At 44.7% G+C, this 72,089-nt stretch overlaps 3 protein-coding genes and 1 long non-coding RNA gene across 4 annotated transcripts; 1 reads left to right on the top strand and 3 right to left on the bottom strand.

The window, feature by feature from the left end:
• The first annotated feature begins 2,729 nt into the window (after nucleotides 1–2,729).
• Nucleotides 2,730–3,565, top strand: LOC124679340. The gene is made up of 2 exons (XR_006994930.1): nucleotides 2,730–2,870; nucleotides 3,087–3,565. It is a non-coding gene; the product is annotated as an uncharacterized LOC124679340 (long non-coding RNA).
• An 11,238-nt stretch (nucleotides 3,566–14,803) lies between these two features.
• LOC124673378 (putative F-box protein At2g02030) lies at nucleotides 14,804–19,294 on the bottom strand. The gene is made up of 2 exons (XM_047209465.1): nucleotides 18,041–19,294; nucleotides 14,804–15,376 (listed from the first exon to the last, which is right to left on the bottom strand). Exon 1 carries the CDS (start codon nucleotides 19,292–19,294, stop codon nucleotides 18,080–18,082), a length of 1,215 nt encoding a protein of 404 aa, XP_047065421.1. The 3' UTR covers nucleotides 14,804–15,376; nucleotides 18,041–18,079.
• A 2,706-nt stretch (nucleotides 19,295–22,000) lies between these two features.
• Nucleotides 22,001–29,717, bottom strand: LOC124673377 (pumilio homolog 1-like). Its single transcript, XM_047209464.1, has 9 exons — nucleotides 29,427–29,717; nucleotides 26,695–27,740; nucleotides 26,452–26,593; nucleotides 26,246–26,353; nucleotides 24,950–25,162; nucleotides 24,756–24,866; nucleotides 23,246–23,431; nucleotides 22,428–22,602; nucleotides 22,001–22,349 (listed from the first exon to the last, which is right to left on the bottom strand). The coding sequence occupies exons 1-9, from the start codon at nucleotides 29,715–29,717 to the stop codon at nucleotides 22,267–22,269; spliced, it is 2,355 nt and encodes a 784-aa protein (XP_047065420.1). The 3' UTR covers nucleotides 22,001–22,266.
• Nucleotides 29,718–33,689: 3,972 nt separating this feature from the next.
• On the bottom strand, nucleotides 33,690–39,417 carry LOC124674190 (amino acid transporter AVT1B-like). The gene is made up of 11 exons (XM_047210227.1): nucleotides 39,011–39,417; nucleotides 37,744–38,072; nucleotides 36,266–36,480; nucleotides 36,138–36,161; nucleotides 35,664–35,844; nucleotides 35,361–35,583; nucleotides 35,136–35,271; nucleotides 34,761–34,923; nucleotides 34,642–34,685; nucleotides 34,453–34,515; nucleotides 33,690–34,042 (listed from the first exon to the last, which is right to left on the bottom strand). Exons 1-11 carry the CDS (start codon nucleotides 39,205–39,207, stop codon nucleotides 33,947–33,949), a joined length of 1,671 nt encoding a protein of 556 aa, XP_047066183.1. The 5' UTR covers nucleotides 39,208–39,417; the 3' UTR covers nucleotides 33,690–33,946.
• Nucleotides 39,418–72,089: the final 32,672 nt, after the last annotated feature.

Genomic DNA, 72,089 nt, shown 5'->3' with positions numbered 1-72,089 from the left:
AATCCAACGGAATGTCTCAACCACGATATTGAACACCAATATGTTTTTGGTGGCATCGCCAAAGTATCGGCCCATCAAATCCCAATGCAGGTTACCATGATGTAGTACTGGTGCATTTCAACAACATCTCAGTCCCTTCAACAACTCTAGAGACACTGGTAGTTGTCCAATTTGCCTTGGATCGTTAGATCCCACTACGAGTACATAGAAATCAACATTGGAAGTGGTCTCATCCTCATTCTTTGTCCAAATCGAGTAGCGCACTCGGTATTCTCCACATGCATGGTTGATGTTTATGGAGTGTGGCTATCTGAATTCTTCTAGTTGGTAGCTGGTGTTCATGAAGTGGCCGTAGGGGAGCATGCTGACGGGTAGTCGGGTTGCAAACATAAAATAGTCACGTGTTCTCACCAAAGGACACGATGAAGAGGCCATCACAAGAAGCATGGACATGTGGGCCTTCTATCTCTGTGTCAGGGCACCGCAGGACGGTTTGCCCACAGAGTTTGGGATCCATGGTTGTAGAAGTGGAGTCATTGAAGACATTGAAAAAGCAATCATTCCCTTCATTGGTTCTCTTGAAGAGGTTGATAATTGGGAGAGAAGGTTGGTGGCGATAGTGGGTGAGGAGGAAGTATTTGGTGGAGGTTTCATGACGCCATGACTTACGAACAGCGCGACATCGAAGAACGTCTTGAGCCGGAAACCTTACCAGGATCTCTCCAATGATGACTGACTCAGGTAAGTCATCAAAGACAGTCACATCTTTTCCCTTTTCCATGGTTGATGATCAACTAAGAAAGGACATATATTAGTTCTTTTGATCGGATGGGATTGTGGAGTGCATATTCACATTTCCAATAAGAATTGAGGAAAATGAATTTTTTTTTATAGTAGATACAAAGCATTTGTATTTTGAAGAAAATTAAATGCACATGAATTTGACAAGTTTGCAAGAAATTATCAAATATCCTCATATATAATGATTGGATTATATTTATGTCTAAGCTAAAATATTGGTTGAGCTGCTCTGAGTCCAGAGGCCCACAGAACAGAGAAGGATAGATGAACTGCGAATCGCCCGAACACATTCCCCAACCAACCCTCGCCTCAACAATGCTGCTCCGATCCAGGCGGCGCGTCGCCACCGAGGAAGATGCCCGTCGGGCGAATGTTCCGAGAAGGAGAAGCAGGGCGGGGCCGGACCGGCTCGCCGCCCTCCCAGAGGAGATACTACAGGACATCCTGGTGCGCCTCCCGGCCAACTCCGTGCTCCGCTGCCGCGCCGTCTGCCGCTCCTGGCGCCGCCTCGCCTCCGACCCCGCGTTCCTCCTCGACCACCACCGCCGCCAGCCGGAGCTCGCCCTAATAAGGTCCTACCGGGCCTCCGATGTCGCCGACACCCTCCCCCGCCGAGTTCCGGCCGTTTTTCGGGTTCCCCAAACAATTCGGCACCCACTTCCCCGCCCGCGCCTCCTGCGACGGCCTCTTCATCGTCGGCCAGTGCATCTGCAACCCAACCACGCGGCAGTGGGCGCCGCTCGCCACGGGCCCGAGCTCCCATGCCGGCACCGTGGTCGCCCTCTATCGGCACCAGCCTTCAGGGGAGTACCGTGTGCTGTACTGGACACGATGGAACCCCGGTGGAAATTGGTCCAGTCGGCATGCCTACTGCGTCCTCACCGTCGGAACCGACCAACCGAGGAGCGTGGGTTATCCAGTACACGGCGGCAGGAGGGGACTACACATCTTTGGCGCGCCGGTCCTTGTCAATAATGGCACCCTGCACCTGCACTGGAGGGAACGCCCCGGTGTCCGCTACCACAGGATATTGGCGTTTCACACGGTGGCGGAGACCTTCCGGCACATGAGCCCGCCCGCGGCTGTGGAACCACACCATGTTATGCTCCTGCTTGACATGGGTGGCAAGCTTGCTGCGTCCATTGGTAAGGATGACATGACAGGGCTGAGCATCTTCGTGCTGCAGGACCAGGACCATGATGTCTGGACCTATCACTACCAGATCAAACTGCCGGTGATGGATAACATGCATTTCCAACAAGAACATGGGAACTGGTGGGCAAAGATTGTCTCCGAGGAGGGAGACCTGCTCGTTAGCTGCTATGGCCACCTATTGCATTGTGACAAAAAGGGAAATTCGGTAGCCAACTTCAAGTTTGATGATGACATGCCAGTGGTTCTGCCTCATAGGTTCAAAGAGAGTCTTATTCAGTACAAGTTTTCCCAAAAGAAAAAAACTCCTGAAGAAGAAGAAGAAAAATCGATTCCAGTGGTCCTTCTTGAGATCTGATTTGTGCCATGTTAACTCTAAGTAAGCTCTCTCTGGTTATATAATGCAATCAATAAGTGAGACTGCAGCATATACTCCTCTAATTTAGACTTGTCTACAACATAGTATTTCAATAGCAATAGGGTTTGGGGTTTTATGTAGCCGAATCTCATTAGCCTGAGGTATTGGTTTATTGCTAGTTACCTTCAATAGCTCTTTTAAACCTCCTACATTTTTAAAGTAAAAACAGAAATAGTCTTGAACCCCGAAACTGCTTGCGAAATCAACAACTGGGCAAACCCAAGGATGAAAATGGATTTGCATGCAAAGTTGGAACGTGTTTCCAAAATCAACAAAACACATAACAAGCTTGTAGTTGTTAATTTTCCGGGTGCTATGTTCTTTAGCATTGTTGATTTGTTCTGCTCTTCAGGTTCCAACACATATGTGCAAAGAAGTTCCTTAATCTATATCTTGTCCCTGCCCCTGTGTGGTGGGGCTGCTACCAAGGCGCCAGTTGGCTCATGCCATCCAGGGACACCTTGATTAGGCCTAAGGGATACATGCATTTGCACTTGGGGTAAGACCATTAGTTATACTTAATGGTTGCCTTGGACGTTGAACTTATTTAGTACGATAGAGCATCAGTGACTTACTATGTATCTAGAAATTGTTTAACACATGATAATCCCCTGTAGTGGTCCAAAATTTTCAAGTTCACCTCATGGATTGATTTTAAACTTCTATTCATTGATAACTTACTGACTCTTAAACTTATTCTATTTGTTTCTTGCAGGCATTGTCAGGAATGCTTTAATTGTTGCATTACGACTAGGAGTTCATTGCAAATAAGAGAGAATATAAAAAAGGCTTTGGGGTGAACAGAAGGGTACAAGCAAGGTAGGTAGAAAGAAACAGAGCGAAGGGAGAGATGAGATAGTTCTACTATATTTGAAGAAAGGGGGACATTTCTGTTCTGTTCTATTCTCTCAAATACTCATGCTTCTCGTATATCTTCGTTGGCCAGCTCCTCTTGCTTCTGTGGTTTTACCACCAGCAATAATCTGCTCCCAGCAGAACCATTGATTTTAATGCTTGAATTTTGATGTTTGAAATTGAGTTGTCAAGGTTCATTGTTGTGGAATTCTGGATACAAGCCAGATCGAGTAGTGAATCACCTGCTGGTTTAAGATAAGAGAAATTGGTAAATTTTTTACTTTCTCGGCAGAATGTGTTACAGTTTATGTAATTCTGAAATATTATTCCGATGTTTCTCATCTGCATCGCGGAAGTTCTTTGGAAACTAATTTGATAGGCTTTCTTTTGTGCATCTATTTCTTTTCTTGTTTTTGCAAAGGGGAAGAAGTCTATTTGGTGTTATAGACGCTGGTTCTAGCTGTAGAGGATGTGGAAAGCTAGCAGAAGAAACTTTTAATTAGGTTGTCATTAATCAGTGTAAAGGGAGCGGTTTTGTTGAGTAGGAGTTTCCGGGCCATTGGTTTTGTCATTATACCAGATTTCAGAGCATACTAGGTACCACTTACGAATAAGAACGATATGGTGATATAGGAGGAATGCTACAGTAAACATTTCAAATTCAGTACCAAGTCCAACAAGAAAACAACATGGCGCATCAACTGGAATCATATGGTGATTTAGTAGAAAGGTTACTGCAAACACACGAAATTTCAGTACCCAAAACAACATGACAACCGCACAGCTCAACAAACCTAATGCTACATCCCTAGGATGAAGGGATGCTCCTTGTTGGAACCATCTTCTTCTTGCGTCTCAAAGAATGGAAGAGGAAGAATGTTCTCTTTCAAAAAGTGCAGAGTAATCTCCATGACACAGTCTCGATCTTCTGCGTCATTGCATTTCAGCACCGTATCTCTTAGCAACTCGCCGTCATTTTGACAGTGTATCAGGCGGTGGCGAGTAAACCTGATGAGATACTCACAGTCGTTGAGTACAACCATCCGACAGATAAAACGGATGTCCCCCCAGTCACCAAGCTGCGAAGGTGGCGGCAACAAGCTAATCTCCTGAATCAAACCCCAGACGCCGGCTTCGTAGTCATGCATCACCCAAACCTCGACATCAGTGTGGCCGGTGCCATCGCCGGTGCCGCACAAGGCAAGGGCGCCATCGACTTCGAACAGCACTGGCCAAGGGCCTGGCATGGCAGGACGGCGCATCCACCTGAATGTCTCATCAGCCGTGTCGAATGCTATTATGTCCTGTATCTCCGTGGCATCTCCTGCAGGTTGTTCGTCGTCCAGTGGTGGCACTATCCAGTGCAGGCTGCCACAGTGCATAACCGGTGGTGGATCACATGGCAGCCCATCCAGCAACGCCTCTTCCAGTGAAGCTGGGGGCGCAGGGGGCCATGCGGACCAGATACGCCTTGGTTCGTGATACTCAGCTGATCCCACGGTAAAGACGTAGTAAGTAGATCTGTCACCTTCGTCCATGTGGCTGGTGATAAAATAGAGCACCCTGTATTCTCCAGACGGGTGGTGCCGGTAGAAACCTGCAATTTTGGGGCTGCACAATCCGTCAAGCTGTGTCAAGGGAGCACACTGACGGGTGGCTGGGTTGCACACGTAGAAGCCAGTGACACGGTGGCGATTCATGCTGGAGACAACGAGGAGGCCGTCAAGCGAGGCGTGCAGCATGAGGTGCTGTTCGCTTGGGGCGGCGCACCGGACCACGGGCCAGAGCTTGCGTTCAGCAGCGTCATGGCGAAATGCGAAGAAACGGGGGTCACCGGGGGCAGCATCGTCTTCGGAACGAAACTGAATGTGGATGATGATGGGGAGCGAGGGCTGGCGTGCGTGGTGGTCGAGCATGAATTTGCGGGAGGACGTGGCGCTGCGCCACGACCGGCGGACGGCGCCGCAGCGGAGGACATCCTTGGCTGGCAGCCGCAGGAAGATCTCTTCGACGAGGATAGACTCGGGCAGGTCGTCAAGGACGGTGACGCCCCTGGCGTCTGGCATGGTTAGATTGTTTGCTTGATTAGCGAATCAAGTGTCGCCAATTTATACTCCGGGAGTATGGTGGGTGTGTGGTGGTTCTCCCGGGCGGCTAATCAATCGTCGGAAGTCAGAATGGTTTCGATTCATCTTCCGCGCGCCTCGGCTCCCGATCCTGATCATCAATGCGAAAACGTTCCGACGTTTGGATGTGATTGGTTAGCAAGATCATGATGCTTAAGAGCAAGTACAATAAATCCTACTAATCAGCTAGCTATAATGATTAAAATAATATATTATTGCTTAGTTGGAGGAGAGAGAGGAGGAGAGAGAAGAGGAGTGGGCTCTAATGCAAAAGTCAGCTCTAGCACGTGCTCCTAGGCACTATGTGAGAGTGAATGGTGGACCATACACATATAAAATAGTCCAATTTTATAGCTCACTATTGTACATGTTGGCTCTAGAATGACTATAGATGACATGACACTTGCCTTATAGCCAACAGTTGGCTCTACTATTGAACTTGCTCTAACACGCCCCCGGTCGCTCAAACTTCCATCCAGGGGAATAGGTTATGGACAGAGCCAGCACCCACAAACATGATCAGCATTGGAAAATTCTAGGAATTTAAAAATATGAAGGAAAATCGAACTTTTGAGAGAGAAACCATTTTGAGTTTATCACGACGATTTGATAATTTTTTGTAAGGGTGTGCCTAGGGCTCAGCCTACTAAGGTGGTACGCAGCGAGAAGGCGCGCCATCAATTTTCTCACCCCTCTCTCGTCTCTCACTCCGCCGTCTCAACCGCCCTCTCCACTCCTCTTCTCTCCCCCCTCTCGCTGTCGGCGGTTTCACTACTATCGGTAGATCGAAGGAAACTGCTGCGACGGCGGAGTAGCAGGCACTCGAAACCGTCAGCCGGGAGGACTTCATTGACTCGAACGCCGACACAATTTTATGCTTCAGGCATAGCTCCTCAAGGTTCGTGAATGGCGGCAAGCTCTCAAACCACTCAGAGCTGCTCGGATATGCTTAGATCTATGTGACAAACCATAGTTCTTTGCGTAACTGTTGCATTCAACTGTAAATGTAAACACTTATCAATCTATTCCTTTCTTATGGACTGTAAAATCCTAATGATATTCCGTTTGAGAATATATCAAATTAAAATCTTCCGAGGCAGTAATTACATCCTACATTTATCTGATGTAAATGCTAACGCATCTCAAAACAAACAAACTTGATAAATTGTCTTAACCCTGGTGTATCTTAAATTGGGCATAAACAGTTAAAATAAGTGAACTAATTAGAAGAAGTGTTGGTTAATGAAAAACTAGGTGTTTTTATTTGTAAGAGTCATTTCATCCATGAAGCATATAATATAATAGTACTAGAGTCTAAAATAGAAAATGAGTTGGAAGCGTGTAGTTATTTTAATCGTGCTTGATGATGCAATTCAAGTGCCAATTTATATCTCATCTTACCATACCTAACTATGAAGCATCATGAGACATGCCATTCTTAGTTTCTCCTCTATGGTTCTAAGTCTGCTTCAGGCAACACAACATATCAGAATCAAATTAAACGGGTGAACAAGTACAATAGTTCCATACAACATGTTACATAGTTTGCCAACAAGCCAGGTTCCATAGTTTTCCGCATTAATATATGACAATGCAGTTGAAGCCTATGCCGAAACGTCCACTCCTACAATATGGCAGGATCTCTCACCTCAAGATCAATAAAAGGTTTGAATATATTCTATGGCCATACTGAATAATGCATATCATCATCTCCTCCTAGCATCACATTGTTCCCAGAACCATCCTGCATATCAAAGAATGGGAGTGGAACAATGTTCTCCCGAAAGTGATAGGGTGTAATGTCCATGCAGTTGTCTTCAGCTTCATCACATTCAATCTTTCCTAGAAACTTTCCACCAATGTCACAATGCAAAATAATCCTATTTGCTAACTCGATCAATAACTCACACTCATTGAGCATCACAATCTTCAGCACCCTGCTACTCTTTGTATAATGAAGTGGCGGTGACACGTCCAATTCAAAAATATTAATCTGATGCGTGAGGGTCCAAACCTCGCGTGTGTAGTCTTGCATAACATAAATATCTATATTGATCCAATTGCGACTGCACCACATAGCAAGCACGTTGTTCATCTCCAACAATGACTTCCAAATGTATTTATCAGCAGGAGGTTGAATCCAACGGAATGTCTCGAACACGATATCGAACACCAATATGTTTTCGGTGGCATCGCCAAAGTATCGGCCCATCAAATCCCAATGCAAGTTACCATGATGTAGTGCCGGTGCATTCCAACAACATCTCAGTCCCTTCAGTAACTCTAGAGACACTGGTAGTTGTCCAATGTGCCTTGGATCGTTAGATCCCACTACGAGTACATAGAAATCAACATTGGAAGTGGGCTCATCCTCATTCTTTGTCCAGATCGAATAGAGCACTCGATATTCTCCACATGGTTGATGTTTATAGAGTGCGGCTATCTGAATCCTTCTAGTTGGTAGCTGGTGTTCATGAAGCGGTAGTAGGGGAGCACGCTGACGGGTAGTCGGATTGCAAACATAAAATAGTCTCGTGTTCTCACCAAAGGACATGATGAAGAGGCCATCACAAGCAGCATGGACATGTGGGCCTTCTTTATAAATCTCTGTGTCAGGGCACCGCAGGACGGTCCGACCACAGAGCTTGCGATCGATGGTTGTAGAACTGGAGTCATTGAAGACATAGAAAAAGCAATGATGCCCTTCATTTCTCTTGAAGAGGTTGATAATTGGGAGATAAGGTTGGCGACGATAGTGGGCGAGGAGGAAGTTTTTGGTGGAGGTTTCATGACGCCATGACTTACGAACAGCGCGACATCGAAGAACGTCTTGAGCCGATAACCTTACCAAGATCTCTCCAATGATGACTGACTCAGGTAAGTCATCAAAGACAGTCACATCTTTTCCCTTTTCCATGGTTGATGATCAACTAAAGAAGGATGTATATTAGTTCTTTTGATCAGATGGGACTCTGAAGTGCATATTCACATTTCCAATAAGAATTGAAGAAAATTAAAATCATTTTTATAGTAGATACAAAGCATTTGTATTTTGAAGAAAAATAACTACACATGAATTTGACAAGTTTACAAAAATTATAAAATCTCCTCATATATAATGGTTGGATTATATTTATGTCTAAGCTAAAATATTGGTAATTTTCCCATAAAACCCATAAAAAAATCGGTGGTTGTAGTCACGCCAAGGCAACAAATTTAGCATATGATGTTGTCTTTGCCTGTCAAATAAACTTATTAAACAAAGAAACACAAGTCGAAAGGGCACATAGAGGAGAGATGATTTACCGTAGTATAGACGAAGAAGGAGGATCAACAATGGTGGATAGCCCCGGCGGCACACCGACTGTGACACACTTGTTATTTCGACAAATCTGGAAACAAAGACGAGAGATGGGGATTTTAGAGCACATGAAAGATGGGGAAAATACCTGATATAAATGGAAGGAACACCCAACAAAAACTCATCAATAGTGCGGTGTGGCCATCGATGTTTCTCAACTATGTCGCGGAAGAAGTTCTTTGGCAACTAAATTGATAGGCTTTCTTTGGTGCATCTATTGCTTTTCTTGTTTTTGCAAAGGGGAAGAAGACTAGATGGTGTTATAGATGATGGTGCTAGCTGTAGAGGATGTGGAAAGATAGCAGAAGAAACTTTTAATTAGGTTGTCATTAATCAGTGTAAAGGGAGCGGTTTTGTCGGGTAGGAGTTTCCGGATCATTAGTTCTCTTAGGAGAGGGTAGGTGGGCACGGTGTGGAACCCGTCCACGGCAACCACGGCGAGAGCTGCCAACACAGGCCTGCCTGGGATCACGTGGATGTCGTGGGTGATAGATGCATTGGATCGGCCGGGGAGAGAGATTGAATTTGGAAGATAAATACGAGAGAGGTGTGAACTTCTCAGATATTTCACTGTCATGTGGTCATGGCTGAATAATCCAACATGTTGTCATTGTCCAAGCGCCCCTACGATGGTCCTAGACTTCAAGGTGGACATAATATAAGAGCAACCATACAAAGTTGGGGAGGTCCTTCAAGGAGAAAACTTGAATAGCGCACCTGCACACTTTTTGACTTTTTCTTTTTTATATCTTTTAAATTATTTAATATTTCGGTTTGATTTTTTTGCAAGTCACTAAAAAATAACAAATAAACTGGGGTAAAAATAGTTCGGATTTTTTGCAATTTAAATTTTCAAATTATTTTAAAATTAAAAATAAATTCTTTAAATATAAATACATAATGACATAAAAAATCTAAAATATTTTTCCCACACTCTAGTTGTTATGTTTAATTGATTTTGAAAATTTCAAGTTTAAAGATTGTGTAGTGTGAGAAATATAAAAAATGAGAAATTGTTTGAGAGAAGGAAAAAAAGCTAGCATGGATCTTGATGCAGTATGGACAATCTAGATACATGTGCGCACGATAATATGCTCAGAAAGTTCTCTTAAGTAACAATTCTGTGCCACTTATAGACCAATCAAAATGCATCTAGATTTCAAAGAAACACAAATCGAAAGGGCACATATAGGAGAGATTATTTACCGTGGTATAGACGAAGAAGGAGGATCAACAATGGTGGATAGCCCCGGCGGCACATAGAATGTGACACACTTGTTATTTCGACAAATCTGGAAACAAAGATGAGAGATGGGGATTTTAGAGCACATGAAAGATGGAGAAAATACCCGATATAAATGGAAGGAACACCCAACAAAAACTCATCAATAGTGCGGTGTGGCCATCGATGTTTCTCACCTGTGTCGCGGAAGAAGTTCTTTGGCAACTAATTTGATAGGATTTCTTTGGTGCATCTATTGCTTTTCTTGTTTTTGCAATGGGGAAGAAGACTAGATGGTGTTATAGACGATGGTGCTAGCTGTAGATGATGTGGAAAGCTAGAAGAAGAAACTTTTAATTAGGTTGTCATTAATCAGTGTAAAGGGAGCGGTTTTGTCGGGTAGGAGTTTCCGGCCCATTGGTTCTCTTAGGAGAGGATAGGTGGGCATGGTGGGGAACCCGTCCACGGCAACCACGGCGAGATCTGCCAACACATGCCTGCCTGGGATCACGTGGATGTCGTGGGTGATAGATACATTGGATCGGCCGGGGGAGAGAGATTGAATTTGGAAGATAAATACGAGAGAGCGGTGAACTGCTCAGATATTTCACTGTCATGTGGTCCTGGCTGAATAATCCAACATGTTGCGTTGTCCAAGCACCCCTAGGAAGGTCCTAGACTTCAAGGTGGACATAATATAAGAGCAACCATACAAAGTTGGGAGGTCCTTCAAGCAGAAAACTTGAATAACGCACTTGGACACTTTTTGATTTTTTTTATGGTTTGCTGAATCTTTAGAAGGCTAGGAACTCTTCCGATCGCCCACCACAGTCAGACGGACCATGTGCCAAGGCAACAACCAAGCATTCTTTAGTGGGCAGTAAAGCTAGGATGATGCAACTTTCAGAACTAGTTGCTCCATCCCCCCCCCCTCCCCCCTCCTGTTTTGTCCATCAGGCTACATTGTGATAAACACCTGTAAAATAAGCCATTAGGGTAGGGATGTAAACGGGTTGGATCAGATATTGGTATTACCATATTTTTATAACGGATTCGGATCGGATCATGGTCGGATACAGATTATATCGGATTACGGATATGGAGTAGATTCGGGAATTCAGTTACGGATTCCGGATATGGAGCGGATTCGGACTGGACTCGGATAGGAAGCGGATTATTAAGAAAATATACACACAAAAAATAGAAGTGTGTTTTTTATGTAAAATATATTTGTAATTATAGACTATAGCTAAATGTACGCACTTGTTCCTACAACAAAGCAAATTGCATGCCAATAGCATACATATTTTAGTCGATGAACTAAGTATATTGTCTAAATATTTGGGGTTGGGCTCATTTTCTCGGATTATCCTCTTTGTGGACCTCGGATAATCCGCAAAAAGTGACGGATAATCCGTATCCATCGGATAGTATCAATACCATATCTTCTACCATATCTGTCGGATATCCGCTTGACCATTATCCGCATCTGTATCCATATCCGGCGGATTTCTGAAAATGTATACCATATTCTCAAAAACGGATACTGATAGGATTAGAAGCAAAAATTATCGGTATCATTTACATCCCTACATAAGGGTCAGAGTAGTACTTGTCGGATTGGGCTACCATTTATCGTGAGCATGGTCCTGGTGGTGGTGTTGGGCTTCTTGGGACGGCCTGCTGTATGTAGGTAGGCCTGCTGTATCGTGAGCATGGTCCTGGTGGTGGTTTCTGCTACCGTTCCAATCGCGGTGAACTGCGACAAGTCCTCTTGCCGCACCGCCGCGCTGCTCATCCTCCTCACCTCCGGCCCCTCCGCTCGAGCGCTCCCCACGCTGCCGCTCGATTCGCCGTCGCCGTGAGTCTCCCCCAGACCCTGCACAGATTCATTCCCAACCATAACCCTCGCCGCTACGATGCTGCTCCGTTCCGGGCGGCGCCTCCCGACCCTGGAAGAAGCAGCACGGGCGACCGTGCCGAGACGCAGAAGAAGGGCAAGGTCGGATCTTTTCGCCGGCATGCCGGAGGAGATCCTGCTTGACATCCTGCTCCGCCTCCCGCCCAAGTCCGTGCTCCGCTGCCGTGCCGTCTGCCGGCTGTGTCGCCGCCTCGCCTCCGACCCCGCGTTCCTCCTCGACCACCACCGCCGCCAGCCGGAGCTCCCCCTAATGACCTGCGGCGGCCGCCTCAGAGCTCTCCATCGCCAGGCCCGCAGGATCCACCCAGTATTTCGGTTCCCCGAAGCCTTCCCTTTCGGCTTCACCGCCGACGCCTCGTGCGACGGCCTGCTGATCTCCGGCCAGCACATCTGCAACCCAACCACGCGGCAGTGGGCGCCTCTCAGCCCCAACCCAAAGCACCGCGTCGAGAACATCCTCGGCCTCTACCGGCACCAACCCTCAGGGGAGTACCGCGTGCTCTACTGGAGGTACCCAAACAACCTCTACAACATGGACTGCCTGATCGAGTACCGCGTCCTCGCCGTGGGAACCGACGACCCCAGGATCATCGATTGTTCAGCAACCCCGGTTGAAACGGAGCTGATAAGCAGGGGAGGACCAGCCATCTTTGGCGCAGCAGTCCTTCTCAATGCCAACCTGCACCTACACTGGAGAAAGTCGTTCGGCGTCCCCTACCACAGGATCCTGGTGTTCGACACGGTGGCAGAGACGTTTCGGCACATGCGCCCGCCATCCGTGAACCCCCGCCATGTCATGCACCTGTTTGACATGGGTGGCACGCTTGCCGCATCCACCAGCAAGGACGGCATGACAGGGATGAGCATATTCATGCTCCAGGACCACGATGTATGGGCGTTCCGGTACCGGATAACACTGCCGGTGGTGGATATCAGGCGTTTCCAGGAGCGAGGGGATTGGTGGGCAAAGGTTGTGAACAAGGAGGGAGACGTGCTAGTCACTTGCTATGAACACCTGTTACTTTGTGACAAAGGGGGCAATCTGATTGGCAACTCCAAGTTTGATGATGACCTGCCGGTGGTTCTGCCTTTTAGGATGAAAGAGAGCCTTATTCAGCATACATTTTTCCAAAACACATAGAGCTGATTCCTCGAGACTCTTTCATGAGTTCTCATTAGCCATGTTAACTAAATGTGAGTATGTTCTTTTTTTTTTGTTACTTCCTTCTAAATTCACTTTACCTATATGCTTCAACTAGATATAATACAATCAGTAAGCTATAAGATAGTTTTTGGATGGGAACAGGGTATCGGTTCTCTGAGTAAATCTCATTAGGGAGCATATAGTTCTCCTTTTCCGTGGTTATGTTTGATAACATTATTGAATCTCTTGAAAATTTTAATACCACAAATGGTCTTGAATACAGAACTGCTCAGCATAAAGAGAACATCAGGATTGAAGTTGCCCTTCTTCATGTATTTATATTAGCAGGAAAACTGATACCAATCGTGCATATTTTGCTAAAGATTGCAAACCAAATTGCTCTTCTTCTAATGAACGACACACACTTGCTTGTGATTAGAGATACATCTCCATCTTACTCAGAACCAAACAACTATCTTTTGTGTACTCCGAATCTGTTAACTAATTTCTTTACGGTTTATGATGTTTGAAGATTACCTTAGCTATGTTAAAATAGCAGCTGAAGCTCTCACTGAACAGTTGCTGATCTATTCTTGTGGGAACACTTATATAACAGAGTTTACTATTCAGTGCAGACTTTATTCTAAGGTTCCTATGCAGCTGATGCCTCCTTTGTTTTAGCTATTTTAATGTTATTTAAATACATGTTAGGTTAGTGTTCTTGTGCACACATTTTTAGTTCTGTTCTTTACAAGTGTACTGCAGCCTCAGTGAAACTGATTTTCACTGTATTTGTATCCTCAATTTAAGCCCTGCATATATCCAAGCTTCAACCTTCGATGAATATAAGTTGATTTTAAGCTTCTATTCATATTGACAACTTACTGACTCTTACACGTATTCTATTTGTTTCTTTCAGGCATTGTTGGAATGCTTTAACTGTGCCTACGTTTAGGAGTTCTCTGCTAATAGGAGAGAATAGAACAAAGGGTTTGGGGTAGAACAGAGGCGTACAAGCCAGACAGGTAGAAAGAAACAAAGGAACCAATGGAGAGATGAGATAGTTTTGTTCAGTTCTCTCAGATGGGCCAGCTTCTCTTATTCGTTGGGCCAGCTCCTCTTGCCTCTCTGGTTTTACTAACAGCAACTATCTACTCCCAGGCTCCCAGCAGAACCATTGATTTTGATGCTTGAATTTAGATTTTTGAAATTGAGTTGTCCAGATTGTCTGTTGTGGAATTCTGGACACAAGCCAGATTGAGTAGTGAATTGCTTGCTGGTTTGAGATACGCTCAGAGGATATTTGATATATCAAGAACTTTAGCCCGACAAAGAGAAACTCGTAAGTTTTTGTTTTCTCGGCAGAATGTGTTACAGCTTATGTAATTTTGAAAGACTATCATTCCGATCTACACTACTATCAGAAGAGAACTGATTGTGCTGCTTGAGTTTTGTAACTCTTTTCGCAAAAAGGAAACCCTGAATATTTCTTTTCACCTTAAATTAGAGTACTACATCCGGGCATAAAGATGTCCATGTAAACTACATATACCGACCAACTTAGTTTGAGTTTTGATGTGCCACTTCATTTACTTCCCTTGGACAGTGCTGAAATAAAACATTCTGCATCATCCTTGCTATTGCAGTAGTTGCGCTTAGTACATGGCCGAAGGGACAGGCCATACCAGCTTTTGCTTAGTACATGGTCAATCGGACATGCCATACCATGGTCGGCTATCATGGTTGGACCCATCCGCCGCGTAACTTGCAACAACTGGGTAGCAAATTGCAACAACTGGGTGGCAGTTTGCTATGCAAAATCTTCGAGAAATAACAGTAAATAAAAGAGACAACACTTAACTTGCAATATATTCGCTAAATTTGGGGTGGTTGCAGTAGAGTCTTATCCAGCATACGTTTTTTCAGAAGACGGAGAACTGATGTGCTGTTGTATGACTTAACAAGAAGCCCAAAGGACATGCACAAAAAGAGAACAAACAACCACTGTTTCCTGTCCTGTAACATTTGAGGTGGCTGCTCTGTTTGCATAAACGAGGAGGTAGTTGTGGTCAGTGGTTGAGATCAAGTACTCCCTGCATCCCAATTTTAAACAAATCCGCAACATCCTTAAGAGCATTTTGACTTTTCACTGCAGTTCAAATTCTATGAGAACCATTTGGTCAACACATACACTATGCCACCGTTCATGAACTAGTAGCAGAAGTTGGCAAAGACGACAAGTGAAGACTGAAGAGCATAGCAGAATCATCACACAGAAGTTGATATATGTAACGGGTCAACAACATACAAATCAAGCTCCCCACTATAGCAGCATAGTCCAAAACATGGGCAACATCTGAAGTTCTCTACCAGTCCCTGAAATCAGCAGAGACAGCCAGAGTAAGAGATCCAGTAAGTCGAACAAAACAAGGAATTGAAACATGAAGTTAATTTAAGTCGAACAAAACAAAGGATTGAGACAAGGAATGGATCAGCGGAAGCTTAGTTATGTGTCGGGGAGTACAAGCTTAAAGCGACATACAGTGGTATGGAAAATTTACTGAGGCTGCGGTACCAAATGTAACCAACGGAAACAATCAAATGCTCCTAATTATGTTTGTTGAACAAAGACACCAACCAAACACGTATTTTCAAATGTTGGTAAAATAGCTAAAGCACATGAGGCATCAACTACACAGTAGCACAGGATCCTCAGAAAAATATGACTTGGAACGAATTCATCAAAATTGTTAGTCCTGCAAACTTCAGCATAAAGCCTGGACTGAACAGCAGCCTAGTTTATAATAGTGCACTCGGCGATCGATGTGCTCCCACAAGAACAAATCATGAACCTTATACACAAATGAACTAACAGGTTAAGAAATTCTGAATGCATCAAAATAAAAATGATATAGTCATTATGATTTGATTAAATTGGAGATGTATCTGTAAACACAAAGAAATGAATATTCTCCGGACGAATTTTTTTTGGTGCATCCTCAACAGTATTCCTAATGTGTATCAGATTCCCTACAGACCTTAACTGCAGTATAATGGGACTAGGTAGGTCTCATCATGTATGGTTGCTCGAAAAAAATATCTCAACAAGAACAAGATCAGAGGTTAGAAACAGAACAAAAACTCTATCTATTATCTAGATTGTTCGTTTAGTAAGAATTGATTGTTTTTTCTTTGCTACATGAAATACTGCAATTTCAAATGGATGAAGTTCAACAGCCAGAAAGATAGCAACAAACCTAAAGATTAGAAACAAACAAAAGTTTTCCTAAAAGGCTAAAAGAACATATCACATCTTTGATCTGCTATTAAACAAGCCATAGTTAGCTTCACTCGGCAGAAATGGCATGGGCAAATAAATTAAACGGCTTCCAAATTCTGGCAAATAACCATTGATGCAACTGTTCTTCAAAATCTTTTTGACTAAATTATGACATATTTCCAATCCCGAAGAAGTGTGTGTAGTGCCTCCGAAGACAAAAATAGGGCATGCACCCATGACAAAATATATCCGGTGTGTATCAGCTCCTACCAATATGGATCAGGATATATCGGGGATATGTCTCAGCGAGTATGATAAGTATCAGAGTGAGACAAATTAGAAGGGAAAAAAAACTCTACTTATTATCTAGATTGTGCTTTTAGTAAGAATTCGTATACTTATTTTCTTGACATATGAGGAAATGCAGCACCAAATTGATCAAGTTCAACAGCACATCAGACTATTCGGCACCATGAGGATTGAATTTATTTTTTCCATGTCATGTAACTTGTATGAATCCAGGCAAAAGCACGTGTTTGTGTGTATGTAAGGCGTTAGTGCACTGCCGTACTAGTTGAACCCAATGCCAAACAAACATATCGGTTATGAAAGGCCTTAACCCAAGTGCCAACCTATTTTTCCTTATCATCAATATGGACAGTAGGACCAAAGCAGAAACATGCCACCATGATGCAGTCCTGCCACAGGGGCGGAGAAAACACATAGACAGAGGAAGCTTCTAATGCAGAGATGGTCGAACCAAAAAATAACAGAACCAAAGCCAAAAGACATCACGCAAGCTAAAGAAGGAAAAAAACATAGCAGCGCTCACCTTGTTATGTGCGGACTGTGGAATTTATTTCGGAAAAACCATACAATACTGCGTGGAAATCAGCTTTTTTACCTTGTGTTGACCGGGGTTTTTTTTAATTTCTGAAACAGTTATCTGGTTCAAGATTTTTTCTGTCTTTGTTTAAATTTTCAGGAGGTTTAGATGGGTTTTCAAAGGTAAGCACCGACAGGCCACTATCTTCAAGCTAATAAGATTTGGTGTGCTACGTTCCCAGACAAGTATCATGCTATAAACATGTGTCGGTCTAACTTAGAAGATTATGTATAATAGTCTAGCTTATTGGTTGCATTCTATCTAGGTTCTAGTTCATCTCTCAGGAAACTAGAATTTAGAAGTAACCACAGAAACCGGAAGGTCATCATCTACGGGTAGTTGGCTACCAAATTACCCTTTCTGTCAACAGAGTCAGCCAGCATGGACAAAACATACAATGGGGAACATTCATTTATAACAGCTGGCTTCTTTAATTCCTAAGCTAAAGAACATATATAGAGAAACGAAAAAGATATAGAAATGACGAGCTTGCTATGTGTAGACTTTGGAGTTGCACTACTAAAATAGAATTGGTTTCAGAAACATGGTACAACTTGGCGCGCAAATTCAGTTTCTCTCCTTGTGCTAACCAGTACATTTGTTGAGTAGTTTTGTGTTCAAGAACCATTTCTGTTATGTTTCAAATTTTCAAGAGGCTTAATTTTTTTTTCTGAAGCTAACCGCTGAGAAGCTACTATATGCTTGTCACTGAGATCTGATTTCCTAAGGAGAATCCACACCCTGTCCCCATTCAAAATGCTATGCTATAATCTGGTCTAGATCAAGAGAATATATATGCATAGCTTACTAATTGTATCATATCTAGTTCAACTCCCAGGAAATTAGAACTTAGAAGTAAGCAAACATAACTTACTCTCATTTAACATGGCGCAAAATGAAGAATCGATAGGAATCAGCTCTCCGTCTTGTTGAAAAAGGTATGCTGGATAAGACTCTCTTTGAGCCTATGAGGTAGAACCACGGGCAGGTCATCATCATAGTTGAAGCTAGCTACCAACTTGCCATTTTTGTCACAGTGCAACAGATAGCCATAGCAGCAAACAAGCACGTCTCCCTCGTCGGAGACAACCTCTGCCCACAAATTACCTTGCTCCTGGAAACGCCTGATATCCATGACCGGCATTTTGATCCGGTAGTGGAACGCCCAGACATCTTTCTGCTCGTCCTGCAAGATAAATATGCTCATCCCGGTCACGCGGTCCTTGCTGGTGGCCACGGCAAGCCTGCCGCACATGTCAAGCAAGTGCATAGCATGGCGGGGGTTCACGGATGGCGGGACCATGTGCCGGAACGTCTCCGCCACCGTGTCAAACACCAGTATCTTGTGGTAGCGGACAGTCGACCGCATCGTCCAGTGCACATGCAGGGTTCCGTTGAGAAGGACCGGCGCGCCGCAGATGATTGGTCCCAACTCGCCGATCATCTGCGCTAACGGACAGTCGACGAGCCTCGACTCGCTGGTTCCCACGGTTAGGACGCGGTACTCATTAGGACAGGGCACTTCCGTGGGGAGGATCGGCAAGGCATAAGGCATGCTTGAGTGTGTCCAGTACAGCACGCGGTACTCCCCCGAAGGTTGGTGCCGGAAGAGGCCGACGATGCGCTCGATGTGGAGCTTGGGGTTGGTGCTCAGGGACCCCCACTGTCGCGTGGCCGGGTTGCAGATGGAGTAGCGGCCGACGACAAGCAGGCCGTCGCAGGAGGCGGTGACGGGAAAGCGGGAGTAGCGGGAGGCGAAGTGGTTAGGGAAGCCGAAGACTGGCCGCCGGGCCTCGGCGGCCCGGAGGTGGAAGGCTTCGAGGCGGCGGACGTACCCATCGTTGGCACCGGCGGTTCGGCAGGTGCTTATCAGTTGGAGCCTTGGCTGGTGGCGGTGGTGGTGGAGCAGGAACGCGGGGTCGGACGCGAGGCGGCGCCACGAGCGGCAGACGGCTCGGCAGCGGAGCAGGGACTTGGGCGGGAGGCGGGCCAGGATCTCCTGCTGGATCTCTTCCGGAAAGGCGGCGAGAAGATCCGACCTTGCCTTCTTTCTTCTTCTTCTTCTCGGCACGGTCGGCCGGCCGGCTTCTTCTTGGGCCGCGATGCGCCGCCCGGATCGGAGCAGCATCGTGGCGGCGAGGGTTTTGGTTGGGGAATGTATGCTGGGTTAGGGTGGAGTCGCGGGGGGTGGAGATTCACGGCGACGGCGAATCAGGCGGCGGCGTAGCGGCCGGAGATGAGGAAGGTGACCAGCGGTGCGGTGAGAGGCGGCGGTGCGGCGAGAGAACTGATGCCACCATCAGATAGGCTCGCGCAACACTAATCTGGGCCAAAGCTGCTGAAGCAGGAAAAAAATGGAAATGAATGTCAAGCAGAAATGGGCCCAATCAGTACAGCACCAACGAAACCCAACGCCATGATCTGAGGCTAAGGCAAAGTACTCTACAAAGCAGTAATCTCATACTCCCTCCATCTATAAAAGCATGTTGAAGATTTATCTAAATTCAAATGTACCTATGTATCAGATATATATCTAAATTTAAAAAAAAAACTTACGACATACTTTCATGGACAGAGTATTATTTAGTTTCAGGAAAAATATTATACCACTGTAGTAGTAGTAGTAGTAGTAACCTCCAAGGCGCTCGCAATAGATTAACGAGAATTATGGCGGGAGAACGTGCCCATCATTGCATCTCGGTGCGACGGCTTATAAAGTTGCCAAAATAACTCATGTGTGGGGCCTGACAACTTGTGTTTTTTTTTTTGCTTTGTTAGATTTTTATCACCGTTGGTAGACTACAATACTACATCGTGCGGCCAAGGAGGCGTTCGCGCCGCGGTGTTAATTTTGGCAGGTCGCGCGCGCGATATGGTTGTCATAGATTAAAGCTCATTCTGCCTGAAATCTTCTCTAGAAACAAAATGCATTTATCACTGGAAGATTATGGCATATATGAACTTCCACACCTATTGATAATGAAAATAAAGGAAGAGGGAGATGGTGCATGCAACTATCATACAGTATAATATGTCAGGAATTTAGTATAAACAAGGCCATCCTTCATGCACGTGTTCATATTACATTATAGGTGTTAAATTGTGTTGGAAACACATATGAAGTAGCTATGTGGAAACCTTGACACGTTAAGATTTTCTTTAGCAATGCAAAAATGTTTGTGTGCGCGGTGTTTCAAAATGTTATCTCTTTATGTTGGAATGGGCATTGGAGGTGCCAGTTTGACTAATATTAGTCAACTATCATACAGTAGAAAAAGATTCATTTACGAGCAAACACTCGGTAATCTAACTAACTAGTTTTCTCGAAACATAATGTTTGAATTTTTCGAGCTATTCAATATGCAGATGAACGAAACTGAATGTGATGTTGTGTCACTAGAAACAATTGCTTGCAGTCTTTCTTCCTCGATCTTGATTTCATATTCCCAATACTTCCCATGCTCATTTCAACCTAAGTGGATATTTTCTGGGAAAGTACACACAAATTGGAATATCGTTGCCCATTGTCAAAACCTTCAAGGACACACAAGTATTTTATCTGCATTTCTATTGCAGTTGGATGTTTACATTGCGAGGAAGTGACGTGAAGGAACATGAATGGAGAAGACTGAAGGTGCTTATATAGGCCACCATAGAAAATTTGGTATTGCAGGAACCAGTGATGTATGGCGGTCGTTGATGTTGTAGTTATGATGTTTGCGTGTGGAAACATGCACATGGCAGGAAGCTGAGCGAAGAACCATGAAAAAGTGATACGTGGAGGCCTCCTTACCTGCTATATATATGTAATGCCCTACTAGAGGTACTAATCGTCTACTACTCTCTAAGGCAGCGTCTTCAGCATTACATTCCTTGACGCAAACTCTTGTTCTTTTGTTGTAGTCCCTCGGAACCATAATACAGTACTTGTGGTTGTGGCTTCAGTTTCACAACAAGTTTGTATCCGAGGAGGGAGTAGTAATTAACTCCCTACTATAAACAGCGATGTTTCAGAAGGCTAGACGAGCGAGAGATTATAGGCTCTTTGTATTGGTCTTTACTAGATGAGCGATCCCTGCTGCTATTACACTAGCTCAGTAGTGAATTCTAATATGCTAAGACTCTTTAACCTAATCACGGTTCCTGTGGTTCTTAACCGCTTCCAAGCGCTTGCATGTACTGTACATGTTCGTGCCATAAGCAGTATAGTTACAACACCAACTACCACCATATGGGTTAATCAATACCAACTTTCGTACAGAAAATTGTCCTATTTCCTCTCCTTTCTGTTTCAGGCACGTGTTCCACATTAATTGTGATGGAAACGCCCATGAAGTAGCTATATGTAAACCTCGCCACGTTAAGATCTTCGGCAAGTTTATGCTGGAACAAGAATGTGGGGTGTCTGGCGTATGATATCCCAGCCAAGAACACTTGACCCTACGAAAAAGAAAGGCCTCCTGATTCTCTTGTTCTAATGATTAGGTATGAGATAGATGTTTAGATGAACAAGGTTGATGCTTTCAGCGTTCACCTATGATGGTTCCAGTTTTACAAGAGGAACATGCACGCTAAGTGGCAATACAAGTGAACCGTAAAGATTAGCAGCAAATTGTTCTCAAGGTTTTGCATCAAAACAATGAAGCTCGAGAGCATCCAGCATCAAAAAAACATACGGCTCATGTTCATAGCTTATGCATGTTAAGCTACACAAATATGCAGAAACTAAATAAATCCTCTCCAGCACAAAGGTAAACTAGAGCGAGAATGCTAAACATAGCTTTCACAAACAAAGTTAACCCAATTTAACAGCTCAGAGAAAATCAAATTTAACATCACAATTCACCAGCTAGCAGCTCCATAAAATGTACAGCTATATCCACATGTAAACTTGTACATGGCCAAAAAGATATACAGCGGCAAAACCTAATGCTCATCTAGTTACTCAAAGTTCCCGCAAACCCTCCAGATTCTATACAGGACACCGGAAAGGAAGATGAAAACCTTGTTTCTCTCTACCAAGGGATCATATTACAATGCACGCTGTACCAAAGGAAACCTCCACAACCGGTTCTTGCTTCACCAAATTGATACTTATGCTTAAGAAGATTTGGCATCAACATCTGAACACTTCGATGGCTGTTGACATTGGCAAGTCTTGGACACCATACGCACCCGGTTTTCTGAGACCATGCAGAAAATATTAGGAATTTAAAAAAAGAATCCACACCTTGGAATACATAAGTTTCATGTCTGCTTACCTCCAGTGATGATTAACTTCTCAACCCGCGCAACGATATGTTTTCCATATGTGTAGTTCTTCAGTTCGTCCAAGTGCAACTTGATGCTTGACAGAATCATCTCAAGGTATTTGTCATCACATGTCTGAAGGACTTTCTGTACAACATAGTTGCCAAACTGATCCTTCATCAGTGCCTGCGTAAAAAATGATGGGCAAACTCATGAATGAAGCGTGTTAAAACCACTCATTTATACATAAAAAACATTTTTCACACGGATTAAAATCAAGTGCCAATGAGCAGATAAGTGCATGGAACAGGGGGAAGTTTGTTTGCTATCCAAAGAACCGGCAATCCAGCACACATTAAAACCTGCAAGGCTGAGGTGGATTGGCAACAGGCCACTCACAAACTCAAATATTTGTCTAGATCACCAAGTACAACGTTCAAAGGAGTGAAGATACGGGTCACTGATTATGTGAGCCTGACATTCTGGGTTTGCATGCAGAAATATATTTTGAGACCACCAAGAAAAGGGAAGGAACACATGTTCACGGAAACACATTCTGTGAGCGATTGTGTGAGCAGAGCTCAGGCTTGATGACTCAGCCAAACATAGGGTATCAAATCGGTGGCTCATAGGAGGCTTTATGGGCCACAAGAGTCAGTCAAACCTACCTACCAAGCGGCACATATCACATCACACAATCTAATTGTAGGTTCTAAGGGGGTTGTCATGTGTCCTTGCGTGGTGTAACAGAAGATATATGGTGTTCAAAATTGGATTAGCCTGACTGAACAATATGCAGTGAGACAACATGGTACGAAATAAGACAAACCTGAAATGTTTGACCACAAGAAACAATCTCCCTTATAAGGCCATCACGTTCATCAGCAGTTCCAAAGGCCAAACATTTTTCAACAACATTAGATGCATATTTCTGCTGGCTCAAGATCACCACTTGCCCAGAGAGCTTCTGAATAATGGATGATCGCTCCTCTGGCTTCCCATGTTGCAAGACATGCTGAAGAATGTTTAAAGATTTATCAAAATCTACCTGACTCAGTACTGGTACAGAAGCAGCAATAAAATGGATTGGATAAAAGCGAACATATCAAAAGGCCAGAGGAGCTTCACAAGTTTCAGTATCGAAATAACAATAAATCAACATAGATATAACAACCTCCCTAACAATTAAATCAGGATTATGGATTGTAACATAACTTGCATTGGAGCTCTACTGTTAGAAAATAGGAATGACAGTTAACAACCCAATAAATGTGTACTACTCTGTTACTAAAAAAATTGATGAATCAAGCTCTAAGCATCCTCAAATTTGACGAAGAAGAATCAAGGTTGATATTACTGGATTTATCAGGAAATATACTGCTATAGTTTATAATGACTCCAATTTGAAGGATGTCGCATGCCCTAAAAGACATCCAATTTGTACCATACGTTGTTAGATTTGGAAAATAGACTATTACTGATTAAAATTCTATCTTGGAAACCATGATCTTTTGATTGAATAACATACAAAACTTTATTTTAGAATGCACGGCCTTCCTAAAACACGTATGTTCATTGTCAGCCTTCCTAAAACAGCCTGATCTTTTGATTGAATAAGGACATAATATGCAGATATCACAGAACAGTCCCTTAGCAGGTTAAATAAATTTTACAGCACAAATTAAGGTCAACACCAAATCGTCCATCATGTGACCTACAACTTGCCAACTAGTTCAGGAAGTGTATCACAAATTAAGTCTTGCTCACATGCAGGTCTAATCATTATCAAAGCCTTCCTAAAACAGCATGTACTTTTAATTGAGTAAGGACATTCCAGGCACATAATTACAGAACAATACCTAATTGGATTAAGCAAATTTATAGCACAAATTAAGGTCAACATCAAATTATCTATCATGAGATTGCCAACCAGTTCAGGGAGTGCATAGTCAATGCACATGGTAGATGCAACTTGACTATTCTAGTTAGGATGTAAATTATTGGGCTACACCGCTACGCTATGACATACCCCCTCCGTCCCAAAATATAAGGCGTCCTTAAATTCCGCTGGTCATCAACTTACAACTTTGACTATAATTTGTATTTATAATATGTCCACAAAATTTGTATAATTATATATGAAATGGAAGAGATATGCAAGATGAATGCAACAATATCATTTATACGTTCTGAATCCATATAATTATTAGTGGTCAAAGTTGTGCATCAAAGACCGTGCGAAAAAACTGTGCCTTATATTTTGGGACGGAGGGAGTATCAATATTATACAGGTGAACAAAAAAAAAAGAAACTGATTGCAGAAGAGCACATTAACATACTTGAACAACATAGTTCCCATATTTATCTTCTGTCAACCCTAAAGCATGCTGCACAATTTCGTTCATCACAGCACTTTGTGTCGCTGGATCATGGCAATGCTCCAAAACTCTCTGAAAAACGACATTACAGTCTTAGTTAAAGAAGGGATCAATCTGGCACCAAAAAAGTTAGAGAAAAAGGTGAAATTTGATACCTGAATAACTCTGCAGCCATATTGGTGAGTACAAAGCATACAAATTTGCGCTAGTATAGGCTCTATAACAAATAGGATACGGTCTTCAGGAACACACTCAATGCACTTCTGGATTACATGGTTGCCATTCTGATCATTAATACATTTGAGAACAGAATTCTTGAGCTCATGAACAATATCAATCTTCCTGTCCATATCAACTACCTCAATAACCTGCCAATACTCAATATTAGAATTTACATTTTAAAGCGTGACAGAGATACATCAAACTCAACTGCAAATGTAACATGTTCCAACGAAATCCATCGCAGCATAAAACTACCGAAACTTAGAGGATAACTGTGATTCAATGCAGCAATATTTAGTTATTTACTCTTAGATGAGAGATGTGAACAACAAATTGATAAATGTTCAAGAATACAAACTTTAAGATCGTAACATAAAGTTCAGATTTACATACAAGAAAGTAAAAGACTTGCAACTATGTTGGACATGAGCATGAGAAAGCTTGCAACCTGACACCGCTGGTTTCTATAAGATTTTATGCAAATTCGTTGACAAGCTCCACAATGGGTAGAAAAGGAGCATGCTAACCATTTAAGTCCATATAGTTCAAGTAGTCAATGAAAAAGGCTAAGAACACCAATCAGTATGTTTCCTAATGGAGAAAAAATCGGCATGCAATACTATCTCTGAACCAAAACTTCTTGTAGTATGGCAAAACAGTGAGTTGGTCATCACAAATGTGCCAATGGAGAACAAGGAATTAAGTGAGGTCATCATATAAGAACAATTGGATGGCCTCGTGATCAACCAATACATCCTGGAATGGGAGCATTCCTCAAACCTAGCAGGCTCGAAGTCAAGTAAACTGAAGACTGGCTTTTTGCAGATCTAACTGTTTATGGCTGCACTTCTAGTGCAAGAGGAACATCTCATGTATAAATAGTTGTGGTATGCTTAACAAGATCATGGCAATAAATAAAATGGGAAGATAAGTGTTACATTTTTAGCAGCATACAAATATGCAGTACCTTCACAAAAAACTGAAAAAAAAAAATGGAGTTGTTTTTCGGATGTAAAAAGGGTTAAGTTGCAGAATTTATGCAAAATTATACCAGTGCACCATATCATACTACTGAAATAAGATCAGATGTTACAAACAAAGGAGGCTTCAACACAGATACCATATTCACAGAAATTTTGAAAGAACAAGTTTTGAATGGATTGCGTTGTTAGGTGATAACTGTAAAGCGGTACACTACAACAGAAACAAAGCAATAACACTAAACTGACCTTTTGAACAACTCTGCAACCATACATCTGAAAGCTAAGATTCAAAATATGACCGTTGAGTTTATCTGCTAACTGGGTCAACTGGCTCTCTGTAGCAAACTCAAAAAACTGTGGAGAGTAGATTAAAAATATCAGTATTTCTGATTTCTCAAAACAACTGTCAGTATTTTCAGAAAAAGATTAATTACTATGACAGATTGACATACCTTCTGAATCACATAATTACCAAACACATCTGTTGTTAGAGCAATAGCATTGTCTAGTATCTCTGGAAAGATCTTTTCCCTATCCTCAGCTGATGCTTCTTCTAGTTTCTGTTGAATAAATCGACTTCCATGCTGATCCACACTGCATTAAGATGAGAATGAAATGACAATGAAATGACAATGAAATGACATTACAGAAACATCTTCTATTTAAGTCAACTACAGAATGAACAAATAATATACCTGACGTTCATAACATGACCAACTGCATCAAGTAGCTCCAAGGAATCATCAACATTTCTATCCAAAGATTCAACATACTGTGCTACTGCATTATCTTGATTGTTATGTAGGCCCATATTTCTACCACCTGACCTTCTATTAGTTGAGAATAGCCGTGATTGCTGGTCACCATGGCATGAGATGCTCCCCAAATTAGGATGAATGTGGGACCCTGATCTTTGCACTCTTGAATAAGGCACACGAGGCTCATCGTGATAGAGCCTGTTGCTATGATATGAGGGACCAGATTTTGGTAGATAATCATCATCATTCTGCTGCCGTACAAAATGGTCCTCAAGATATGCCCTACGATTCCTAGCCAAATCCATGTCTCTAATGGTGTTGTTTCTATTGCTCAAAGGGTTTATCATATTTGCTGGAGCTCCATTGCGGTGATAATTAGATTCTCCATGCAAATTTCCCAACTGCATCAAAGTTAGCTTTTCAGCAAAGGATAGGTGACCTACATTGTTAATGTGGTGGTGATTCATCCTATCATTGGGGGCATCAATTGAACTGTTCTGCCTGCGTAAAACATTTCCACGCGGCGAGCGGAGATCAAAGTGATCAGACCTAGGTGTGCTGAAAATACTACCAGCTGAAGGAGAACGGTGATCATCCATATTAGAGTTGAAATCTCTACGATGTAAGAGCATTTCATCAAAGAGCTCTTTCTCATGACTCCTTTCATCAAATGGTGTCCTATTAGATAGCCTCAGCCCAGAGAATGTATCAGAGAGATCAGAATCAGAAAGATATGCAGAATCAAGGTCCCTTCTACCGAAAGAATTCATCTTTCCCATGTTTGACACGAAGTGATTTGGGTGCCTATGAAATTCAGCATCCTGTTCTGTCCATGTTGAACCCATATCATATATGGAGTAGTCTGTCATTGCACCAACACGATCAACTCTCCTCGGTCCAAATCTCCCATCAAAGTCTGCAGTGCCATTAAGCTGGATGCCTGCCAAACTTTTTGAGAGTGAAGCAGAGTTGCCAAAATGGTCCTGAAACAAAGAATGCAAAGAGTTAGAGTAAGTCGTGTATCATTATGGAAGCATAAACAGTAGGAGTGCATCTGAAATTAGTAATCTTGTATGAGATGTTTTACTATATCAGGAATTCAGGATAGAGGCCAAAGTTCCAATAACATTTGTATGTAACCAGCTAAGTAACTGAATGGCAAAACAAATACCACAAGTTACACTAAAAAAGTATACAAGTCGTGAAGCCACAAGCATTATACGCTTGCAACATGTTCCAGAGTACGACAAATCCACTGCAATAAATTGTTTAAATGCATGGGCTAGCATGAGTGACGGAAGTAGAAAAAACAAAAAAGACAGAGTAGCGACAACAACAATTAAGGAAACTTTATTATTTCACAAAGCGCAATTGCACACCGCCCTCCCTGCTGGGAGCACAATTACTCACCCGCCTAGCTGCTCGGTGGCCAGCCACAAGGGAACCCCATAACATACATCAATACAAAGTGAAAACATAACAAGTCAAGTTGCACCTTTATTCCAGAGAACATGGCACAGATGCACCTGAGTAGACCCTAGCCTATTTCTATCTCGTTCAACAAAACCAGCCACCACCTTTGTCACCCAAAGTCCATATCTATTAGCCTCGATTAAACATGAGTACATACCTTCCTCTCAATCTATCTTGTCCAGAGAGAGAAGAGAGTGTAAGGAACGGGAGTCATTGGGCACAATACTAGAGGGAATATCAGAACAATGTCAGTTCGATTTCCTGCCAAGCTTGATGGGTTTGCTATACAATCGAACCGGCCAACAACGTCGAGAAAAATATAAAAAGGAAAAAATTAAAAATATATGGAAGGAACAGGGTGTGTGCTAATATATGAGGCACATTGACCTAATGAGCATATCAAAGCAAACCATTCCAACTGAACATGATAAATAGGCACAAAAAAAGAACAACTCCATTGGTTGCCAAGTGAATAACTGAAGGAACAGGCATGGGAGGCATGAAAAGGTGCACACTTTTGCCAACAGACCTGAACCATTCAATCCTATCCCTGTGTAGGCACGGACTTGGGCACAGTGTGCGGGTTCAGAAACAACCCAAGCAGTAACCCTCGCCTGTCAAACCTGCCAAATCAGGCTGCTACTACCCGTTTTTCAAGGAGGACAGAATTGGTAGGAACCCTGATGCAAGCAGGACCCAACCAGGCATAACAGATCGAAAGCAAATGCAGTGGAAAACCCACCCACTGCATATGCAACTCGTAGAGCAGACAGATACACCCAATCTACACCAGGAACGACGCTGTTAGAGGCCAGGCAGCTGTAAACTTTATCACAGATGCAGACCTGAACCATCCAATCCAATCCCCGTCCAAGCGGAAACTGGTGCATGATATGTTGGTTCGGAAACAACCGGAGCAGAAAACATCACCTGTCTAGCTGCACCTGTTGAGTTAGACTGGTACCTTTAATCTACCACCGTTTTTGTTCCCAGGGATAAGAAAACAAAAATTACAGGAACCCTCGCGCGAGCAGGAACCAGCCGGGCGCAGATCGATAACGCATATTCAACGGAAAATCTAATACAGTATAAGCCACGCGCGACGCCGCTTACGGACACGGACTCCGCATTATCCAAGCACTGAACATCCATAGAAGCTAGTAAGCAAAAGGCAGTGATGAACCCCGGATTCTCACCTCGCATACGACCCCGCGGTGCCTGCCGACGTCGTTGAGCCTGGGGCCGAACCCGGCCGCCGCCCCGGAGAAGAAGGATCCCCCGCCGCCGCGGCCGCCGGCGGCGGCGGCAAGAGGCAGCAGCCCGTCCGCCGCCATCCGCGCGGCGACGGCGCCGTCCATGGTGGGCGGCGCGCTGCCGCTGCGCAGCGGGTCCCAGCCCCAGCTGGCGTCCGCCTCCCCCTCGTCCCCGCCGCCGTCCACGTCGCCGAACGGACCCGCCGCCATCACGCCGTCCCCGAACGGAGCCATCCCCGCACGAGACCCAAACGGGGCTCGAGACCCTGCCCCTCGTTCGAACGGGAAATGGGTGGCGGCGCCGCCGGCGGTGTTAGGGTTAGGGTTCTGGGCTTCTGGGCTCGGGTTTAAGCGGGCGGACGGAGGCGCGGGACTGGAAAATTTTGGGGAGCGGCCGGGGAATGGGGTTTATATAGGGCGGCGCAGGTCAGAGGTGGGGAGCGCCGTCCGGTCGTGGTCGTCGCTCGTCTCCTCGGAACGGACGGACGGACGGATAGCGGTGGTCAAAAAGGCGCCTGCTTTTTTAGCGTCACGTGAGATGCTGCGGGGGCGGCTTGTCAGTGGTGGTGGCCAGCGGGTTGGAGATGGAGATGATGTCTTCCGGAAATGGAATATGGACGGTGGTGGCTGCGATGTTGACCACCCGTTGGTTCAAACAGAGTATTCGTACTTTGTTCATCAGAGCATCTCCACCGATACCCTCAAATAGACGATGGCAGGAGCGCTGGCACTGCAGCATACTTCATTTGGGATCGAGAAATTGCTATCCGTTGCTTTGATTAGTTCGCACTACTCTTTGAGTATACGTTTGTTTCTGACATTTCTCCCTCTTTGGCACGCATGTTATCATAGGGAAATTACCCCGCCAAACCCTCGTGCCGTTCTCCGCATGTCTTCGCCGTAAGCGCCCCGACTCTTCATCGGAGGATCGTCAACAATGGTGTTCGGATAGTCATTGGCCGGGTGTGGGTGTTGTTTTGCGTACGTTGCCACCGGGTTCTAGGAGTGGCGGGTTGCGCGTGCATGTGCCATGCAAATATACGTCTCGGGTGGATTCGATGCTCGGTTGCACCTGCATGTGCCATGCACGTATACGTCTCGCGTGCACCGAATGGGTCCAAAACATCCGTCCATGCATACGGCATCGACGTACATCGGTTACATCTGAAGTTGCGCGCGCGCGCCCTTTAATTACAAGCATATGCATCGTAGAACACATGCATGTAACGACAACAGGAAAACATGGGTCCTTCCGACGAGCTCTCCGCCTTCCAAATGGTGTGGGTCGGTGACGCGGACACCGTGAGATGCATTTTTTGTCGTTACACACCATAAATGGTTGGCTACGAGTATTGGTTGTGGATAAGCAAAGGGCCGTGGGCTAGCCTAAAATATTTTCTCTTAAAAATACATTGTAAAATCTTATTCAAGTGCTCTTCTTTCTTGGAACCATCGTACACTTTGGCACGACACTTCCAAACCAGTGAGATTGAGAAACCGGCAAGAAAACCAAATTACAACATCTTTCTTTATGCCAATTGAAGGGACAAATCATACCCTATATGGATTTTGGTGGTAATTAATGAAGATTGAACTAGGAAAATAATATGTTTACAAATTTCAAGTTTTATACTCAAGAATTAACTCTGATCGTGGATTAAAGTGAGGTGAATGGTCAAAAAAGGAAGAATCGATAAGAGGGTGTCTTATTTTTTGATATCTATTTTACACTTTTTGAGTCGTGTGACAATTGTACTACTAAGGGCGGGTGAAACTTATGAAAGACAGTGTTGAAAAGCCATAACTATTTCCACCAAAATGTCTCCCCAAAAGGTCAGGTTCAAAACATTCTTGAAAACATCACATTTCTTCTGCCAATCACATAATATTTGTACATGGGTTTGATCTATCTGAGCTTCGTTATTCCAACACTTTATGCCTGCGTTGCCCAATCAAACTAGCCTAGGCCTAGGCTCGGACGAGCCTTTTATATCCCGGAGCTGGGTCTGACCCAGTCTGGCCTGATTGGATGCAAGCCCCTTTTGTTCTCGAATGCCTACCTGGACATGGCACATAACGAGATCCTGAAAATGTGGTCTAGTCGAACCAGCCTGGCCATGTCAAAATATCTAGCCTGTCAGGGACTAGAACATAGCAACTATTTTCGGCGCCACCTATATGTTTCCTTGTTCGACCTTGGAAAGGTTAGCGTTTTCATATCTGTCCACCATTGACTTGTGCTACACATTCGATTAATCCACCCAATCTTCTTACACATCTTTAAGGGAATAGAGAGAGGAACCCACATTTCCATCCAAACTAAAGTTCAATCCCCACCTTAAATAAGTTTGGTCTTGTTGCTTTTGGTGTTGTAAAGAACCCTAGATGGTTGGAGTTGCCTTGTGAGCATCTTGTTTGTAGATTATCATCAAGGCACTTGTACAAGGTGTGAACTTCCCCCTCAAAATCATCGATAGTGTAATTGGTCTCGCTAAGTGTGGAGAGCTAGCTCAAGGGAGAATAACGATAGATCCCATCAGGGGTCATGTGGGCTTATTTTGCCACGGCCTCTCCATCATAGATTAGAGTCCCCCAAGGACTTGAACTTTGGAACAAATCACTATGTCATTGTCTTCCTCTACTTTTAATTATTTATATTATTTTCCTTTACTTTCAATTATCTTGTATTGCATCATATGTGCTTGTTAACCTAGTTGTTTTTCTTGGGTCATTTTATTTATCTGCAATTGATGCATGTAAAATGCATACATGAACTTTGTACTATATTGATATATATTCCCACATATTTGCATCATATTAATAGTTATTATCAGTGATCTTAATGATTTCGGAGATTTTCTAAACAATCCCCTCTCCTATGGTTCTAACTCTGTTTGGCAGAAAAAAATTATGTTAGTATTTTGGACTTTTCAGGAGCTACAGGACTCGAAAAGGGGCAAGGTCGGAGAGCACGCTTAGGAGTATTTGAGAGCAACAAAATGAGCTAAAGTGGGCCAGCAGGACGTCAACGGACTGGGAAATACAGGGGTTGGCAGCGCGGCCCCCTCCTAGGTGTAAGGGTATTTTACCCTTAACCATTATTTTGGCTAACAATGACACTGGAGCTATTGTACGGATTAATGGTTTCTATAAGTGTATACACAGGTTTTAGTTTGCACGTGAGGTTGCAAGGTGGTGAGAGACCCCCATTTGGCGCTCACAAGAAGCGGCGGTGTTTTGGCCCTTTTCTCTATTGCTTATATTTAAGTCAATAGGAAACACCGCACTATTAAGAGGGGCGGTCTCGATGAGCTTGCTGGGGATGTTGCCAAAGTCATATATACCTACTTCCTGCTTATCTTAGAAAGTACCCATGTTCGGCCCCTCGCTCGGGAGGTAAAGACCTACTTCCTGCTTATGCTATTATTGATTGCACAGATGTTACAATGTGTCTCGTGACTTGGGCTAGTTTTATCTCTAAGGCGAGTTTGATCTAGGGTTTCTCGTAACCCTCTAGCTCTATGGTTTCTTGCTTGTCCCTCTAGCGGTCGTCATGTGCCACCTTATAAAGGGGATGGCACATGGTACGGGCTTGGGAGTCCCTATACAAGTCAACTTGTGTCACTTGTCTTCTACGGTATGTTCCTTCAACATCTTAGTCGTGGACTCCTCCTGGACCGACTTGACTACGAGCCATCCCAAGTCTCCCTATGTGCAAAGCCTATCTTCGGAAGTGTCCATAAGTTGATTATGTGCCTCTCTAGTCGTGTGGGTTGTCTTCGTCCTAGGAAGGCCACGATATCACTCACTTTGTGTGAAGATTTGCCCCTGGCAATTCAGCATGGATTGTGTTTCGTGGATCAAGGAGATATATGTGGACCTAAGTGATCATGGACTTTGTCTCCTTAGGACGTTGTCTCTGAGCCTCCACCATTACTTTTTGCAGTCTAGTTTTAGTTTAATACTTGTAGTTGGCATGCTCCCTCAAGCGGGTAAGAATGTGGGTAAAAGTTGCCCCAATAGCATCCAGCGATCTGAGCATCCTTACGACCAAATAGAAATACAGTGCTCCCACGAATAGGCTCGCAAGACCTCACTATTTTATCCCTCGACAAAACTGGATATGCAACAAAGTTTGCAGCACCAAATATCATCACAACTGGCTCATCAACACCACCATTACTGGATGTTGTATACAACAAGATCACAATCAAAGAAACTGAATATTAAAGGGCACACAGAAGATCCAAACCTCATCATTACAAACAAAAATGACGCAACATAAGAAGGAGGTAAAGCCACCTTACAAATACTCCCATTAGGAGTGCGACATCAAACTAATTAACCTTGAATAGCATACCCTATCTAACACGATTTTTTTTTGTAGATGTCCCGCAAAAGTAAACTACAACAAGTGCAAGATTAATTTTTGGTACATTGAAATGATAGTGCGTCCTAAGGATTCACTTGTAATTTTGGATTATCTTAGAAAGTGAGGAGTATGTGCCAACACCAGCACAACCGAGACCCACGGCAATGATGAAAACACATAGTACTATCTGCAAGAGAAAACATGTATTGTCCATTAGAGGTTGTCTTCAAATATTTGAACTTTGAATCTACTGCAAAATTCTGCTAATATATCAGGAATATGAAAAATTAATAAATATAATTTGGTCAAACATTTGAATTTGGGGAGAATGAAGGCTGTTGAGTTCCCAAAAGAGTACGCGTGTTATCTGACTGAAATAAAAACTGTGATTCAAAACAACCGTTTATTTGTCAGAAGATGGAAAATGTATGTGGATTTTAATTTCTCAATTAAGAATACTTGCATTTCAATCCTAAGTTATCCTATATATACGCCACTTTTATTTTCTGCTTGTTGTTATGATATAAGAAATATATTCATGAATAGGAGTTCTTATACGATCTTGATAATTACTGCGCAATCTAAAAAAAATTATACCTGAGACCAAGTCACTGTACTTCTTAGGATGGCCAAAAAGCATGCACATGGAAGAATATACGCCTAAAAATACCATATATTAGCCACATCAATACGCAGAGGTTATGCAGAGACCGAGGCTTTCCCCTTTTCGAAAAAAAAAATCAATACAAGGAGGAAGGGCACTTAAAATTCAGAAGAAAAACTTACCACAAACATGGTGAGTAGAGACCCAACAAGGGACATCACAAGTCCTGTAAATGCTCAACAAAATTGATTAAACCCGAATTTTTTGTTGGTCTAATAAACTAATGTTAAAGAAAACTTACCAAAGAATGGAACAGATAGAGCAACAACAAGAGAAGATAACACCAGAGCTGATCTAAGCATAATTATGTTTGGGTACGTCTGTTGATTCAGAGGCAGAAGCTCTTCCAAACTCAGTGCAAGAGGAGTCATAGTAAGTGCATATTTAGTTATTGGATTTGTTACCTGAAATAAAATACAGAAGCATACATACACAGTCAACATGATATTTTGTTCCAGAAAAGAAAACCAGTATTCTTAGTAAGAAGCTGTAAAAGATGTTAGAGTGAGGAGCCGAACATGACTAAAAAAAAGAGCCATAGCTTAACACAACACAACTGTAATCTATCAAGAAATGCACCATATTTATCTTTCCTAATTTTGTTAAGAACAATTACCGTAGTCCAGACGGCAATCTTGGAAGACACAAGATTTGGGGGCAAGTTCAGAGTGAACTGAGACTCTGTGGATTCACCAAACATTATGTAACCCATAACCGCAGCACCGGCGAACAAAACCGTGGATAGTGCAATGCTGAAAAGAGACATATACCTACCCTGAGATCATAGATCACCAAACAAACAAAAAAAGAGGTTTAAATACAGTGGTTCTGGCGTGGTTACCAGGTGAAAAGAACAGCATTGAACTGGTTGCGTTTCTTCAGTGAAGAGTAGATGTTGGGGAACACCCCATGGCCTGAGTAGCAGTATCCATACAAGCCAATGGCAATGGGGATCCCAGGGAGATTCAGTGCCGTGCCTTCACCCTTGTTGGCACCCACGTGGTCAACAAGCCCAGCCCAGAAGAGGCATGCAACAATCACGATCGACGCGACGACTCCCCCAGCTACAAAATTCAAAATCACAAGAAGAGATCATAAATGTAGTCAGCTGGTATAAAGGAGCAGCTGGTGAGTGAATTGATACCTGAAATGAAACTTAGACAACTGAGATCACGAAGCCAGGTTGTCGGCATGACAATAAGCGCAGTTAGGATTGCGAATAACACATGGGAGTCCAGGGTGAAAGCCCCTATGGTTAGGTGTGCATTAGGGAACAACTTCGATAGATTGTCACTCTCTAATATCAGATACTCAATGCAACATGCCTGCATGAAAAGATTAGGATCCCGTTATAGGATCTGTTAATATGCTTATGAATCAATCTCTATTTTTGTTTGCTTATGAACAAAAACAATGGTCAAGTTAAGCATTTGTGTTGCGAGAAATACTTTACTTCTAGAGAAATAGTTTTATTGTTATATGTTGATTAGAGTACAATGACTTTATCGTATGATGCACACCATTAGCAGAGCATGTAGTATGTCAAAGCATTGTTTCTTAAACATTATGCTGACATAGCAAGTCTCAGTAATTCAGATGGTTACAAAGAAGTACTTACATACAGTTCCATGTACAGGATTATCTGCATAGAAGATGGCAAAGAATAGAGTGACAATAGTTAGCACATAATCCTACACTATTACAACATACTGAAATGGAAACATTCAGATTTGGAAAAAATGTTACCGAGATGACGATGCGGCCAGGAGTACCGAAGGCGGCCTGTCCGATGTCCGGGTAGGTCTCGATGCCTTCTTTGCTGTCCAGGCAGCGCCGGAGGAGCACACCGGTGTACCACGCCAGCACGGCGAGCACGGCCAGTATCATCAGCCCAAGCCAGCCACCCTGCCTGACGGCATACGGTGTTGACAGAATCCCCACACCACATAACACATTCACTCCTGCAAATGACAGGCAATGTATCAAAATCCAGAAAATTCCAAATGGTACAGGTTAAAAGTTGAGATTTCCGACATAATCTATAACTTTCAGTTTAAGGATTCAAACTTCCAAGCTTAGTAACTCGAATATTCGCGCTTCTTAAAAGTGTTCCTTTAACTTTAAAATTCATATTTGAACCACATGTAAATTTCTATCATTCAACTCAGAGATACTAAGATGTAACAATTTCCGCAAAAAAAAAAACTCAGTGATACTAAGATGTAACATTTTCCGTGCCAAAAACAGAAGATGGACAATGTTCAATAGCAATAAATGTTGGGAAAGGAAGTTTACACAATAGGGATGCCAACTTTCATCTTTGGTGCCACTTGCTGGTTGCAACATATATTGTGTCATCCAGTTTTAGTTTCTTAGCAAGGCAGTGCCTTATGAAACTACCCGTGATTGTCTTAGTCCTATAAGGGGGACGATCATGCCATGCTAATAGAAAGAAACAAGTCCCAAACAAGCAAATGTATCTAGACAGGGACATCTTGTCAAATAACGTCCCTGACACTGACAGTGTTCTGTATATATCCACAGGACCAGATAGATGCTGAACACCTGAGCTTTAAGCGCGTCATAACTAAATCGCATGTTTTGATTACGACAAGGTTCATGTTTCTGGAGACAGATCTTAGTTAATCAATATACCTGGGTACAATCATAGCCCAATTAACTATATTGCTCGTGATCATGTTCCTGTCTCACATGACGGTTCTGTACTGACCCATCAACCATGTGATGCATGTCTACATCACACGGAGATGACCAGAATCTGATGAGCTAATCAGAAATTTTAGTTGTTATATTAACACTATGCAGTAGCTGCTTAGTGGAGGTGGCACTGCACAGAATCTGTACACTGCACCTTGGTGTTAGGCTGTCAGCATGTGGGGTGTGTGCGCCCAGGTTCAGCAAACATGAAACATGGCATCTTTTTGTCATAGTATGTATCATGTCCAAGTGAGCATCCTAGGTTGCATTTGGATCTCTCAAGTTGAATGCTGTACCTGTACGACATATTTCGATATTAACATGACCATATCTGGTGATTGGAATTTGCAATTTCGCCAAATTTTTATACGGAGTATTTCAAACCAGTTATTGATTGAAATTCGCAGTTTTCGTCAGACCAAACTAGAGACAATGCAGCATCATTTCAGTTTCAAGAATTGCATGTGCGATCGACCCCAATTACCGCCACACACACAGATACGTACCATTCATGACCCCCTGGGTGTAGGAGCACTGACGGTAGGGTCCCACCTCATGTCCAACCCCGCCCAGCGGCTTCTGGTCCTCGGGGATCTTGAACAGAGACGAAGCCTTCCTCGGAGGCAGCAGGTACTGATGAGAGCTCTTCCTGGCGTCCTCATGGTCATCGTCGACGGCAACGGCGGTCGGCAGGAGCGGCTTGACGATCTCCGGTACCGGCTTCCCATGGAACGAGCTCACCAGGAAGGAGCCGGAGAGCCTACCGAGCGAGGGCGTGCCCAGGAACCCACTCAGGCCGGGGGACTGCACGCTGCTGTATATGTCCATCGACTGCCTGTAGAAGGAGATCGAGATTGCCGTCACTGATAGAACATCATTTTCATGAATTGAGGTGGATCTAGCGATTATCGAAAACGGTACTATGAACGTTGGATCGATCGAGCACTAAGATTAATAGCAATTATATAGAATTTTGTGCGTCTGCTGAGTGTATATGCATAGTTGTAATGTGACTGGAATGTTGTAGAAGCATAATGCTTTGTTAATGAAGCTGGGGGTGTTCCCCTTTCATAAAAAAGAAGTAGAATTTTGTGCAAATGGATCAACATATGATATATGATCGAGACAAGTCATGTTTCGGATAACAAGATTATCGGAAGTATGCATGATAATCTCTTGATAGTTTGTTTGATAAAAAAATTCTAACTGATTTAATCTCCCGTTCTGGTTTTCACGCGTGTCTTCTCTCTGGAAAAAGCAAGTAAGGAGATGAGACCAACTGAGTTTGCCACATTGGCAAACAGGTCCACCTTGATCGAACTCACGAGCACGAGCACACAAATATCCGGTAGGAAAATTCTCCCCGGGGGTGGATTTCCGGTTACTGGAAAATCCCAACAGGTAACCACATGAATTTAAAATCTCAAATTTAAAATTTTAAAGAGGCTTCTCATCAAAATTCAAAGATTTCAGGATCTTTTTTGACCGGCAAGCCCATTTCCTGGGGGTGGTGGGTAACCAAAACAAACATGACAACTTTGAAATTCCAAAGAAATTATTGGCAATAATTCTTGTAAGAATCCTAAGAGAATATTGGTTCCATATTCCAAAGAAATTATATGCAATAATTCTTGTAAAATCCTAAGAGAATATTGGTTCGATGGATCATATCCGTATGCACAGTAGAACTGCTAAACCCTTTGCCGCACACGCACTGTCCAACAGTGTTTGCAAGTTGCGGACAATGACAGCATCCTGCAGCGAGCCACGTACCTGTAGCTCTGTGGCCACTGGTGGCTGCTGTAGGAGCTAGGATGGCCTGCGGCGGCCGGGCCTCGCGGGCTGCCGCATGACGAGGACCCGTCGGACTCCTCTTCGTCGCTGCCGTCCCGCCTCCCGGCCTCCACGGCGTCCTCGTCGTCGTCACTCTCCATGACGAAGCTTCGGTCAGACAACGATGAGTTCCTCATCACCCTGCCCCCTTCTCTCAATGCAAATTTAATGGAGTAATCCGCAGAGAGGGAACAGCGGAGACGAGACGAGAGGAAGATAGTAAAGTGTGAGGAGGAGATGGAGCGAGCGGGCAGAACGTGCTTATATGCAACGGCGATCGATGTGGCTGCTTGGCACTGAACTGGGGGAAAAAGTTTGCTAATTACTCTCACGTAAACTTTATGGTCCTCATGGTAGATGATGCAGCACAGCAGTAGGCATTCATGGGGCAGGGGGCAGAGGCACCAAGAAATGGAGGCATCGATCGGGACGAAACAGGAAGCTATGGAAGGCCGACGTACTTATCTTGACCGAATTAGGGAAATGGGAATGGTTTTCGCCAAATTTTGCCCGGAAAATATTTTGTAATTAGTATTTCTGAACTGCCTTATGTTAAAGTGCTCACAGCCCACACGGTGATTCATATCTGTGCACAAAACACACTTTAATTTATTTCTTCTTACTTTTATAAGCATGATTCTATGGGTGCCAAATTTAACTTGAAGAACAAATTTCATGCCATAATATACATGTGTAGTATATTAAATTGCCAAGTTTCAGGGGAAATACAAAGGAGCTCTCGGGTGCAAGGCACCCCTATACTTGGAAAAATAAAAAATAAATATTACAAAAATTCAAAGTTTTTGGGAATCAAAGATGATCAGGTATTGTACTTGAAACAAAATATTTTTTCTAGAAAATTACTTTTATTGTATCCTGGGTAAAAAAAAAACAAACCTGAAAACCCCCAGGACCAGGTACTATTCACTTTATATTCGTCATTTTTTTATCTTTTTTGCCCTGGAGTCCATGGGAATCATTTCGTGTTCAAACATTTTTTTTACGAGTACAAACTTGATCATTCTTGGTTTCCTGGAAGTTTCATTTTTTTTAACTTTTTCAAATTACTATAAATTTTTTTGTCTATAGGGGTGTGTTGCACCCGGGAGCCACAAGTCCGTTTCGCAAGTTTCAGGCATTAGTTAATGCAACTGAAAATTCGAACGGATAGAAAAAGCTAGGTATCCACTTATACACATTGATAGAAACGGCGGCAGGCGGAAGTGCCCTTTGCGTCTACCAATGGGTCGGTGTTTGTGTTTTGTTCCAATTGGGATGTGATCGTTATGGTTGGATGTTTTCTCTCTACGTACGGTTGACATGCACCAGGCATTGCACTGGTGCGCATAGCCACGGATAGATGTGGGGCAGGATGCAAAACCAGAGTTGAAGGAACCTTCTCTGGCGCTGAAACGGCGGACCTTCGATCAGCCTTCAGGTCATCTGATCAAAAGAGCACATGTCTTAGAGCATCTCCAGTCGCGTCCCCCAAACCGTCCCCCAAAGAAATTTGGGGCGCGCCGGACAAAAAAAGAGTTCCAGCCGCGTCCCCTAAAGCCCATTTTTGTCCGGCGCGGTCCGATACGGTGTCCGGCGCCCCGAGCCCGTCCCCGTCCCACAGGGGACGCTCCGGGGACGCCGGACACAACGAAAAGCGAGGCCAACCGATGCAGGCCCGACCTGTCAGCGGCACGGAAGGCTAAAACCCCGTCGCCTACCTTTGGTCAAGCGACGTTAATGGCGTCCCTGTTTTCCCAGGCGACGCAGGGACGCGTCTCGTCGTGCATGGCCGCGTGGCCGTCCGCGCCGGAGTTATTGCATGCAACCACCCGCCGCCGCCGCCGTTTTAAGACGCCCTGCGATTATCGCCGCTCATAATCCTTCTCGTCGCCGCCGCCTCCCCCTCCCGCATCCTCTCCTCGCCGCTCAAAAAATGTCGAGCTCGTCCTCCCGCAAGATCGCCGCGGCGAACGGCTTCGGACGCGGCAGCCTCACCGTGGCGGAGGCGTGGGCGCCGTACCACGCCCGGCATCCGGTCCCCGCCGGACATGCGGGCTGCCAGCGCCGGCGGCCGGAAGATGGCCGTGAACGGCATTGGCGTTCCGCCGCCGCCGAAGCCGAAGACGGACCAATGGAGGGACGCCATCAAGGCCCGTCGGGCTCAACTCACCGCCGAGGAGCGGTTGGATCCGACGTGGGCGGTCAACGACAACGACGCCTGGTGGACGACGTACTTCCAAGCGAAGTACGACGTCGAGATGCACAACACCGACAACCTCGTCGGCGGCCCCAACAGCCTGGAACGAGGAAGGCCGCGCCCCGTTCCGGGGCGTTCCGGGCGCACCCTCGAGAACGTCATCCGCGGCCTCCGCAACGGCGCTCCAAGGCTGGAGATGCCGTCGTCGCCGCCGCCGTCTCCTCAATGGCAGCCGAGGAGGACGACGTACTCGTCCTCCTCGCACTCTTCTTCCTCGGGACCGGCGCGATCGACGCTGACCTCGTCGTACCGGTCGGCGCCCTACACCGTCCCCAAACGGGAGGTCAAGGAGGAGTCGGCGACGCCCGTCAACACGAGGCGTGGCGGTAGCGGCAGCGGGCGGCAGCAAGGGAGGCGCGGCGGCGCCCTCCTCATCCCGAGCCGGAGGTGAAGGAGGAGCCGGAGGAAGCGCCGCGAGCGGCGCCGCCGGCGGAGTACGAGCGGCAGCGGCGGCTCATCGCCGCAGCCGACGACCCCGAGGACTGCCCGGGGCTGCGGGCGGCGTTCTTGGCGTCCATGGACGACAAGGACGCCTGGAGGGGCGACCTGGACGCGGCGATCGCCATGTCCATCCGCGACTCCGGCAAGCCGCTGGTGGACCTCACCGACGATGGCGAGGCAGGACCAAGCGGCTTGGTGAAGGACGAGCCCGTGGACGAGCCCGTCGACGAGCGCGTCAAGCAGGAGGTCATCACCGATGAGATGTACAACTTCCAGCAGTACTACGACGCCTCCGGCCGTCGCAAGTGGTTCTAGATTAGGTTTAGTTTTAAAGTTAGTCAAATTTCGTTCGAATCTATGTAAGTTTGGACGAATCTAATCGAATCTAGTTAAGTTTAAAATTTGCGAAATTTTGTTTGGGGAACGCGACTGGGGAGCGACGTCCCCCAAACGCGGCACGAACGAAACACGTCCCCCAAACGCTCAATCCGGCGCGGTTTGGGGGACCGGTTTGGGGGACGCGGCTGGAGATGCTCTTAGGAAGTTAATTACCTCTCCATGGCCACCTTCACTGGATCGATCGACTAGCTAGATCGAGCATGTGTGCTGACTCAGACCGCTAGCATCCCTCAAACCCTGCCAATGTTTACGCTAAACTAGTGAAGAAACTGACTCGGCACACAGAAATCATGTACCCATAGTACCAACTCGTGATTCGTGAACAGGAATTCCAGTTCCACTAGCCAACAGCTCACATAGGCCAATGAGTCGGCACTCGGCAACACACCTGAGAATGAAAATCATCTGAACAGGTTTTCTCAAGCTGGGAAACAAACGTCACATGCATGCCTCGTGGTAGTGGCCGCATTTCGTGTTTATCTTAGGCCACCTTAAGCGGTGGATCCATTTTGTAGACCGAAAGTATCTGAAACGGTTCGTTTACGCTGGTCCGCGTCAGTTTGTGGTTGCTTCTGTAAAAGAAAAACAGCGTATTGTATTTTGTATTTAGTATGCGCTCTCGAAAATTTAGGCAATTTCATATTTATATTGAAAGTTAAATAATTAGAGTTAAAAGCTAAAAAAATAGCAAACCATCCAAATTGCTGAAACAATGTAGTTCAAAACTGGCATTTGCTAGCATACCCGTAGGCCAAAAGAATCTTGACACGAATTAATATGCGATCGGGTAAATCACACATCTAAATCAAGGATCATCATCTTCTTTTTCTCCAACTATATCCGTTGAGTAGGATCTACGTCGTCGGTCAATAATGGGGTCACCATGAGCTTGGCCTCCTCGGTGAGTAGGGCGAGCTCCAATTCTTTGAGCCTGTTTTGACCATTGATCTCTTGAAGGACGAGCTTCTTATGTTGTATGGTGACGTAGTTCTTCACGACCTCCCGGCGCAATGGCTCATCCTCAATGTCGACCGAGGCTGTTTGGTGTTGGATTAGGTGGCACACTGGGTCGCGGTGCCACCTCCTTAATTGATCACGACCTACATGGCCTCGTCTCCATCGAAGAATGCCTGGTACACATACCATTTGGTTGGATGCAATCATGATAGACCTATGAATGCAATGATGGTTGTGAAAGAGAAGAACATACCGGGTCAGAGAGCGAAACACCTGACACCGACATTTCATCGAGCAGGTTGCGGGGGACGGGGAGGACATCTGTTGACAAGAGTTTTGCTAGCTTCCTTCTCACGCTTCTGGATAACCCACTCGTTAGGATTTTGAGGTCGATGTTAGGATTGGCCGGCGTGGGTGCGGGCGGGAGAGACTCCAACGACTTGTCCCTGGACAAGCGGGATGACACCGACACGTGGCTTCACGAGCGTTGGGGGCTTGTACGCGGATGAGTCGCAGCTCGTAGCCAGGTCATTGGCCAATGTATCACCGTTGGTAAGAGTAAAAAGCTTTATCAACAACACTGTAATAAACACGACAAGCAAATAACAAAAAAACGAAAAGGCAATCAGAGGACACAAGATTTAACGTGAAAAATCCCTCCAACACAGAGGGAAAAACCATGGGCGTCAGCCAACAAATACTTCACTATATCGAGGAGTGTTTACAAACGCCGTAGGTTATCAAATGTTTTGATAAACCCTAGTCGGCGGCTTACAAGAGGTATATATAGACGGTCACATCGATCCGTACCGCGGGGGGCTATCGCCCCACGCACCCCCAGGCGTCCAAGCCTGCGGTGATGGATCTCGCTCCGCTCGTCAGAGGTTAGCCTCTCTTTAACATGAATTTGGATCACAACATAATAAAACACAATGTTTCATGAGTCCACTGGTCGGTGAAACATGAAATACCTAGTGTATACTGGCTTCTTCTTGCATGCTAGATCGTATGGTTCTCACAGTGATGTGGGTATTACCCTTCGGGTAACCAACATTAGACTACCACCCCCGGCCCAACTGGGGGCCCACAAAGATTGTCCAATATCGAGGTGAGCCAGCACGTCGGTTCCGGGGGAGGAAGCTTATTCGAAGAAGGATTCTTGATGGACAAGGCAAGAAGATGCCATACAAGGAAAGATAGACATAGGTCTCTTTGTAATTTAGTCGAGTCCGGACAGAACTCTCGGGACCTAGCCTGCTATAAAAGGGGCAGGAGTGGGTCTGCCGGAGGACACAACTTACTCACGTAGAAACACCGCAAGATCAATCTAGAGCTTAGAACCTTAGCCTCTCGGCGAGAACACCACCATAGCCTATCGGCTATCCCATTGTAACTCGATATACTTCAATAATCAAGATCAGACAAGCATGAAGTAAGGGTTTTACCTCATCGAGGGCCCCGAACCTGGGTAAATTTCTCTCCCTGTTTGTTTGGTTACCGATGTAGCGTGCTAGCCTGCAGGATTTCGTCAACCCTAAGCCCCTCATGGTGGGTGTAATGTCCCAGGTTTAGAGACGATCGAGGGGTAGATTTTAGAAAGGGATGTGCATTGCATCGTAAATTCTGGGGAAATTTCGCGCTTTTAAAAGAAAACTGCATCGAAGGGGGACGAGTTTCTCTCTCGACACCTTACAGGGTTAGGGTTTCGAGAGTGCGATAAACTTGCACCTCAATTAGTTCAATTAGGGTTTTTGAGAAGAGAGGGGAATAGTTCATCACAAATATTAAGTTGCATGATTGAATTCAAACAACTTGAGTTGAATTTCAAATTCAAACATCACATGACTATTTCATAATTCAAATTGAGGTAATTCATTAAACAAATATAAATAATCAAGTATATAAATAGTACATCTATTATATAAAGCTCATTAAGGAAAATTGGAGCTTTATTGATAATCACACAAGATACAATGTCAATTACAATAACCAGAATTGAATTATGAATTTACAACACATTACAAGAATTGAATAAATGGAAAAAGAAAAAGGAAAATTACAAGTAAATGTTCTATCCTAAACTACACAAGTAATCTTCATAAAATGCTTTGTGTAAGATGATCTCGATCTTCATCTTGATCAACTCTTGATCCCTGCACACACACAAAACAAACAATGGATTATGCCAAGTGGCATTGCCACTTGGTAGGTTAGCAAAGAAATAATGAACTGGAGAGGATATTATCAAGATCAGCCGAGCTGATCCACCAAATGGACCAAGTCCCAACATGGAACCACACAGGCAGCTCACAAGGCAGTGTGCATGCCCACCAACACACACAGCCAGGGGAGTCACCAAAATGGTGCCAGACCCTGTTGTCGACCAAAGAGGCAAGGAGAGGGGCATATATAAACTTTTCACAGCCAAACCCAAGCCATTTCATCGACAAGCATCACCAGGGTAAGAACACCAAGAACAACAAGAACAGGAAGAACAGCCACAGCTGCTCAACCTATTCCAGTAACCAACTGAAACAAACCAAGCATCACCAGCAAGCCAGGAGGAGCAGGGCAAGCACATAAATCCAACCAGAAGCAAATCCTCTACATCAACACTCATTCTTGGAGCTGGAGTGAGGTATACACAGAGAATCATGAGCAAGCATCTGTTTTGCTCATAAATAAGCATGTGCATCAAACACACATAAGCCATAGGATGTGAGTACCCTGTTTGTGTCATCATCTGGATACCAAGTCAGTTGGTGCAAGCAAATATGGGTGAAGCCAATAGGAAATCACCAAGGGAACACTGGTTAGACCAAAACAATGGCATAACCAAGGCAATCCAGCAAGGAAATGATCCTATCTATCCAACCAAAGTCACCTAGCACCTAAAACCTAGCACACCATCAGACACATAGACAATATGATGTCTATTCATGTTTGTCAACATCAAAGACCACTGGCAATCCAAAAAAAGGAATTAACCAGTAATGCATTCACCAAGCCAACACAAGCCACAGAGAGGGGAGCTACCCTGGAATAGCAGATAGCTACTGCTAGGGTCACCTCAACCACAAGAAATTACAGCCAAGCAAAACTATCATTACCCAGAAGGGTTCAAAGGAGGGCTAGGGTACCCAACCAAAGGTTGGCATCCATCTAGCCCAGCCAAATTTAATGAAATGATCATTACTGCAAAGCAGTTTGATGTCTACGGGTGCTTCTATTCTTGTAGACAGTGTTGGGCCTCCAAGAGCAGAGGTTTGTAGAACAGCAGCAAGTTTCCCTTAAGTGGATCACCCAAGGTTTATCGAACTTAGGGAGGAAGAGGACAAAGATATCCCTCTCAAGCAACCCTACAATCACGATACAAGAAGTCTCTTGTGTTCCCAACACACCTAATACACTTGTCAGATGTATAGGTGCACTAGTTCGGCGAAGAGATAGTGAAATACAAGTGGTATGAATGAATATGAGCAGTAGTAACGGCGGCAGAAAATAGCTTAGTGGCGTGCAGTTGATGGTAGTAATATTGCAAGAAGTAAAGATGCAGTAAAACAGTAAACAAGCGATGATTGCAGTATTTGGAAACAAGGCCTATGGGATCATACTTTCACTAGTGGACACTCTCAACATTGATCACATAATAAATAAGTTCTCTTCCTTTGTGCTACATATACTCTTGTTTGATAATGAACACCATTCGTTGTGTAGGGCTACAAGAGCACCTCAATGCCGGAGTTAACAAGCTCCACAACATTCGACATTCATATTTAAGTAACCTTTAGAGCATAATAGATCTTTGCAATTTAAACCGAGTACTAACATAGCATGCACACTATCACCATCACACTACGAAGGGGGAATAAATCACATCAATACTATCATAGTAATAATTAACTCCATACCCTACAAGAGATTATGATCATATCCTACGCCAAGTACTACACGATGCACACACTGTCACCATTACACCGTGAAGGAGGAATAGACTACTTTAATAACATCACAAGAGTAGCACATAGACTAATAGTGATACAAAGCTTATATGAATCTCAATCATGTAAGGCAGCTCATGAGATCATTGTATTGAAGTACATAGGAGAGAGATTAACCACATAGCTACCGGTACAGCCCTTAGCCTCGATGGAGAACTACTCCCTCCTCATGGGAGACAAGCAGCGTTGATGAAGATGGCGGTGGTGTCGATGGAGGAGCCTTCCGGGGCACTTCCCGTCCCGGCGGCGTGCCGGAACGGAGACTCTCGTCCCCCGGATCTTGGCTTCACGATGGCGGCGGCTCTGGAAGGTTTCTCGTACCGTGGCTTTTCCGTATCGAGGTTTTAGGTCAGGGACCTTTAAATAGGTGAAGAGGCGGAGTCGGAGGGCTGACGAGGCGATGACACAACAGGGGGCGCGGCCCACCCCCTGGCCGCGCCGCCCTATCATATGGGCCCACCAGGGCTCCCCTCTGGTGGCTCTCAGGTGTTCTGGAAGCTTCGTGGAAAAATAGGATGCTGGGCATTGATTTCGTCCGATTCCGAGAATATTTCCTTACTAGGATTTCTGAAACCAAAAACAGCAGAAAACAGGAACTGACACTTCGGCATCTCGTCAATAGGTTAGTTCCGGAAAACGCATAAATATGACATATAATGTGTATAAAACATGTGAGTATCATCAATAAAGTAGCATGGAACATAATAAATTATAGATACGTTTGAGACGTATCAAGCATCCCCAAGCTTAGTTCCTACTCGCCCTCGAGTAGGTAAACGATAACAAAGATAATTTCTGAAGTGACATGCTATCATAATCTTGATCATACTATTGTAAAGCATATGAGATGAATGCAGCGATTCGAAGCAATGATGAAGATAATGAGTAAACAAATGAATCATATAGCAAAGACTTTTCATGAATAATACTTTCAAGACAAGCATCAATAAGACTTGCATAAGAGTTACTCATAAAGCAATAAATTCAAAGTAAAGGCATTGAAGCAACACAAAGGAAGATATAAGTTTCAGCGGTTGCTTTCAACTTGTAACATGTATATCTCATGGATAATTGTCAACACAAAGCAATATAACAAGTGCAATAGGTAAACATGTAAGAATCAATGCACACAGTTGATACAAGTGTTTGCTTCTAAGATAGAAAGAATGGGTAAACTGACTCAACAATAAAGTAGAAGAATGGCCCTTCGCAGAGGGAAGCATGGATTACTATATTTGTGCTAGAGCTTTTCATTTTGAAAACAAGAAACAATTTTGTCAACGGTAGTAATAAAGCATATGTGTTATGTATAAGATATCTTATAAGTTGCAAGCCTCATGCATAGTATACCAATAGTGCTCGCACCTTGTCCTAATTAGCTTGGGTTAACACAGATTATCATTGCATAACATATGTTTCAACCAAGTGTCACAAAGGGGTACCTCTATGCCGCTCGTACAAAGGTCTAAGGAGAAAGCTCGCATTGGATTTCTCGCTTTTGATTATTCTCAACTTAGACATCCATACCGGGACAACATAGACAACAGATAATGGACTCCTCTTTAATGCATAAGCAATCAACAACAGTTAAAATTCTCATAAGAGATTGAGGATTGTTGTCCAAACTGAAACTTCCACCATGAATCATGGCTTTAGTTAGCGGCCCAATGTTCTTCTCTAACATTATGCATACTCAAACCATTTGATCATGAAAATCTCCCTTACTTCAGACAAGACGAACATGCATAGCAACTCACATGATATTCAACAAAGGTAAAATTTGATGGCGTCCCCAGAAAACATGGTTACCGCTCAACAAGCAACTTATTAAGAAATAAGACACATAAGTACATATTCTTCACCACAATAGTTTTTAAGGCTATTTGTCCCATGAGCTATATATTGCAAAGACAAAGAAATAGAATTTTAAAGGTAGCACTCAAGTAATATACTTTGGAATGGCGGAGAAATACCATGTGATAGGTAGGTATGGTGGACACAAGTGGCATAGTTTTTGGCTCAAGGATTTGGATGCACGAGAAGAATTCCTCTCAATACAAGGCTAGGCTAGCAAGGTTGTTTGAAGCAAACTCAAGTATAAAAGGTGCAGCAAAGCTCACACATGAACATATTGTAACTATTATAAGACTTTATATTTTCTCCTTGTTGTTCAAACACCTTAACCAGAAAATATCTAGACTCTAGAGAAACTAATCATGCAAACCAAATTTTAACAAGCTCTATGTAGTTATTCATTAATGGGTACAAGATACATGATGCAAGAGCTTAAACATGATCTATATGAGCACAACAATTGCCAAGTATCACATTATTCAAGACATTATACCAATTACCACATGTAGCATTTTCTGTTTCCAACCAAATAACAATGAACGAAGCAGTTTCAACCTTCGCCATGAACATTAAAAGTATAGCTAAGAACATATGTGTTCATACGAAATAACGGAGCGTGTATCTCTCCCACACAAAGAATGTGTTATCACCAGAATTTGACCGAGTCAGAGGTGGGCCGCGATCGAGATGGATTTGAAGAGTATACATAGAAGGAATACGTGAATCGGCCTTTTATACCAAGTTGGGCTAAACTGCCCATGTATCTGTAATATATTAGATCACATTTTAGTTTAGAAGATAGAGTTTTACCCGTGCACGGTTTAGTGCACGCCCACATTAGAAAGTCCCCTGGATTATAAATATGTACCTAGGGTTTATGGAATAAACAACAACCAACGTTCAACCACAAACAAATCTCGGCGCATCGCCAACTCCTTCGTCTCGAGGGTTTCTACCGGTAAGCACCATGCTGCCTAGATCGCATCTTGCGATCTAGGCAGCACAAGCCTGCCCACGTTGTTCATGCGTTGCTCGTATCGAAGCCTTTTTGATGGCGAGCAACGTAGTTATCTTAGACATGTTAGGGTTAGCATTGTTCTTCGAATTACATGTTTTCGTAGTGCAACCCTTGCATGTCTAGCCGCCCTTACACCTATCTTAGGTGTAGGGGCGGCACCCCGCTTGATCATAGTTTAGTAGATCTGATCCGTTACGGTTGCTCCTTGTTTCACCAAGGATTAATTTAACTTCCGCAATAGTTAGGCCTTACAAAGGGTTGGAGGATCCAGCGGCGTGTAGGGTGGCGTTTGCTAGCCCTAGAAAGGACGTTCCGATGATCAACCTCGTGTTGGTTTTTAGGCCCTCTCTAGGATCGGCTTACGGTCACCGTGCGCGAGCGCCCAATCGTGAGTAGGACGATCCGATTATGCGGTGAAAACCCTAAATCGTCGTAGATCTCATCGGCTTTATCTTGATCAAGCAGGACCACCATATATTCGGACACCCCGTCCGAATCATGGGTGGATCGGCTCTTTGAGCCGATTCACGGGATAACTCGAGAGCCGATCGAGGCTCGTATTTAACGTTTACGTGTGTGCCCCGAAGGAAACTAAGCAAGGCATCATCCACACCTTCCCGACCGGGTATAGGTCGGGTGGCACGCCCTTGTGATAAACATCGGACGTGCGACCGAGGAGGCTTTGCGGGCCGTCGCTCAGAGGGACTGGGGCCAGCCGCAGCCCTAGTTGTTCCCGGCTCTACTGTGCTGACCGTCTCTGCCCGCCAGGGGTTTCTGACGTCAACACATTCTGGCACGCCCGGTGGGACAACCTTTCACATCCACCGCATCGTCATCTACACCTGAGATGGCGGAAAGCACTCCGGTCAAGTACGAGGATCTGCCTGATGAACTCAAAAAGAAACATGACGAGATCAAGGCAGCCCTCGAAGCCGAACTCATCGGCTCCTTTAAGAAGACCCGTCTACCGATGCCAGGCGCATTGACAGCATCGGAAGTGCCGAGACCACCGGCATGCACCGTCGGTATGGCGGAGAGTATGTACCCTGGGAGGCCACAGTCAGGACACCTGTTCAACATCCATATGGTAGAACTTGGGTACCGCCCTGGTAAGGGTAGTGACGAGGGCAGCTGCTCTCATAGCGAGGGTAAAAGGGGGGCCGGCCCACGTGATCGGCCCCGACACTGCTACGAGGTCTCGGTGATGATCAAGATGGAGGCCGATTCTAGCGATCGGACCGTGTTATCCGCGCCACCGGCTCTCCCGGTATTTGGCGTCGACCTCACGGGTGACGGGAAGCTAGGGTACGGGTTCACCTCGGCCGATGAGCTGGAGGAAGTCGACATCGGCCACGGGGACAAGCCGCGACCAACTTTTATCGGCAAGAAGTTGGATCCACGGCTCGGGAGTCGGATGGTTGCTCGTTGAAAGAATACCCGGATTGCTTCGCATGGGACTATACGAGAGATGCCGGGTTAGACGGGAGCATCATCGAACATCGGCTCCCCTTAAGAAAGGATTTCGGCCGTTCCGGCAACGAGCACGTCGGATGAGAGCCGAAATTCTGGAGGAGGTCAAGAAAGAAATCGAGAAGATGTTGGCCGCCGGGTTCATCGGGCCATGCGGGTATGCTTGAGTGGATCTCCGGTATTGTGCTCGTAGAGAAGAAGGATGGCCGATGGCGTGTGGCCATCGATTTCAGAGATCTCAACAGAGCCACCCCTAAGGACGAATATCCGATGCCTGTGGTAGAGACACTGATCAATGCAGCTGCTGGCCACAAGGTGTTGAGCTTCATGGATGGCAACGCCGGTTACAATCAAATCTTCATGGCTCCAGAAGATATACACAAGACCGCATTCAGAGTACCAGGGGCGGTCGGCTTGTTTGAATATGTAGTAATGACCTTTGGATTGAAGAATGCTGGTGCAACATACCAACGAGCCATGAATTATATATTTCACGATTTGATCGGTAAGTTGGTGGAAATCTATATCGATGACGTCGTAGTCAAATCGGTCTCCATGGAGGGACACTTGGATGATTTACGGCGCGTCCTAGACCGAACTCGGAAGTTCGGATCGAGAATGAACCCGAAGAAGTGTGCCTTCGGTGTGACGGCTGGTCGGTTCCTAGGTTTCCTGGTTCATGAACGGGGATTGAAATCGGCTCGAAGAGTCAAGAGGCGGTGCGCACCATGCAGCCGCCCACCACGAAGAAGGAGCTCCAACGTCTCATTGGCAAGAACAATTTTGTCCGACGATTCATCTCCAATCTGTCAGGACGAATCGAGCCATTTATGGCACTGGTGAAGACCAAGTCTGACGACGAATTTTACTGGGGGGCAGAATAGCAGCAGGCGTTTGACGAAATTAAAAGGTATCTGACGACGCCGCCTGTGCTAGTTCTGCCCCGGCAAGACAAGCCGTTCTACATCTACCTATCAGTGGCCGACACGTCCATTGCCTCGGTGGTGGTGCAACTCTACGAGGGCGTCGAAAGGGTCGTTTTCTACCTCGCGCGAAGGATGTTGGACGCGGAAACAAGGTATCCTGAGGTCGAGAAACTGTGCCTCTGCCTGTTTTTTACCTGCACCAAGCTGCATCACATCCTTTTGACGGCAGAGATCTTCGTCATATGCAAGTCGGATGTTGTCAAGAACATGCTGTCGGCCCCCGTGTTGAAAGGCCGGCCGGGTAAGTGGATGTTTGCGTTGTCGAAGTCGATCTCCGGTATCGGCCTGCGAAAGCGATCCAAGGGGCAAGCGTTGGCCGATCTCATAGCCGAGCGAATCGGTACCAATATAGCGGCACTATCTATACGTGCATGGGCTATGTTCTTCGACGGATCGGCTTGCGACGACGGTTGTGGCATCGGCATTCTGCTCGTGTCGCCTCGGGGGGCAGAGTACTCCTTCTCCATCAGGCTATCTACCCCTTGCACCAACAACGTAGCAGAATATGAAGCCGTGCGCAAAGGGATGGAGTTGCTATTGGAAGCCGGGGCAGAGGCAGTAGAGCTTTTTGGGGACTCCAAGTTGGTGATTAACCAGCTCACGGACGAATATAAGTGCGAGAGTGAATCGCTTTTCTCGTATTGGATGGAATGCCGTGAGTTGATGACACAGTTTCGGTACATCAACTTTAATTGGGTCCCAAGGTCCCAGAACGTCGAGGCCAACAATCTCGCACAGATGGCGTCAGGCTACATAGACATACATGACGGTTCAGAAGTTCAGGTACAATTCCTGGAACAGGATGACTGGAGAACCGATATCTTCAATTATTTGAAGGATTCGGCTCGGGGGGCACCCAAAAGGATAAGATACAAGGCCATGAAATATGTCCTCATAGGAGACGACATGTTCTACAGGACGTTGGAAGGATTACTACTCAAATGCTTAGGACCAACGGAGTCTAATCGGCTCTTGCATGAGGTACATGAAGGCGCCTGTGGGACTCACCAATCGGCCCAGAAGATGAAGTGGTTGATCCGACGATCAGGGTTTTATTGGCCTACCATGCTAGAAGACTGCTTCAACTACTACAAGGGGTGCCAAGCATGTCAGATGTTCGGGAAGATCCAGATGGTACCCGCATCTGCAATGAACCCTATCATCAAACCTTGGCCATTTCGAGGGTGGGGCATGGATATGATCGGCAAGATTCACCCTCCATCAAGCAAGAACCACGAATGGATTCTGGCCATTACGGATTATTTCACCAAATGGGTGGAGGCCTGTCAACACCCGGATTTTTAAGTCCAGATGCCTATTATGCCGTACATCGCAATCCCAGGAATATTGTTGTTGCGAGACATAATAGTTGAATATCATAGAGTCATCATTTATTACAACACATAATCGTCTTACAAAGGTAGATCACATGATCCAATATAATAATAGTTGATCTATCGATCAACGAACATCACAAATAGCGGAAGCGAAGTAGTAGTGGCTATCTAATCCACGGGCCAACGCTTGACGTCGGGAGCGGTCCTAGTTGTCGTAGACGTCCCGCTGTCCATCTTCCTCGTACTTCGCTGTTCACCTTCATAGTCCGGCCATTTGAATAGCCGGGGACAAAGCCATGAGTACTTTTAAAGTACTCGCAAACTAATACTAGTGTAAGCACCATCAATTATAGTAAGGGGATACTAAGCTCTAGGTTTATTTGCATAAAGCCAAGTTTATTTCATAAACATTTAGAAAAGACTCTTCATTTGCTAAACTAACTCAAGTGGGAACATTAGTGTCATTCCCACAACTCGTTGTGATTCAAATCAAAATTCACCATTCACCTTTCAAGTCATAAGTCACATGTCACATTTTTGAAAATGGTCCGATGACGGAACAAGTATGGCCTTTCCAACCGTCCATAACCGTGGACGCGGCTATTCGAATAGTTCTACACTCTGCAGAGGTCGTACGCTTGTGCCACAATATTTGCAATAATCCGTCAGGGTTAACTGGCCCTGATTTACCATACTCCGTATGCGGACTACCAACCATAACCTTTCACTTACATACTCTAGTATGAGCACCTCTCCCCATGAGCTTGGCCTCCCGGTGAAAACCGCGATCAACCCGGGAACCGCACGGGGCTTGGGCCGGACATTCACCTCATTCCACGTCATATCGCATCGTTTTGTTTGTTGTGGAGGCAGCCCTCGGCCTAACCCCGATGACGCTTGTTCAGAGGGAACCCATACTAAAGCACATAAATTTCTAGTTAAGCCCTTACCCATATTGGGTATTGTGGGGGTACTTGCAAAATTGGAATGGTATCGCATCCGAACCCAACCATCGGCTTTTGTAAAATTCACCAAGTCATTCACAAGTCATATTCACCTTCAAAATCTTTCAATAGAATGAATCATCATTCCAAGGTTTTCAAAGTCATTTCATTTCACAAGTTCCCATCTAGAGTAGTCCATATTATTTGTTTAGCACTAGCAACTAGTCATGAGAGGTGCTAACTAGCTTGTCTTGCTCTAGGCTAACTTTGATGCTCTTGTTCTACTCTATATCTAAACCAAGTGAATCATAAATCAAAAAGTAACTTTGATAAATAAAATCAAGTAAAGCTTGTAAAGTAAAAACTTTGGGATAGGTTCATAAAGTAAAATGTAATGATGCCTTGCTCCGGTAGAGCTTTGCACCCGATGGTTAGCAAGTTCATTAGCTTGCCTTGATTGGTGAGGTGATCAAAGTTTTCTGGCTCTTCCTCCTGGTAGAATACCTCCTCCTCTTGATAGTCTCCGGTACTAGCGTCTAAAAACGAATACGAGGATACAATCACCAAACAATACTTAGGTACTCTTAATTAGCCTTAATGGCTCACTCAAATGTTCTAGCACCACTACTTAGCATTTATTCACAAATTAAGCTAGGGTTTCTTTATTTCATATTTGGAAAATAATTTCCTCTTATTGAAAAATTGGAAGTAGGGTTTATCTTTGGTTTGGAGAAATAATTTCCTCTCATTGAATTCTTCTTAAGATTTAATTTCTCTTATGGATAATATATGACCTAGGTTGACCAAAGTCAACCTCTTCATACTTATTATTTGAGAAAAATGATTTAAATGAGGTTCCATACCTCATGCATTTTAATACTAGCATGATAGTGATTTAATGCCACCCAATAACTCAATATGAGATTATTAGACCATGGTCACTACCTCATGTTGAATTACTTGAGAACAAGATTTAAATGAGAGGAGTACCTCTCATATGATTTAACACATAGTTGTAACTAATTTAGTAAAAACTATTATTGAGGTGATGCCATATTCTCAAATAACCATGGATGATCCCATGTTGACCAAGGTCAACACTTCTCACTTAGTATTTGAGGAAAGTGGTTTAAATGAGATTCATCATCTCATGTGATTTTAAATAACTAGTGCAATTTAAATACTATGTTGATTTAAATTCTACAAGTGAACAAGTATGAGCCTAAGCATTTACAGGTCAACACATTACTTCATATCACTTGTGAGAATGAGTTAAATGAGGTGCTACACCTCATTGGTTTAAATTCTAAAATTTGGATATAGTTTAAATGGACTAGTATTGACCACACAGCCAATATTTTGATTCTAGCCCATGATCATGTACAGAACCCATATCATATTTCTACATATTAAATTAGAGTTTGTTAAATGTGAATTATGAGAGGTGGAATCACCTCAAAATTCATAATGGGTGATTTTTAAGATTTATTTGAATACTGAAAAGTATCTGTTTTGTTATTTTTACTATTCAAAATCTACATAACATATGAGGTTGAATCCAGTGGGGTTGGCTAGATATATTCATAAGCTTTCCGAGAAATTTTGAATTACTCAAATTGGATTTGTAGAATTTGAACTATTCAAGTTATAGTACTGACCAGAATTGAAATAAATGCTGAAATGGATTATTACTAGGTTTAAATGGTTGGGCTGCGCGGGAAACAGATGGGCCGAATTGGTTTGAATTGGGGAAAACAGGCCCAGTAACGGTTCGGTGTTTAGTGGGCTGTCAGGGGTGGGGCCTACATGTCATCGACTAATAACTGCCGAAGCGGTATGGGGTGAGCTGCGCCGTTCGATTAAAAGGGCGATCGACGGATGAGGTTTATCACCTTCCTCGACACCGCCCGTCGGGGACGAAACCCTACCGGCGGCAGCGGGGGTCGTCGGCGGCGTACACTAGGCGTTGGCAGGACTCGGCGAGGCGGGCGATCGAACGAGGAGACGACGGCGAGTCGATTGGTTGTCGTGGGAGCTCCGGGGGTTCTCGGAATCGTCGGCTTCGTCGAGCTACTGTGGCGGCGGGCTCCGGTGAAATTCCGGCGACGGTGAGCTAAATTGGAGAGGGGAAAGAGTCGAGGATGCTCAGAAGGAAGAGGTGAAGCGAATGGTGTGAGAGATTTGTCCAGGGGCGGCCTGCTTTTATAGGGGCGCGAGGTGCTGCGGGTGCCCGTGGGAGGTCGTCGACGGCGTGGCGTCTCCGGTGCTTCAAGGGGCAAGCTAGGAGGCGCAGGGAGTAGGCGACGTCTAGGCGGAGCTAGCGCGCGTGAAGGGACGACAGGGGAAGGACGGGAGCGTGCTGGCGACGATCAAGTGCGGGCAGTACATGCGCGGCAGGTCGGTGATCATGGCGTCGTCGATAGGGCGTACGCGAGCTAGAGAGCATGTCTAGCGTGTAGCTGGGGTCGTGGTGATCATGCGTGCCAAGTGGGAGAGGGAGGGAAGGACGAGGGCGTCCAGGCGAGCGGCGTATCGCGGCGTCCGGTGTCGTGCTCGGTGCACGCTCACCGCGTGTCTGGCACGCCGTGGCGAGGTGCTGGGCGCGTGCGTGTTGGCTTCTAGCGTGCGTCGCCTTGCTTAGAGGTGGTACGAGCGTGTTTAGGATGATGCATGGAAGGCAGTAGACATGGTGTAGGGGAGAGGAGGGGCTCAGATCGTTTGAGTGCAATGGTGGCCGGCATGGTGCACGGTATGAACTTCTCTCTTATTTTCTCCACTTTAAACGGTGGTGCAAGGACATGGCCATGATGCAGGGGTTGCAGAGGGAGGTGATGATCACCAACAGAAAGTGGTTTAGGCTTTGGACCAGAGGATAATAGCATGTGTGCAAAAACCAGAATCATGCCTGCAAGGTGTTTGTGAAAATGGCCGCATGAAACTTTTTGTCATATTTTGGAAATATTTTTGGTGTATCTCATTTATATTATTAGAGAGGTAGAATGGTGGTGGTGGTGGTCAATTTGGTCAAGGTTTGTGAGATTCCAAATTTGGTATGATCTTCACATAGTTTCAACATCACCACTTGTCAAAATCATACTTGGTCAACCTGGTCAACATTAGCAGAGATGGTCAACATGAAAGTTGTTGACCTTGACATGGTCTTGGATGACATGGTCATAGTTGACTAAGTTTGGTTTGAGAGTTGAGAAATACAGGGGGTAAAGTGGGGAACATTTTATAAAACTCACTTTTGACCATTATCACATGTATGAAGAAATCTTGATTTCTTTGGGTTTGATTCTTGATCCAAGGATGCATTTGTGTTAGTTTATCACTTTAAAGTATTTTAGAAGCAATGGGACAAGCAATTGTGGCCTAGGTTAAGGAATTGCAATTTGGCATATTGTGTATGTGAGGGAAATTGGGAATTCCTCACCATTTGATTTCTATTTATTTGATTTGACTTTGGTTGACTCTAAGGTGGTTCTTATGAGTTTAGAAACATTTTAAGAGCATTGAACCCAATTCATTTGGTCTTGCTCAAGGATTTGCAAATTTGGCTTTAATACATAAGGGATGAGGTGTCAAATTTTCATAAACTTGTACTAGGGTTGTTCTTGCCTTACTTGGACATGGGTTAGGGTCCATTTAGTGTTATAATAGGTTTAGAGATGGTTTCACACCATTTGGTCAAGGTTTAGAGACCTAGGTCAATGTTTGGTGAAATGCCTATGTGTCACATATGCTTTTATGCATATGTGGTATTTTATTTTTAATTTGACTTGGTTTGACCCCATTGGTTTTGTTGAAAGTTGAAATGATATATGGAGGTGATCCAACCATTCACAACAAGTCCTAGGGTCAATTTTCTTAATTTCACAAATTTGCTATTTTAATCTCATATGCCTCTATGGCATTGTTTTGTTTCTTTTTATTTTCTTTAGTTTCATCTTGGAAATGATTTAAGAAGTACTATATAAGGTTAATGAATCATTTCCAATCCTCTAAATAAAGTGGAAACATCTAGGGTAAAGATCTATAATTATAGCCATAGGCACATATGCCTTTTTCTTATTTACTTTCCTTTTATTTTATTTTAACTAGTATGGTGATAGGAGAGGTGAGGTTTAGGGTTTAAAATTACTGCAAATACTAATAACAAGCAATCATAGCAATAACACAAGAATTAAGCAAGATCACTATGTATCATACTTACTTTAATAAAAGTTTTTGTTGGTTCCAAAATTTGGAACTAGGGGAAATTCATTTGTTGTGTTTTGAAGTTTTGGGATGTTACAAACCCTTCCCCCTTAAACAAATCTCGTCCCGAGATTTTAAGAAAAGTTAGGTTCCTAAGAGAGATTGAGCATTTTATTAACAGGAAGACATACTTGGCGTGTTCTGGGGTGCTTCCTGAGCTTCGGTGGCAGTCATGTGGTTGAGGCGACCGTTGTTGTTGTTCTGGTTCCTTCTACCGGCGAAGCGACGCTGTTGCTGGGTAGGTGCAGCGGTATTGGCGGCAATCCTGGCAAGCTTCTTGGGACACTCATTGGAGAAGTGACCCACAACTCCACATTCATAGCAGGTGACGGTGGACTTGTCCTTGGGGTTGACGGGAGCAGTGTTGCTTCCAATCCTCGGGCCAGTGTTGGTGTTGTTGTTGTTCCCATTGTTGCTGTTGCTGTTGGGGTTGTTGTTGTTGTGGTGGCTGTTGTTGTTGTTGTTGTTGTTGTTGCCTCCGGGCTTCGGGGGTCCTCCGTTGTTGTTGGCGTAGTTGGGGCGATAAGTCCGAGCGGGTGGCCTGTTGTTTCGGGGGTGAATCCTCCGGAGGAGTTATTGCGGTACTTCGGGTATGGTGGGGTCCACTCCGGTTCATCATTCTGCGTTTGCGGTTCTCATTGGCCCGATGCAGCTTTCCTTCCATCCGTATGGCTGAGTCTACGAGGGCTTCGAGGTCGGCGAACGGAATGTTCACTAACACGGCTTGCATCTCGTCATGCGGTCCGTTCGAAATCTTTCCTTTCTCTTCTCATTGGTGTCGGTCTCATCCGGGGCGTACCTTGACAGAGTAAGAAACCTGTCACGGTATTCCACCACGGACATCCTTCCTTGCTTGAGTTCACGGAACTCGTCTCTCATCTTCTTGATCAGTCCTTGGGGTACATGGTACTTGCTGAATTTCAGCTTGAAGTCTTCCCATGTCATTATCTGTCCCGCATTCATTGCACGGGCACTTGTCCACCGAGGCTCGGCAGGTCCTGACGGGTAGTGGGTGGCGAACGATACTTTTCTCGCGGCTTCTACTCCCGCAACTTCAAGGTTGTTCTCCATGGTCCGGAGCCGATCATCGGCATCAAGGGGCTCTTCGGTCTTGTTGAATACCGGAGGGTTGGTGTGCTGAAAGTTCTTCGGCTTCGATCCGGGGTGATCGTGGTTTCCATGGCCTTGATTGTTCCGAGCTATCCGTTGCGGTGCGGTAATGTTGGCTTGACGTTCAGCTCTCTCGACTTCTCGATCTGCCATCATTGTCTGCAACAGTTGCATCATGGCATCCTGGGTGGTGTTGCGGGTTGGTGGGGCCATCTGAACATTGAGGTAGATGATAAGATAAGAGGGAAATTTCTATGGTTGTTTTTGTTAAATTTTTAAAAGTTCACAAATTGAAATTTTGAGTAGTGTTGCAGGGGTAACACCGACAACACTTTTTCATTCATACCAAGCATCACATATTACAAATCTAACACACCGTTGGTTTGAAGAACCATTTATCGCTCTACGATACAAGGGGATCCTGATACAACTCACACCTACTTAAGTGCTTGGGTGATACTACTCTTCAGGGTGGAATTCTGTGTCTTCACGGGTAATGTGCTTGGCGAGAGGCGAGGGCGTTGTCCAAATCTCTGCGGGTTTTGTACTGCCTGAAGTCCTGCGGTGCTTCATAGGGGTTCATCTTGGGTTGTGGTGGGGGCATGGTCATCGATCTTCCCATGGAGTCATGTCTTGGGTAGTAGATGAAGCGAGTGTTCTTGATCTTGTTCTCATTTTGTCCGCACAGACGGAAAATTGCTTCTTGCATAGCTTTGTCTAGCCCTTCCTTCCAAGTGTTTCCCGTTACAGAAAACCATATGGTTTCCCATACTGGGGCATCAAGCTTCCTTCGTAGATCAGTAGAAACGTCCCACCGAGGTGGTTCTCCGGAGTGGTTTTTGAGGGGTATTCCGAAGAATTCGGGATACGGGTGTCCTAGATATTCAACCAGTTGTTTCAAATCTTTTTCGAACCGCAGTTCTCCTCCGTGACCAAGCTGATAGAACTCCCATTGGTACTCCATCTGTGAGCAATGAGGATGAGTAAGTTAATGAAGTGATCACGTGTGCAAAATTTTATGTACAATTACAAAGAAAAGTAGAGCATGGATTTATTCTTTTGAAAAGATCTTAAGATAAGGGTGAGAATAAGTTTTCGGAAATATTCACTTTCTTTGTTTTGAAACTAAGTTTTTAGGGCGTCCATTCTAACTAGGGTCTCCTAAGGTCAAACAATGGCTCGATACCAACTTGTCAACACCCGGATTTTTAAGTCCGGATGCCTATTATGCCGTACATCGCAATCCCAGGAATATTGTTGTTGCGAGACATAATAGTTGAATATCATAGAGTCATCATTTATTACAACACATAATCGTCTTACAAAGGTAGATCACATGATCCAATATAATAATAGTTGATCTATCGATCAACGAACATCACAAATAGCGGAAGCGAAGTAGTAGTGGCTATCTAATCCACAGGCCAACGCTTGACGTCAGGAGCGGTCCTAGTTGTCGTAGACGTCCCGCTGTCCATCTTCCTCGTACTCGCTCGTTCACCTTCATAGTCTGGCCATTTGAATAGCCGGGGACAAAGCCATGAGTACTTTTAAAGTACTCGCAAACTAATACTAGTGTAAGCACCATCAATTATAGTAAGGGGATACTAAGCTCTAGGTTTATTTGCATAAAGCCAAGTTTATTTCATAAACATTTAGAAAAGACTCTTCATTTGCTAAACTAACTCAAGTGGGAACATTAGTGTCATTCCCACAACTCTGTTGTGATTCAAATCAAAATTCACCATTCACCTTTCAAGTCATAAGTCACATGTCACATTTTTGAAAATGGTCTGATGACGGAACAGTATGGCCTTTCCAACCGTCCATAACCGTGGACGCGGCTATTCGAATAGTTCTACACTCTGCAGAGGTCGTACGCTTGTGCCACAATATTTGCAATAATCCGTCAGGGTTAACTGGCCCTGATTTACCATACTCCGTATGCGGACTACCAACCATAACCTTTCACTTACATACTCTAGTATGAGCACCTCTCCCCATGAGCTTGGCCTCCCGGTGAAAACCGCGATCAACCCCGGAACCGCACAGGGCTTGGGCCGGACATTCACCTCATTCCACGTCATATCGCATCGTTTTGTTTGTTGTGGAGGCAGCCCTCGGCCTAACCCCGATGACGCTTGTTCAGAGGGAACCCATACTAAAGCACATAAATTTCTAGTTAAGCCCTTACCCATATTGGGTATTGTGGGGGTACTTGCAAAATTGGAATGGTATCGCATCCGAACCCAACCATCAGTTTTGTAAAATTCACCAAGTCATTCACAAGTCATATTCACCTTCAAAATCTTTCAATAGAATGAATCATCATTCCAAGGTTTTCAAAGTCATTTCATTTCGCAAGTTCCCATCTAGAGTAGTCCATATTATTTGTTTAGCACTAGCAACTAGTCATGAGAGGTGCTAACTAGCTTGTCTTGCTCTAGGCTAACTTTGATGCTCTTGTTCTACTCTATATCTAAACCAAGTGAATCATAAATCAAAAAGTAACTTTGATAAATAAAATCAAGTAAAGCTTGTAAAGTAAAAACTTTGGGATAGGTTCATAAAGTAAAATGTAATGATGCCTTGCTCTGGTAGAGCTTTGCACCCTGATGGTTAGCAAGTTCATTAGCTTGCCTTGATTGGTGAGGTGATCAAAGTTTTCTGGCTCTTCCTCCTGGTAGAATACCTCCTCCTCTTGATAGTCTCCGGTACTAGCGTCTAAAAACGAATACGAGGATACAATCACCAAACAATACTTAGGTACTCTTAATTAGCCTTAATGGCTCACTCAAATGTTCTAGCACCACTACTTAGCATTTATTCACAAATTAAGCTAGGGTTTCTTTATTTCATATTTGGAAAATAATTTCCTCTTATTGAAAAATTGGAAGTAGGGTTTATCTTTGGTTTGGAGAAATAATTTCCTCTCATTGAATTCTTCTTAAGATTTAATTTCTCTTATGGATAATATATGACCTAGGTTGACCAAAGTCAACCTCTTCATACTTATTATTTGAGAAAAATGATTTAAATGAGGTTCCATACCTCATGCATTTTAATACTAGCATGATAGTGATTTAATGACACCCAATAACTCAATATGAGATTATTAGACCATGGTCACTACCTCATGTTGAATTACTTGAGAACAAGATTTAAATGAGAGGAGTACCTCTCATATGATTTAACACATAGTTGTAACTAATTTAGTAAAAACTATTATTGAGGTGATGCCATATTCTCAAATAACCATGGATGATCCCATGTTGACAAAGGTCAACACTTCTCACTTAGTATTTGAGGAAAGTGGTTTAAATGAGATTCATCATCTCATGTGATTTTAAATAACTAGTGCAATTTAAATACTATGTTGATTTAAATTCTACAAGTGAACAAGTATGAGCCTAAGCATTTACAGGTCAACACATTACTTCATATCACTTGTGAGAATGAGTTAAATGAGGTGCTACACCTCATTGGTTTAAATTCTAAAATTTGGATATAGTTTAAATGGACTAGTATTGACCACACAGCCAATATTTTGATTCTAGCCCATGATCATGTACAGAACCCATATCATATTTCTACATATTAAATTAGAGTTTGTTAAATGTGAATTATGAGAGGTGGAATCACCTCAAAATTCATAATGGGTGATTTTTAAGATTTATTTGAATACTGAAAAGTATCTGTTTTGTTATTTTTACTATTCAAAATCTACATAACATATGAGGTTGAATCCAGTGGGGTTGGCTAGATATATTCATAAGCTTTCCGAGAAATTTTGAATTACTCAAATTGGATTTGTAGAATTTGAACTATTCAAGTTATAGTACTGACCGGAATTGAAATAAATGCTGAAATGGATTATTACTAGGTTTAAATGGTTGGGCTGCGCGGGAAACGAGATGGGCCGAATTGGTTTGAATTGGGGAAAACAGGCCCGATAACGGTTCGGTGTTTAGTGGGCTGTCGGGGGTGGGGCCTACATGTCATCGACTAATAACTGCCGAAGCGGTATGGGGTGAGCTGCGCCGTTCGATTAAAAGGGCGATCGACGGATGAGGTTTATCACCTTCCTCGACACCGCCCGTCGGGGACGAAACCCTACCGGCGGCAGCGGGGGTCGTCGGCGGCGTACCTGGGCGTTGGCAGGACTCGGCGAGGCGGGCGATCGAACGAGGAGACGACGGCGAGTCGATTGGTTGTCGTGGGAGCTCCGGGGGTTCTCGGAATCGTCGGCTTCGTCGAGCTACTGTGGCGGCGGGCTCCGGTGAAATTCCGGCGACGGTGAGCTAAATTGGAGAGGGGAAAGAGTCGAGGATGCTCAGAAGGAAGAGGTGAAGCGAATGGTGTGAGAGATTTGTCCAGGGGCGGCCTGCTTTTATAGGGGCGCGAGGTGCCGCGGGTGCCCGTGGGAGGTCGTCGACGGCGTGGCGTCTCCGGTGCTTCAAGGGGCAAGCTAGGAGGCGCAGGGAGTAGGCGACGTCTAGGCGGAGCTAGCGCGCGTGAAGGGACGACAGGGGAAGGACGGGAGCGTGCTGGCGACGATCAAGTGCGGGCGTACATGCGCGGCGGGTCGGTGATCATGGCGTCGTCGATAGGGCGTACGCGAGCTAGAGAGCATGTCTAGCGTGTAGCTGGGGTCGTGGTGATCATGCGTGCCAAGTGGGAGAGGGAGGGAAGGACGAGGGCGTCCAGGCGAGCGGCGTACTGCGGCGTCCAGTGTCGTGCTGGTGCACGCTCACCGCGTGTCTGGCACGCCGTGGCGAGGTGCTGGGCGCGTGCGTGTTGGCTTCTAGCGTGCGTCGCCTTGCTTAGAGGTGGTACGAGCGTGTTTAGGATGATGCAGGGAAGGCAGTAGACATGGTGTAGGGGAGAGGAGGGGCTCAGATCGTTTGAGTGCAATGGTGGCCGGCATGGTGCACGGTATGAACTTCTCTCTTATTTTCTCCACTTTAAACGGTGGTGCAAGGACATGGCCATGATGCAGGGGTTGCAGAGGGAGGTGATGATCACCAACAGAAAGTGGTTTAGGCTTTGGACCGAGAGGATAATAGCATGTGTGCAAAAACCGGAATCATGCCCGCAAGGTGTTTGTGAAAATGGCCGCATGAAACTTTTTGTCATATTTTGGAAATATTTTTGGTGTATCTCATTTATATTATTAGAGAGGTAGAATGGTGGTGGTGGTGGTCAATTTGGTCAAGGTTTGTGAGATTCCAAATTTGGTATGATCTTCACATAGTTTCAACATCACCACTTGTCAAAATCATACTGGTCAACCTGGTCAACATTAGCAGAGATGGTCAACATGAAAGTTGTTGACCTTGACATGGTCTTGGATGACATGGTCATAGTTGACTAAGTTTGGTTTGAGAGTTGAGAAATACAGGGGGTAAAGTGGGGAACATTTTATAAAACTCACTTTTGACCATTATCACATGTATGAAGAAATCTTGATTTCTTTGGGTTTGATTCTTGATCCAAGGATGCATTTGTGTTAGTTTATCACTTTAAAGTATTTTAGAAGCAATGGGACAAGCAATTGTGGCCTAGGTTAAGGAATTGCAATTTGGCATATTGTGTATGTGAGGGAAATTGGGAATTCCTCACCATTTGATTTCTATTTATTTGATTTGACTTTGGTTGACTCTAAGGTGGTTCTTATGAGTTTAGAAACATTTTAAGAGCATTGAACCCAATTCATTTGGTCTTGCTCAAGGATTTGCAAATTTGGCTTTAATACATAAGGGATGAGGTGTCAAATTTTCATAAACTTGTACTAGGGTTGTTCTTGCCTTACTTGGACATGGGTTAGGGTCCATTTAGTGTTATAATAGGTTTAGAGATGGTTTCACACCATTTGGTCAAGGTTTAGAGACCTAGGTCAATGTTTGGTGAAATGCCTATGTGTCACATATGCTTTTATGCATATGTGGTATTTTATTTTTAATTTGACTTGGTTTGACCCCATTGGTTTTGTTGAAAGTTGAAATGATATATGGAGGTGATCCAACCATTCACAACAAGTCCTAGGGTCAATTTTCTTAATTTCACAAATTTGCTATTTTAATCTCATATGCCTCTATGGCATTGTTTTGTTTCTTTTTATTTTCTTTAGTTTCATCTTGGAAATGATTTAAGAAGTACTATATAAGGTTAATGAATCATTTCCAATCCTCTAAATAAAGTGGAAACATCTAGGGTAAAGATCTATAATTATAGCCATAGGCACATATGCCTTTTTCTTATTTACTTTCCTTTTATTTTATTTTAACTAGTATGGTGATAGGAGAGGTGAGGTTTAGGGTTTAAAATTACTGCAAATACTAATAACAAGCAATCATAGCAATAACACAAGAATTAAGCAAGATCACTATGTATCATACTTACTTTAATAAAAGTTTTTGTTGGTTCCAAAATTTGGAACTAGGGGAAATTCATTTGTTGTGTTTTGAAGTTTTGGGATGTTACAAGGCCGTTCCCATGAAGAAAGTAAAATCGGAAGATGTGATCCAGTTTGTCAAAGAACATGTTATTCATAGGTTCGGGATTCCCCAAACCATCACGACCGATGGAGGTTCGGTCTTTGTCTCTAAGGAGTTCAGAAAGTTCTCGCGACGACATGGGAATTAAGCTAATCCGATCATCGCCATATTACGCCCAGGCCAACGGGCAAGCCGAAGCATCCAATCAAAGCTTGATTAAGCTAATTAAAAGGAAGATTGAGGAGAACCCCAGGGTATGGCATGAGACGTTGTCAGAAGCTTTGTGGGCCTATCGCATGTCATGCCATGGAGCTATAAAGACTTCGCCGTACCAGCTTGTCTATGGACAGGAGGCCGTATTACCGTGGGAGATCACGGCCAGATCGAGACGTGTTACGTTTCAGAATGAGCTGACACCTGAAGAATATGCAACCCTGATGAGTGACACTATTGAGGATGCAACAGAACTTAGACTTTGGTCGCTAGAGAAGATTAAAGAAAATAAAGCCAGGGTAGCTCGGGCATACAATAAAAAGGTGAGACCAAAGGAGTTTCGAGGTTGGCGATTTAGTATGGGAAGCCGTGTTGCCATTAGGAACCAGGGATAAAGCATACGGCAAATGGTCTCCTAATTGGCACGGTCCTTACAAAGTCATCCAAGTTCTGAAGGGCAATGCCTATATGCTTGAACAATTGGATGGTGTGAAGTTCCTAGTGGCCGTCAACGGCCAACATCTCAAGAAGTATTTCCCAAGCATGTGGGAGGATAGGCAGTAATATGAGGAGGCCGATTTTTAGATCGGCCAGTAAAAAAAAAGAAGAAAAAATCACAGCCGATGTACAGATATCGACTTGAGAAAACATGTGGAAACAACAGTGTGCTAACAGCCGATGCACAGGCATCGACTTCAGAATAGTAAAGCCGATGCATGGCCATCGACTCTAGCGAAACGAGCTCAATCCAGATCATAATGTTTGGGATAATTTCCTGGTGGTTTGTTGAGAGTTCAATCTGCACGTTCATGATGGTTCGGACAGGGCCAAACCTGCTGGGCTGTACGGTTAGGCAACGTTTTCTTGCCTCGAATTGCTCTTGAAAGTGCAAGCTGATGCCTCGTCATCGGCTCTTTGTACAACGATCTTGATGTGACGATCGGCAAAGTCGACAAGAAAGCAAGATTCATTGGGGGAGGAGCCGATTGCTCAGGAAGAGCAGGAGCCAAGATGCTACTACCACTCCCTAGTACAAGGGCCGTTGCTGCCTTCGTCTTCCTCATCGTTGTCAGATCTAGGGGCTGTAGCGGCCCTCGCCTCCCTCATTGTCATCATCGCTGACGTTGTCCTACCAGGCACGGAGTGCTTCGCTGGTGGGTAACCTTCGAGGGAGTCATCATCGTCATCCTCTACCTTTCCCGAGAAATCGTCAAGATGAAGTTTTTGCCGATGACTGAGGAGTTGAGAAAATAAGAGGTCATGATAAAGGATGCTGCGACAGTTCCGCTCTGCCATGACATGTCCCGGCGAAAGAAGAGCATAATGATTTTGGAAATGTTATTTCCAAAACCAGGGGGGCATGTGTTATCACCAGAATTTGACCGAGTCAGAGGTGGGCCGCGATCGAGATGGATTTGAAGAGTATACATAGAAGGAATACGTGAATCGGCCTTTTATACCAAGTTGGGCTAAACTGCCCATGTATCTGTAATATATTAGATCACATTTTAGTTTAGAAGATAGAGTTTTACCCGTGCACGGTTTAGTGCACGCCCACATTAGAAAGTCCCCTGGACTATAAATATGTACCTAGGGTTTATGGAATAAACAACAACCAACGTTCAACCACAAACAAATCTCGGCGCATCGCCAACTCCTTCGTCTCGAGGGTTTCTACCCGTAAGCACCATGCTGCCTAGATCGCATCTTGCGATCTAGGCAGCACAAGCCTGCCCACGTTGTTCATGCGTTGCTCGTATCGAAGCCTTTTTGATGGCGAGCAACGTAGTTATCTTAGACATGTTAGGGTTAGCATTGTTCTTCGAATTACATGTTTTCGTAGTGCAACCCTTGCATGTCTAGCCGCCCTTACACCTATCTTAGGTGTAGGGGCGGCACCCCGCTTGATCATAGTTTAGTAGATCTGATCCGTTACGGTTGCTCCTTGTTTCACCAAGGATTAGTTTAACTTCCGCAATAGTTAGGCCTTACAAAGGGTTGGAGGATCCAGCGACGTGTAGGGTGGCGTTTGCTAGCCCTAGAAAGGACGTTCCGATGATCAACCTCGTGTTGGTTTTTAGGCCCTCTCTAGGATCGGCTTACGGTCACCGTGCGCGAGCGCCCAATCGTGAGTAGGACGATCCGATTATGCGGTGAAAACCCTAAATCGTCGTAGATCTCATCAGCTTTATCTTGATCAAGCAGGACCACCATATATTCGGACACCCCGTCTGAATCATGGGTGGATCGGCTCTTTGAGCCGATTCACGGGATAACTCGAGAGCCGATCGAGGCTCGTATTTAACGTTTACGTGTGTGCCCTGCAGAAACTAAGCAAGGCATCATCCACACCTTCCCGACCAGGTATAGGTCAGGTGGCACGCCCTTGTGATAAACATCGGACGTGCGACCGGGAGGCTTTGCGGACCGTCGCTCGGAGGGACCGGGGCCAGCCGCAGCCCTAGTTGTTCCCGGCTCTACTCGCGCCGACCGTCTCGCCCGCCGGGGGGTTTCGACGTCAACACATTCTGGCACGCCCGGTGGGACAACCTTTCACATCCACCGCATCGTCATCTACACCTGAGATGGCGGAAAGCACTCCGGTCAAGTACTAGGATCTGCCTGATGAACTCAAAAAGAAACATGACGAGATCAAGGCAGCCCTCGAAGCCGAACTCATCGGCTCCTTTAAGAAGACCCGTCTACCGATGCCAGGCGCATTGACAGCATCGGAAGTGCCGAGACCACCGGCATGCACCGTCGGTATGGCGGAGAGTATGTACCTAGGGAGGCCACAGTCAGGACACCTGTTCAACATCCATATGGTAGAACTTGGGTACCGCCCTGGTAAGGGTAGTGACGAGGGCAGCTGCTCTCATAGCGAGGGTAAAAGGGGGGCCGGCCCACGTGATCGGCCCCGACACTGCTACGAGGTCCTGGTGATGATCAAGATGGAGGCCGATTCTAGCGATCGGACCGTGTTATCCGCGCCACCGGCTCTCCCAGTATTTGGCGTCGACCTCACAGGTGACGGGAAGCTAGGGTACGGGTTCACCTCGGCTGATGAGCTGGAGGAAGTCGACATCGGCCCTGGGGACAAGCCGCGACCAACTTTTATCAGCAAGAAGTTGGATCCACAGCTCAGGAGTCAGATGGTTGCTCTGTTGAAAGAATACCCAGATTGCTTCGCATGGGACTATACGGAGATGCCTGGGTTAGACAGGAGCATCATCGAACATCGGCTCCCCTTAAGAAAGGATTTCGGCCGTTCCAGCGAACGAGCACGTCGGATGAGAGCCGAAATTCTGGAGGAGGTCAAGAAAGAAATCGAGAAGATGTTGGCCGCCGGGTTCATCGGGCCATGCGGGTATGCTTGAGTGGATCTCCAGTATTGTGCCTGTAGAGAAGAAGGATGGCCGATGGCGTGTGGCCATCGATTTCAGAGATCTCAACAGAGCCACCCCTAAGGACGAATATCCGATGCCTGTGGCGAGACACTGATCAATGCAGCTGCTGGCCACAAGGTGTTGAGCTTCATGGATGGCAACGCCGGCTACAATCAAATCTTCATGGCTCCAGAAGATATACACAAGACCGCATTCAGAGTACCAGGGGCGGTCGGCTTGTTTGAATATGTAGTAATGACCTTTGGATTGAAGAATGCTGGTGCAACATACCAACGAGCCATGAATTATATATTTCACGATTTGATCGGTAAGTTGGTGGAAATCTATATCGATGACGTCGTAGTCAAATCGGTCTCCATGGAGGGACACTTGGATGATTTACGGCGCGTCCTAGACCGAACTCGGAAGTTCGGACTGAGAATGAACCCGAAGAAGTGTGCCTTCGGTGTGACGGCTGGTCAGTTCCTAGGTTTCCTGGTTCATGAACGGGGGATTGAAATCGGCCTGAAGAGTCAAGAGGCGGTGCGCACCATGCAGCCGCCCACCACGAAGAAGGAGCTCCAACGTCTCATTGGCAAGAACAATTTTGTCCGACGATTCATCTCCAATCTGTCAGGACGAATCGAGCCATTTATGGCACTGGTGAAGACCAAGTCTGACGACGAATTTTACTGGGGGGGCAGAACAGCAGCAGGCGTTTGACGAAATTAAAAGGTATCTGACGACGCCGCCTGTGCTAGTTCCGCCCCGGCAAGACAAGCCGTTCTACATCAACCTATCAGTGGCCGACACGTCCATTGCCTCGGTGGTGGTGCAACTCTACGAGGGCGTCGAAAGGGTCGTTTTCTACCTCAGCAGAAGGATGTTGGACGCGGAAACAAGGTATCCTGAGGTCGAGAAACTGTGCCTCTGCCTGTTTTTTACCTGCACCAAGCTGCATCACATCCTTTTGACGGCAGAGATCTTCGTCATATGCAAGTCGGATGTTGTCAAGCACATGCTGTCGGCCCCCATGTTGAAAGGCCGACTGGGTTTTCTTAAAATATGCAGGGATGAACCATGGGGGCATCCCCAAGCTTAGACCTTTCACTCTTCTTGATCATATTGTATCATCCTCCTCTCTTGACCCTTGAAAACTTCCTCCACACCAAACTCAAAACGAACTCATTAGAGGGTTAGTGCATAATCAAAAATTCACATGTTCAGAGGTGACACAATCATTCTTAACACTTCTGGACATTGCACAAAGCTACTGGAAGGTAATGGAACAATGAAATCCATCCAACACAGCAAAACAGGCAATGCGAAATAAAAGGCAGAATCTGTCCAAACAGAACAGTCCGTAAAGACGAATTTTAAAGAGGCACCAGACTTGCTCAGATGAAAATGCTCAAATTGAATGAAAGTTGCGTACATATCTGAGGATCATGCACGTAAATTGGCAGATTTTTCTGAGTTACCTACAGAGAGACATATCGAAATTCGTGACAGAAAGAAATCTGTTTCTGCGCAGTAATCCAAATCTAGTATTGACTTTACTATCAAAGACTTTACTTGGCACAACAATGCAATAAAATAAAGATAAGGAGATGTTGCTACAGTAGTAACAACTTCCAAGACTCAAATATAAAACAAAATTACTGTAGTAAAATAAACACATGGGTTATCTCCCAAGAAGTGCTTTCTTTATAGCCATTAAGATGGGCTCAACAGTTTTAATGATGCACTCGCAAGAAATAAGAGTTGAAGCAAAAGAGAGCATCAAGAAGCAAATTAGAAACACTTTTAAGTCTAACATGCTTCCTATGCAAAGGAATCTTGTAAATAAACAAATTCATGAAGCATGATGCACCAAGCATAGAAGGATA

The sequence above is a fragment of the Lolium rigidum genome, chromosome 7, assembly GCF_022539505.1.
Source record: "Lolium rigidum isolate FL_2022 chromosome 7, APGP_CSIRO_Lrig_0.1, whole genome shotgun sequence".
In the NCBI taxonomy this organism is placed as follows: Eukaryota; Viridiplantae; Streptophyta; class Magnoliopsida; order Poales; family Poaceae; genus Lolium; species Lolium rigidum.
Note: the sequence above shows the minus strand (reverse complement) of the source record. Positions and strands in the feature narration are given on the sequence as shown.

Excerpts from the sequence above, each read along its gene's own strand:
- LOC124673378 (XM_047209465.1), bottom strand. The coding sequence starts at position 19,294 with ATGCTGCTCCGATCCGGGCGGCGCATCGCGGCCCAAGAAGAAGCCGGC.
- LOC124673377 (XM_047209464.1), bottom strand. The coding sequence starts at position 29,717 with ATGGCTCCGTTCGGGGACGGCGTGATGGCGGCGGGTCCGTTCGGCGAC. Across the intron at positions 27,741-29,426 it reads ACCGCGGGGTCGTATGCGAG|GACCATTTTGGCAACTCTGC; the intron begins GTGAGAATCCGG and ends TCTTTGTTTCAG. Across the intron at positions 23,432-24,755 it reads ATGGGAACTATGTTGTTCAA|CATGTCTTGCAACATGGGAA; the intron begins GTATGTTAATGT and ends AACATTCTTCAG.
- LOC124674190 (XM_047210227.1), bottom strand. The coding sequence starts at position 39,207 with ATGAGGAACTCATCGTTGTCTGACCGAAGCTTCGTCATGGAGAGTGAC. Across the intron at positions 36,481-37,743 it reads CACCCAGGGGGTCATGAATG|GAGTGAATGTGTTATGTGGT; the intron begins GTACGTATCTGT and ends TGTCATTTGCAG. Across the intron at positions 36,162-36,265 it reads CTGGCCGCATCGTCATCTCG|ATAATCCTGTACATGGAACT; the intron begins GTAACATTTTTT and ends TCTTCTATGCAG.